This window comes from Rhinolophus sinicus, linkage group LG06 (assembly GCF_036562045.2).
Source record: "Rhinolophus sinicus isolate RSC01 linkage group LG06, ASM3656204v1, whole genome shotgun sequence".
NCBI lineage: Eukaryota > Metazoa > Chordata > Mammalia > Chiroptera > Rhinolophidae > Rhinolophus > Rhinolophus sinicus.
Window position 1 is genome coordinate 135,642,661 of NC_133756.1, and position 72,089 is coordinate 135,714,749.

The 72,089-nt window shown below is 37.5% G+C and overlaps 1 protein-coding gene across 1 annotated transcript; it reads left to right on the plus strand.

Annotated features, from left to right (window-relative positions):
• The first annotated feature begins 256 nt into the window (after positions 1-256).
• SLC17A6 (solute carrier family 17 member 6) lies at positions 257-37,740 on the plus strand. Its single transcript, XM_019742622.2, has 12 exons — positions 257-954; positions 3,663-3,915; positions 5,496-5,614; positions 22,219-22,333; positions 23,822-23,909; positions 24,263-24,349; positions 26,949-27,091; positions 31,470-31,619; positions 34,576-34,708; positions 35,104-35,214; positions 35,725-35,852; positions 36,599-37,740. Exons 1-12 carry the CDS (start codon positions 869-871, stop codon positions 36,932-36,934), a joined length of 1,749 nt encoding a protein of 582 aa, XP_019598181.1. The 5' UTR covers positions 257-868; the 3' UTR covers positions 36,935-37,740.
• The last annotated feature ends 34,349 nt before the right edge of the window (positions 37,741-72,089 follow it).

The window sequence follows — 72,089 nt, forward strand, 5'->3', positions numbered from 1 at the left end:
GGTCGTTGGTCAGGGCGATCCGCCAGGCTCCCCTAGAAAGTTGGCAATCTGGTCAGCCAAAAGAAGCTTCCTCTTTTTCTGAAACTTACTCTGTCCGTGGTGCTGAACCATTCTGCCCAGACGCTCCCAGATGGGCGCTGTCAGCCGTGCTGAAAAAAATCTTCCCTGACGCTGCCCAAATCAGAACTGTGTTATTTACTCACGTCCTCAAAGAGCAGCAAGCTTTCTCCATCTTAATTCGACTCTACCGCAGAGCAGAGTTGCGCCGGCGTGATGGGAGGAGACCATAGGCAAGGAGAGAAAAACTAATGGCAACATTGCTCACCTGAGACCTAAAATGCTCCCATGAGTTTTGGTAGTGCTGTGCTCCTTACAGCACATACACCATTTTTTAAAAAGTACTATTCTTTTGACTTTGTCCTTACACAGGATTCTGTGCTATTTCCACCCTTCCATTTAAAAGCCACAAGACTTGATAGCAATAAGGCTTTCGACACTGGAAATTAAAATTGTTTTTCAGTGGGCTGACTTCCAGGACTAGGACTCATCGGCACCCGCCCAAATACCATGGCACTGCGTGTGCCCTTTGCCACCGGATCCTCCCCTTCCAATGACACTTTCTGATTGTGTCTACCAACTCTCCTATTAGGAAACCCGTGGGTTGCATGCAGCTATTCTGTTGTATTCTCCTTCTCACTCTCCCTCCCATCTCTCACTCGCACTCTTGCTGGAGGCACACCAATACCGTTCTGCTGAGGAGAAAAAGCCCACAACTACCTTAAGGGGTTAAGACAATATGCGCAACTCTCGCCTGTTATAGCGACCACTATTTAAATCTGGCAAGAGCCCGACACTAGTCTTTGCAAGAATGGAGTCGGTAAAACAAAGGATTGTGACCCCAGGAAAAGAAGGGCTAAAGAATTTTGCTGGAAAATCCCTCGGCCAGATCTACAGGTAAGAGAAACCAAACCCATGTTTGCCTGGGGCTCAGCATGAAAAAAATCTGCAGGGCTATTTCCGTAAACCCTGGTTGCTTAGAGAGATTGTAATATGATCGGAAAGTCTTTTTTACTGCTGGAGTGGGGCTGCTCTGGAAACCTGCTTATTTATTCAAGAATGTTGCACTAAATGAACCTGTCTGCTGTGTGTGTGTGTGTGTGTGTGTGTGTGTGTGTGTGTGCATATGTGTGATTTTTTCCCCCTACCTGCAGATTCTCATCCTTTCCTTTCCAGAATTTATCCTCTTTACAATTGAAAAACAACAAGTATCTGTTCAAAGAACCTTTCTTTTGGTTCTTATAGTGACACCAAATTAAATTCCTTTGATGCAGACAAAAAAACACCTTTTTAAAAATTAACAAAGAAATCCCAAAGAGTAATGGCAAAAAGAAATTTAGATCTTAGCTTCAGAACCACTTGAGAAGTGAATCCCCAGTGCAATCATCCTTCCGTACAGAAGGAAAAGTCAAAATGTATCAATAATTGATAGCTGAAGTGATTCTTCTCTCTAAACCTAAAACAATGTATATGTATTTTTCATTATTCGACCTCTCCTCGAAGTCTATTTCTTGCATGGGAAATGTCACAGTACTTATAAGAAAAGCCATAATAATAACCAGCAAAATGACTTTGAAAGTACTGGGAATTATTTTTTAAAAAATTTTTTTATCCTCCCTGTAGTCATTGTACTAATTAGGCTGTAAATTTCACAACTTTAAATCCTTTCAAGAATAGTATCTGAATGCACTGTTTCTTAATAATATGAGCAAAATCAAGAAGAGAGGGCAGACACAAAAGGATAGTTGATTCCAAGAGAGCGCTAATTTTCACAATTGGGAAATTGAAGCCTATGGAAATGTAAAGGAAATGACCAACGTGCCTCCCAATTTTCAAAATCTCTTCGGTTCTGGTGGGCTTCCGATGGGCTTGATCATGCACCTATGCGGCAGTAGATACCGCAAGGGCCCTGCAGTCCCGCAGTTGCCCTGGAAAGGGTTGTGCTTTCCCCTCCCGACTGCCATCAGGTGGGGAGTTCAGGTGCAGAGTTCAACTTTGCATATATGAGCATATGAAGCCAATGTAAAAAAGATAATAATAAATCTCATTAGGTGAAATTTTCTTTCCCAGAATTGTCCTGTGTTCTACAATTGGGATTGGACTTTAGAAATAAGCATGAACGTGGCAGCAAATATCTTTATGACCTATTTATTCCCAGGTGGTGTTTTGTAGAATTGAGAAGTCTGACTTTTTTTTTTTTCTTGTAGCTTTAAATAGCTTGACAGCCATCTCCCAAACTGTGCATTCTTGGAATGTATGTAAAAATTTCATTTGCTTTACCCGTGTGTATGAAAAAAATTGTGTGTGGATACATCATGTAAAGGGCACACATAAAAATTAATTATATGGTGGATTGGAAAACATCTGAAAATTGTAAACGGAGAGTTGCTTTGTTTAAATATTAAAAGTATCCATCTCAAGGGTCCACGGTGATGTTACCGTTCACAGGCGTCTTTTTTTTTTTTTCTTTTTCAAATAGAAATTTCACAGATAAATTGTGGACTAGAAGAACATTATCAGATTTTAGTAAAACCGTTCCATCACTCCGCTTTCCCCTTCCCCCTTCCCCCAAGGACGAAAGCTTAAACGGAATTGAATCAGACGGGTGAAATCTTGTGAAATACTGTGAAAATTAAAACAACACAAAACAAAAACTAAATATGAGACCTTCTACCTTGGTGTGGAATATCTTACAAGAGTTGATTTGGGGGCGCATTTGCGTATCTGGGAGTCGTATTTTAAGTCTTTGGAAACAGGCCCGTGACATTTTTTCGGGGTTTGTATCCGAGATAGTAATGACGCAAGGTTGTGAATAATTAATTATTCATGTTATGGCACTAGGAAGCTTAGGTGTCGGCCATATGTTGCGGAGGCCTTTGTTTCAAACTCGAGTAAAAGGAGGGGAGAAAAGTAAGATGTGTAACCGGAGAGTAAACGTTGAATTGGCTGGAGGAAGGGGCAGTAGAGCGCGTGGCACTCCCAGAGAGCATTCACAGACCTTCTCCGCGTGGGCACTGCGGTGAAAGGAGAGGCCTTAGTCCCGAGGGCCCCGGGCTCAGCTGGGGGGCCGGGATCGAGGCATCCTCACCCCAGAAAGCTGCAACTTGATTGGAAAGGAAGGGGGTGCAGGGCTGTGGCTGGGCTGGGCAGCAGCAGAGAGGCCCGCAGGAGGCTGGGTGGTTGGATAAGCCTCCTGTCGCTGGGGCAAAGCACTGCGGGTGTGAGGCGTCGCCACAGGTTCTGAGTAGGCGCTTTTGGGGTAACCCTCATAAACTGCAGACCCCGCAAGAGAGTTAGGCCCAAGCGGCCTGTGTATGTGAATGAAGTCACGGCGGGAGGATCTGGAGGGAATGGGGATTGGATGCCAGAGGCCAGGAGGTATTAAAGTTGAAGGGATGCTGACGCCGGGAAGGGGACTCGCAGAGGGTGGAGAGCCCGGGAGGTCCTAAAGCCTAAGGTCTTCCTAGCACCCTCACCCCCCAGGGAGGAGGAGCGAGTCAGCGCCCCTCCCCCCGGCTCTGATGGGCCCTGAGAATTGGGAACCGTCCGGCGTCTGGGGTTCCTAACCCGAGGCTTCCTTGCCTCTACCCCGCTCTGCCGCGCAGGGTGCTAGAGAAGAAGCAAGAGGCCGGGGAGACCATTGAGCTGACGGAGGATGGGAAACCCCTGGAGGTGCCTGAGAAAAAGGCGCCCCTGTGTGACTGCACGTGCTTCGGTCTGCCACGTCGCTACATCATTGCCATCATGAGCGGCCTGGGCTTCTGCATCTCCTTCGGCATCCGCTGCAACCTGGGCGTGGCCATCGTGGACATGGTCAACAACAGCACCATCCACCGCGGGGGCAAGGTCATCAAAGAGGTGGGCAACCGCTGGTTGTACGGTTGCGCAAAGCCGTGTCACCTGTTGGAGCCCGGTTTCCCACGCCCTCACTCCCACCCCAACTGAATGCGAAAGGCCTGGATGCTCCCTCAGCTCCCTTCTAGCCCTGCCCTTCTAGAATGAACCCTTCTAGGATTATCACCTCCCGTCTTGCTCCTGAAGCAAGTCGCTTCTGCCCGCTGGGCCTCTCACCCGCAAAGGGGAAAACAGTATCTAGCGCAGTAGATTTTTGAGAAGAGTGACTTCATACAAGAAGGTGGTGCTTAGTAATGTCCGCTAAATCAAATGGAAATATTTTTCCTTTTACTCCGAGGAACGGAGCGGCATCTGAGTTATAATTTCCCCGACTTCTTCCAATTCTCACCAAATATTCTCAGTCAAAATGAAACAAAACCGAGAAACAAATCAAATCAATTGTGCGCCTATAAGGGGCCTTTCGGATCCCTGCACCGGGCTGAAGGGGAAGACGTGCCGCAGCGCAGGCGCACGTGGGGGTCTCCGGAATCCAGTCCCCTAATCTTACTGCCTGTGTGGTGGGTGACCCCTAGGGAGAGAAAGGTCAACGCCAAAGTCACAAAAACCCTTGGGTCCCTACTTTCTGTTCAGGGATCTGAGTGACCATAAGCCAGGCAGAGGGAGGGTTGGGAGGGAGTAACTGCTGACACACTGTGTGCATGGAAGCAGTGAGCCGCCGACCCGCCTCGGGGATTCCGGGACACCCTGCAAAGTGCGTTTGTTTTCAAAATTTTACTCAGAGGGAGAAAAGGGGGCCCCAATTCCCCAGGCTGAATAAGCGCTCTCTCCCCTTCTCATGCAGCTATTTCGCCCTAGTTTACTTTAAGGTGCACCTGGTTCTGCTGCCCCCGCCGGGCCCTGCAAACACACCCCTCTCCGGCTTTTAGGACCACCCCCAAAGCAACACCTCTCTCTCCATTGACTCCCCAAATTTCCTGGACTACGCCAAGTCATTCCGGCCCCCGGTCATCTCCATTTTTCTGGGACCATCCTTCCCCCAGCTCCTCCAACTCCGTATCTTCTATCCCAACCTCACCACCTTCCTTCCCCAGAATTTCCCCGGTAGGGATTCCATTCTCCAAGAGATTCCACCACGGTCCGCACTGAATGGAGTCGGCTAACGCACCCCGCCAGGGGTCTCTATCCCCAGCTGGCTAACGGAATCCCTTCCCAGAGAGTCTTAATTTTCCAAACGAGAGCCCCGAGGAATCCTCATTCATCGAGGTGAGGTGATCCGACCCGCCTAACGTTTTCCGAGAGCAAAGCCAGGACTCCCAGCTTTGCAACTAATCACACTACATTTCAAATGAGCACGATTATTAGGTCAAAGAGGCGTTTCTTCTCTATAAGTCTAGATTCAGTTTTGTTAGGAAACGAAAATTAAGCCACCTCCACCCCGGAATGCAGGGAGCACCCCGGGGGTTGAGGGTTCTCTGGCCCAAGAACCACTGAAGGTGAATCTTCAGCCCAGGCACTTATTCTACTCTCTCCCCTCCACCCCATTTTTTAAAGTTTTTTAAATTATTTTTCTCCCTACTCCCTAGAAAGCCAAATTCAACTGGGACCCGGAAACCGTGGGGATGATCCACGGTTCTTTCTTTTGGGGCTACATCATCACCCAGATTCCGGGTGGCTACATCGCGTCTCGGCTGGCAGCCAACAGGTAATTCGCGGGGCCGGGCTTAGGGTGGTGGAGCTTGTACACTCAGAAGGGCTAGCAGAGGCTGGGGGGGTGGGGGGGGCAGGGACGACAGCCTCGCGGGGATTCGAAACTCCTGGGCGAGGGCCCGCGCACCCAGTGTAGAAGCAGGAACTGTTGGTGCTTCCTTCTTGAATAAGGCCCCCAAAAAGCATTCGGGCTCTCCCGGGCGGGCGCACTTTGTAGCTTCCTCTCTGCTCTGGGCGAGCCGGCCCTTCGCAAAATAGTCGACGTGCCTTAAGGCCTAGAAGGAACTGAAGCCTGGCGAAGAGAGGGCCGGGCAGGAAGGCTGGTGCACAAAGGGGGCGTCACGTGCTGCGCTCTCCCCTGCGGGTCCCGCGGGTGCCCCAGCTCCTTGCGGCGCTGACCTCCCGGCACCGTGCGTCGCAGAGCTCCCGGCAGCCGGCCCAGATGGTGCTCTGGGGCTGAAGGATTTGTTTCTATGGAGGCAGGCGGGATTTTAGGCACCCGGGGCGCGATTCCACCTGTTAATGAGCTCGGCTGAGTAGGGGCGGGGGGTGGGGAAGGCGCTCAGCTGCGCCCAGTGGCCTCCAACCTTGCTGCGCTGGTGGCTGCAAGCCGAGGTCCTAGCGCCAGCCCCAAGGAGTGCCCCCAGCGCCAACTTGCAGAGGCAGCCCCAAATTTTGGGCAAAAGGACTGATGGGGTGGGGGGATCAAGGAGTACAGCCTGGCCTTCAGAGGGTGAGAGGCCGCTTCATTTGCTTCACTGTGTATTACGATAAACAAAACTAAATGCTCCTTAGATCTGAATTGTTTATGCTGAGCAAGAACACATGCCCTCGCCCTTCCAGGTATTGCCGCTTAGAGACTGCAAATAAAGACTTCCGGTTTTCCTTCAGACCTTGTACCTAAGGCCTCACCCCTCTCCATCCCCCAAAAGGTGGGAAGTAATCTAGAACTGGGCACCTCTCTAGTCTTGATCTCTTCTCTGCTTTTGTAAAACTGGTCTCTCCATCTCAGTGAAATCTCTTAGGCTTCCTGTTTTGTTTCGTTTTTTGTTTTTGTCACCTACAATCCCATTCACCAGAGGTGTTCTCCTATCCAGTATTTCTCAGTCCCCTCCAAGGCCAAAGAAGGAATTTTTGGAAATTTAGCTTAGACTTCATGATTCTAGGGTGAGGATTTTTGGACTGTCCCTCAAAACGTCAAGAGGAGTGCAATAGATTAGAAATAGTGTCCTGTGAATATCATCTTTACCTTGACAGTAAGGATGGTTAACACTCAGACCCAACAGGAGACAAAATATTCTTTTAAAAAAGGAATCAGTTTAAAATGAAAATCATTAATTGTTAGATCACCCAATTTTATGGATGGGATAAATCAAAGAACAAAAAAAGGTAGCAGGCAGAAAAATCTAAAGGAAGTATTCCCTTAAATATTACTAGTAATGAACATGTTACATTTTTGGCTTTCATATCCCTAATGCATAGTGTCTTGGGTCATTTTTGTTTCCTAAAAAATATTTTCTGAAACAAAATAAACTTCCCCAGAAAGAAACTACAAACATACATATATGAACTATTTTCATTTCAGGGGGAAAATATCCAACAATTCACCAAAACCCAAAATGATACATGAAACTCAGTGTAATGTGAACTGAAAATATAATGGCTGTGCCTGGAAGATTTTCTCAGAGTCAAACCTTCAGCTTGCCAAATGTTAAAATGCTAACATTTTCCTGCCAGGAAAAAAAACACCAGGGATGCCCCAGCTTTCCCTGGTTGTAACACTGGGAGGTTTTCCTGCTTTAAAAAACAAAACAAAAAACAATATCATTGTTATAATTTGTCATGTTTAGTAAAGAAATCACTGATGCTGACTCAGGTTCTAACTTTTTTGGTAGATTTTCCTCAAGAAAAATTTTTGAATTTTAGAATTTTTACTTGGATCTGAATTCACCTTACTTTTAAATGAGTACTCAAAGGAGAGAAACTTAATATTTTTACATATAGTGTTTTGTGTTCTACTGGACTGAGAAAATTAAGTTAAAATTCATTGTAAAATATTATGAACAGACAGAAGATTATAAACTAACTTCCTTATTACATCTTAGAATTTTAACATATTTGCTTCATTTTTAAAATAGAACAAAACATTACACACAGTTGAAGCCTCCTGTGAAAGGAGGTTTTTAAAATATGTAACATTCCCTTTTTTGGTTATAAAAGTATTAATACTAAATACAACATATAAAAAAGATAATAAAAATCATAAAAAGTCACCTAGAGAGCCTGTTATTAACACATTGATGTATTTCCAGTTGGTCCTATATATACTACATAGAATTTTATCTTAGAAGCCTTTTTTAAAACACAAAATCTGAGAGATTTTTTAGAATTGGTTTAAAAGATATGTATTTTTCTATTATGATTATTTTTCAAAAACAGTAAAAACAACACAGAAAGACCAGTTTTCCACCTACAGTATTGTATGCCCATTCCAATAAGCTTCTCCATATAGATCATTTAATAATAGAACAAGGTTTCTTTCTGGTGGCATCCTGGGGACAGAGTCCTTTCCCTCTAGGTATGAAAGAAGTGCCCTTTGGAAAGTTTGCCATCACTGTTATGGGTGGAACTGGAGCAGAGGCACTGAGGTGGTGGAGACAGCTCCTCAAGAGAGAAGGGTTCCTGGTTACACTTCCTGGCAAATGTCTCAGTGAAAAACAAACAGCAAGGATTTGGAGTCTCCATATTATGGATTAAGCAAAATCAGCCCCACATTTGGTCAGAATACAGAGTTCTGGTTCTTTTTCTGGTCAAATGATAAGATTCTTGTTTTCCAGCTCATTGAGAGGAGGAGCTGAGGGAGTCCTAGGGAGAGGAAACACAGATCCAGAGGGGAGCTCTTGTATTATTTTTTCCTTTGTCTTTCCTTAACAGGCTATTGCACCATCCTGGGTAGGAGAATTACTCACCTCCATGGAGGGCCTTAGAGTGGGGAGTCAAAGGACTCCTCGCAAAATCTGTAATGTTTTCAGATGAGAACATATTGAACATACTGATTAAAAGGTGTTGGGGACAAATTAATTTTGTCTTTAAATAGTATAGGTTATGGGTTTTTCAGTAGTCCAGATATTTACAAATGTGTAATTGCTAAGGACTATTTTTAACTTGCATGTAGAGAGTGTTGAGGAACCTGGACAAGTATTTAATGGGAGAAACAACAGAAGTTTTGCAGTGGGCATAACCAAAGAAGGTTAGATTTACCAAAGAAATTTGGTGGACACTATGTTTTTAATGGATAATATTATATACACAAAGACTGCCCTTGCCTTTGTCTAGGTGGTAATATTAAACCTTATTTAAAAATGTTCCCTATTCCCTTGTCCTTCTGATTTCTCAACCCAGCTTTAATTTTTTGACATAGCACTTATTGCCAGCTCTCGTACCAATAGTTTACTGATTTTTCTTTGTTTAAGGTCTGCCTTTCTCCAATAAAATGTAAGCTCCATGACAAAAGAAGGAGTTTTGTCCATGTTATTTTTACTGCTATATGCCTAGCATCTCAGAGGGTTCCTGGCCCATGATAGATACTTGTTGAATAAATAAAATGAACACCACAACGAAGGATTTGGGGCTTTTAAAAAAAAGGCAGTATGGTATAGTGGTTAAGATGTGGGTTCTAAAGCAAAACTATATGGGTTCAGATGCTTGAATGTGCTATTTAAAAACTGAATCACATTAAATATTATTTAACCTCTCTGAGCCTCAGTTTATATTTCTGTAAAAGGGGACTAATCAAAGTACCTACCTGATATGGTTATCATGACATCTAAAGAAGAGGATCTGTTAGAAAGTATCTGGCACTCAATAATTGCTTGCTGTTGTCATTCATTATTAATAAAATCTTAAATTCAGAAAAAAAGTTAAAATAAAAATATTCCCCATGACCATTAACATTACTTGTGTTTAAATTTGCCTTAAGTATGAGTAGTGAAAAAGGATTATTTTTATTATTAAAAAATGCCTCTTTTCACATGTCAGATTTCTACTTTTAAAATTATTTCATCTTACACATTATGCACAATTAATATTGTTGTTCACTGGAAATGTCATAAATCTCATTTGAAGGCTTTTAAAGAGCTGTCTTTAAAATATTTTTTAGCCAAGAGTATAGAGAGTGCATGCAAGCTTGAGGTTGAATTCCTCTGTGGAAAATTAGTTTCTTTTTCCCTGCCCTAAATCAAAGCACTAAATCAAAGAGGATCTAGTTCCTTGTGCAACATTTTGTCTTTTCATGTATTTCTTTGGTTTCAAACTTGACTTTTGCTAAAGAAAAAATAGTTCTTTATTTGAATGAGGATTGCATGTGTCTGTAGCATAGAGTGCACTTTCTATACTAGAAAGAACCCACATTAGAGCTGGACAGGGCTCATCTAATCCAATCCTCTCATTTTACAAAACAGGAAAGGAAATAGAGAATCAGGGAGGTGGTGACTTGCCCAAGGTCACAAGAGATTGTGACTAAAATTCAAGTGTCCAGTAGGACATGGCCACAGGCTACATCCACTTTGAAATTTGACATCTCTGCCTGATATATGCTTCATTGCAGAGTTCACGTTCAGCAGCAGACTGAGCCATCTGCTCTCTGAATGAGTGCCTACAATCTATCATGCTCCAAATCCTGGACAAAAATCCATGAATTAGAGAGAGAAGCCTTTAGCAGTCTCAAGAGATCCTTAGATTTTTGTGGCAGGAGAAACATGCTGTATTTTTGTGTGTATACTGGCTCCCAAACTATTTGGCCACAACATGAGTGATTCTGTTCTTTTCTCTGCAAAAGGCAGTATCCAAACCTGATAATGACTTAAACAGATAGTATGATTATCTGTAGAAGAAAACATGGTATTTAGAACTTTTCCTCTTACCCAGCCCCTTTGGAAATTTGGGCTCCTAGAAAATTGCAGAGGTTTGAACATGACTAGGAGTAGTTCAGACCTTTTGTCTGCAATGAAGAAGGGTTCTTCCTTGGGATTCCAAATGATACAATTCAGTTCATACTACTGATAGAAAAGAGAGTAATTTATATTTAAAAATGAACAGATTTAAATGTATGGATTTTAAAGCTTTACTAATGTGCATTTATGAAAATGAAATTTGATATACTTTAGGTAAATATTCTGGCTAGCCTGATTATGAAAAATCCTCTTGTGAGAATGATTTTCAGAAAGAAAGGAACAAAGATATTTTAAATATAACACCTTCATATTTTAAGCCCAGAAAGAAATGATTTTACTGGCATGATTGTTTTTTTGCCACAGAATTAAACAATAAATATGTGCTTTATTTAGTAGAATAAGCATTTATCAGAAATGACATCTTAAGTCTCATCATCAAACACACACACACACACACACACACACACACACACACACAACCTAACTGTCTATTTATCTGTATCTATCTATCTATCTATCTATCTATCTATCTATCTATCTATCTACCATCTATCATATTTATTTTTTTCCTCTCTACTTGCGTACTGTCTATTGCAACATCCATTGTAATCTAAGGTTTCTTAACTCTTGTACTGAGAAACATTCACACATTCCTTTTGTGTGAGACAGTAATTCAGACTGTGAACATAAAGCCCGCTGCAAGGGACCACCATCTTGCTACGGTGGAAAAACAGTTTATAGTCATCTAGTCTTTCAGGGCCAGAGGTGACGATTTCTATCTCACTCATCTAGCTGCCTATCAAACATCTAGCTGCCTTCCCATTGTGGGCCCTATAGGTTAGATATCTAGGGCAATGCAGATGAGGCCTTTTTCTGTCTGACAAAAGAAAATACCCTTTCCACAAGATGAATAGATGGATCAAGAGTGGGACGGGTCCCTAAAGGGCTTGCACGTGGTTTGCTGACATGAGCTTTTTTCTCAGCACCTCTCTCTTTCCAGTCTCTCTCCTCTCACCCCTTTCTAGCTTAGCTCTGGCTTCCCCGGTGGCTGCCACATCCCACTACCGCAGTGCAGAGGCAGCCTCTGGAGGGGAGGGGCATGATTTAGAGGGAGGAGTCAGGTGAGCAGCTGGTAGAATGATTTTCTCCCTGCCATATGCCACTGTTGGGGCTGTCTAATTTCTTTGTCATGAGTGATGAAGTCATTTTTACAACTTAATGATGTACCAAGGGACCCAGCGGGCTGGCTTGTGCTTGTGTATTCCTTTTTTAATATGTGAGTAGGGGCATCAGATGTGACAAAGGGAGGTGCCAGAGCACTGATTTGATTAGATTAAATAGATTAAACAGCCTGAATCAGTCTATTCCTGCAGACCCTCTAGGAGAGGATTAGTGCCACACCTGGGGTGAGGAACAGTAGTTCCCTGTTAAGTGACAAGGTACTGCCCAAATGGAAATTGATTGATTGATTTAGGGAAAATGGATATAAGCTGTAGATATGACAAGTCACCAGTGTTTCTGCCACCTCTTCTGGGCAAATCCTTGTGGAGTGGGGTTGATATATGAGGACGCTTGTGGTTGTGGTCAAAGAAAAAAAATATGTATGTGATTGGGGATTTCACAGCCAACTCATGCTGGGCCACGCTGAACGTTAATTATCAAGCAGGGTGTAGGACAGGTTTTCAACAGCAGCATTTGCTTTTCCAAACATTTCTGTATCAGGGATACTATATGCCTCTCAATTTTGGCAATCTGTATTAATATAGGGCCTTCTGCAGCCCCGCACCCACCCACACACAGACCAGTGTTTTAAAAGTGATTGTACGTAAGAAAATATAATCATTTTACACTGTAAGACAAAAGAAAGGAAAGACATGTGTACATGTGTGTATATGTGTACCATATGCAGAGAAAAAACAAGTAGAAATTAGGTTTTAACTTGAAAATAAGGAAATTGAATTTATTTTAATATGTCATTTGCTGCAGAGGAAATCATAAGGAAAACAATAATTTTAAGTAGCTTTCAAGTGGTTTATCATTTTTAAAAACAATCTTAATTATCAAATGGCCCTAATTTCACAGAAATTACAGTGATGTTCTTTGAGAAATTGAAAGCATGCATCAATTTCCAATCCTGTTCTTCAGTCATAGAAAAGTTAAGATTTTTCACATTTAGTTTGCACATTTCTTTGTTGTTTTTTCTCAGCCCAATTATAGATGACTCATTTCTGACTGATATGAATATAAATATACTGATATAAATACTGATTGATATTATAGAGAATTGAGATTTACAGTTCAAAAAATAAAAATGGGCAAATATTTATTTGGGGAAATTTATTTCTAGAAAATATTTTTTTATGTAAAATGTCTTTCTTTATTTTCCCATATATTACTTACCTTTACTTGGAAAAAAGGATATTAGACTTTAAGTGAGTTGTTGAAATTTAAATGGATTATGAAGCAAAACCCCAAAACAAAACTGAAACCCAGAATATAAATCAGAAGTCAGATTAATTTTACAAATATGTAATTGTTTAATTGTATTGAATAGAGCATCAATTTTCTATAGTCACCAATTTATTAAAACATTCTCAAATACATAATTATTTGACATGTCATATAATTTAACATTTAGCCTATGGACAAACATTGAAAATGAACCTGAAAAAAATCAACAGTGGAATTTTAGAAGACAAAAGGATTGTAAAAATGAACCTAAATAAACAGCACAAGTATTCTCTTTAGGCCTACTGCAGTCATGCAGTAACATGATTGCTTAATTTATATGATGGAGGAGAGGACAGCCTTCTGTTTTCCTGTAGTTAAAAAGAGTCTAGAAATGTAGCTGTTAGATTAAAATGGGGGGAAATAGGAAGCCCCCTCAATGGAGTGGAAACACAGAATAGATACTCTCACCATGTAAAGTGGAGAGGGGTGAGTGAATGTAAGAGCTTTTTAATCAATGTGAAGTAGATCATTCAGGGATAAAATGTCCACCTCTCCCTAAATAGTACATTTGTATTGGGGGTGGGAAGAAGAAAGAGGAGGATATGAATTATGAATCATCTTCTAATTGCCTTACTTCTCCATTTCAGGAGACAGATGAAATTAGAATTGAATAGAATAATAAATATATGTATCACTAAACATTTTTATATGTATACCATCTTTCTTCCTCATAGAGACTCTATAAGGCAGACATTCTTACACCTGCTTTATTGATGAGGAAAGTGAACACAGAATAGCAGTTATTTTCCCAAAGATCAATAGCTGGTAAGAGGAAGAGGGGGAGTATGAACCCCATTGTGTCTGACTTCAAATGATGTCCTTCTTTACTAAGCAAATTTCTCCTCTTGTATAGGTTTCCTGTGCATGTCCTTAAAGAAAATCTATTATACAGACTCTTAAAAAATACTATAGTACTTAGTGCTGGGCTATGTCCACAGGAAAGAGCATGGCTATGGAATAATCGGAAGATTTATTTATTTGCGTGATTTTGCTTTTTAGACAAGTCTTTTGAAAGAGGATAGACTTGAAAAACCTATTATGGTGGATATTATTTTCAGTGCAGCTTTGCTGTGAAATGCAATTATGTGTTAAAGTTAAGAGTGATGGTAGGAATAAGAAAACTCACATGAATATTAAATATCCCTTGGTATATAATCTATTTTCTTCTGTCTGTTGGGATACAAAGAAATATATTCAATTCTCATGTTTGTTTGTTTTTGTAACATCAGGCCAAACAAAAATGATGACTGTCAAGCATAATACAATATACACAACTACATTAAGTATTGATAAATGATGAGATTCTTTAAGGAGAGAATATATCACCTCTAAAACATTGCAACCTAATTTAAGTTTGAGGGTAGAGCTTCAGAGACAGTGGTTTCAAAGGCTCATCAAGATACTGTGGTGAACAGAAAGTGTAATGGCAGTTGGTTTCAGGAGATTTGAGAGTGTTGTCTGCAAGACTTAAGGATGAGGCCAGACTGAGCCATGTACTTGAACTTAGCAACTATCTCAAGTGAGGATTTATCCACAGGGGTACTCTAAATTCTAGACCATAGCTGCCATTCTACAGTTTTTCTATGAAAGTAACTCAGCTTCCTAGGATTGTTTAGGATACCCAGAATGGCAGTTTGTTCCCCATCAGAAGCTGAAGAACAAATAAATGGTCAATTGATTGAAAACAATATCAGGCTAAAGAAGTTTCAAAGAAGAAAAATCTGTTATCACCTACCTATACGTCAGGAAGGGAAGTTATCATTGCCTTCTATTTAAAGTATTTATACAAAAGTGTAAGAGGGTGACATATACAAAACCTTCTGCTTAGCATCATGACATTTGAAGAAGTGAAATAAAGACCTGGACTATATTATCCAAGAGACTCAAATAACTTAGAGTGTGGAGAAGCACGTGATATCCTGGTTTAAGTCTTATAAAAGTGTTCTATGGTGGTTTAGAAATATCTATGAGAGATTAGTCTGAAAAGAGGTGTGTCTCTGTGTAAGAGAAGTATTGGGGGTAAGGGTGAGGGTATACCAAGACAGGTGTAATTGATTTAGAGAGGGCTGTCAATTTGAAAAAAAAAAAAATGCTTCCTGTTTGATATTTTAGATCAACTATTGAAGCACAGATTGAGAGGCTAATGTATGTTGATTAATTCTGTATGATTTCAAAATGGGAGCTAGAATACCCACTACATGTTTTCATGAACTTAAGCTGCTAGAATTTCAGGATGATGTGGAATGACTCTGACTCCACAGACACAGAAATAGCATTATTTAATCAGGGCAAAAACATTCTGGAAGAAAAGGACAAAGACTAACAGTTCTCTGAAAACTGTATTGAAGGTTAAGCAATGTCTATGTAATAATAGCTGGTATTTATAAACCATTTGCTATGAACCAGACACTGTCTCCTTTCATAATTGATTTATTTAATCTTCTTCATGACTTTGAACTATAAGAACTTATCTCCATTTGCAGATGTATACATCGAAGCTTGGAGAATTTAAGTGATAACAACTTGCTCAACATCATACCTAGTGAGAAACTAGAGTTGGAATTTGAATTCATACAGTGTATTCTTAACTAATATTCTGTCATGCTGTTGGTATGTCCTTAAGAAAAATACGGCAGCTGCTCTGTCAATTTGGTCAGGGAGGACAATTAAAACCAGGCCAGCAAATTTCATTTTGGGTCTTGCTCAAATGATCTAATTACGATTTGTATTTTGTAAAAGATATCATTCCTTTTCATAAGTGATTCCATTCCACCCTTACCACTCCCCTCTCTAATAAAAGGTAAGCCCCTTATTGCAGCTATGTTTAGGTCTTTTCATTTTAGGTCTGACTTGCCCTAGCCCTGCCCCTTTTTGTGATGTCTAAGGGGAGGAGTATCTAGCACAGTACTGCTAAACCCATGATTCTCAAATCAGGAAAAGTAACATCAGCATCACCCGGGAACTTGCTAGAAATGCAAATTCTCAGTTCCCACACAAACCTGTTGAATCGGAAGCTCTGGGACCCAGCAATCTGTGTTTGAACAAGCCAGCTAGGATGATTATCACCGTAAAGTTGGGAAATCACTACGCTATTTTATTTTCTGGAACTTCTCTTCCATACTCAGTTCTAGGATTTTTTCCATTTGTTTTGAAACCTAGACTTTGTTCATGAAAGGCAGAACCCTTCTACATTTACTTATTTTAAAACGTAGGTGGGATGGGGTAGAGGTCTGTTCTGCTCCCCACAGCTGCGACCATCTATCTTTCAATAATGTTCTTGTCTTTCATGGTTTTGACTTTATCTACCAGAGCTGGCACTGTTAGTACTAGTTCTAGTACTAGTGTTAGTTCTGCTGATGTTAAAGTATTAGTAGAGCATAGTGGTTGAGTATCTAGGATCTACAACCAGACAGAGTAAATATAAACAATAGTTCTCCACTTAGTATCTATGTGACCTTAGCAAGTTATTTAAGCTCACCGAGACTTGGTTATTCTATCTATGAAATAAGGATAGCAGTAGTAGCTTTCTCATATTACTATTGCTCGTTTAAAACAAGAATCTACAGCAGGGACTGGCACACACTAACAATTCAATAACCATTGGCTATTATTATTTCTACTTGACAGACTCACACTTATGGATTTGTGTATATGTGCATTATGTCATTTAGTGTCACAGAAATCCTGTGAAATATAATATATTAATATCATTGTACAAGTCTTAACACCCCTTAAATGCTTAGGATGTGCCAGACATTCTTCTGGGTGCTTTACTTGTAATAACTTGTAGATTCCATTAATATCTCCATTTTGCAGATGAGAAATGAAGCATAAATAGTAAAATAAACTGCTCAAGATAACTCAAGTAATCAGTGACAGAAATAAACTTTGAACCTGGGGAGTCTGGTCCTAGGAACCATGCTTTTGATCATGACACACACAGCCCTTTTTATAGACAGCTAATCAGAAGCCTATAAGGTTAGTAACTTCCAGTCACATCTTTATCAAGTGACACAGCTAGAGTCCTATAAAAATTTCTGCATCACACTTATGTCACTTTCTTTTTCTCTACCACCATTATTGACTTTGGCGCCTGTTCCCCTGCAAGCCATCATCTTGCCTTAACTTACATGAATCCTGATCACCTTCTGTCACCCTGGCCTCATAGATGCCTCTCCCTTAAATTCTTGTAAGCTTCACGTTTACTTCACCTTAGTAGCTAATCATCTATTAGTCTAAGACCCTAAACTCCATCATTTCCAAGATGTCATGGACTTATGGACTCTGCTCTTTTCCTCTGGTCCTATCTACTTTTCCTCAACCCTCCCCCACCCCAACACCATCCTTGTTCATCATCTCACTCTTGATGTTCTTATTTCTATCACCTGTCCCACTATGTCCAGCCATTTTCAATACTACCCTCATGTAATCTCTTCCATTCTTTGAAACTTTGCTGATCCATTTTCTATTTTTGGAATTCCTTTTTTCTTTTTTTTCTTCATTTTCCAATGCCAAACTTGAAAGTTTCCTTATGAATCGCACCCCAGTTGGAATGAATTTCTTCCTCCTTGGTTTTCCATTTGTCCTCCTGTTACAGCCTTTGACATAAATTGTCTCTCGGCTGTTTGTCTCTTTCTCTCTCCACCTACACCAAGGGCTATCCTTGGCCTTTTCTGAGTGCCTAGTAGCATCACCTAGATAAAAAGAGCACAGATTTTCATGTTAGGGAGCCCTGGATTCAAATCTCAGCTCCACTGCTTGCTTTTTTCCTGCACAGACTTTCTGTGTGCATTTTCATATGTGTAAAATGAGAAGAAAGTGTAACTCAGAAGGTTGTCATGGGGATTAAATTAATTAATGTAGGTGGAGAAAGTATAGTAAGCGCTCTGTAAATTTTAGCACCTTTCTCCTTAGCACAATACCTTGCTCTAAATATAGTCTCACAAAGATCTGGAGTGTGAATGCATAAATGAATGTTGAATGAAATGACTGCTTCAGTTTTTGCTGTGTGTAGTACAGCAAGAAAAGGTATAAAGGCTTCCCATATTGGGCGAGAATATTGATCATCAGAATTTCATGTAGTTGGATATTGATTTGTACACCAATTACATAAAATTTAAAAAGGAGATGAGGTTCTGAAAGTTTGATGGATTTTATTCTTAAGTACCCGATTTCCCTGAAAATAAGACCTAGCCAGACAATCAGCTCTAATGCATCTTTTGGAGCAAAAATTAATATAAGACCTGGTGTTATATCATATTATATTATATTATGTTATATTTATTATATTATATTATATTATATTATATTATATTATATTATTATATTATATTATATTATATTATACCAGGTCTTATAGTAAAATAAGACCAGGTCTTATATTAATTTTTGCTCCAAAAGATGCATTAGGGTTGATTGTCCGGCTAGGTCTTATTTTGGGGGAAACATGGTTAGAAAAAAGTCAATGCATTGTTATGATGCAATGACCATTACATCATAAACAATAAAAAAGGATAGTTTAAGTAATTAAGAAACTTAAAAGTAGGAAGCATTTACAAATGTCATAAGATCATATAATTTGAAACACTATTTGGGACAAGAGCAGAAGGTAAACATTGTAAGTGATCTATTAACATTTTACCAGGAGTAGTAGGGTGATTTCAAGTAGCTTTGTGAAGACTATTTAATGTTCATTGCAGCTTTGTTTACGGTGGCCAAGACATGGAAACAACCAAAATGTCCTTCGATAGATGAATGGATAAAGAAGTTATGGTATATATACACAATGGAATACTATTCTGCCATAAGAAAAGATGAAATAGGACCATTTGTGACAACATGGATGGATCTTGAGATTATAATGCTGAACGAAATAAGTCAGACAGAAAAAGCAGAGAACCATGTGATTTCACTGATATGTGGTATATAAACCAAAAACAACAAAAGAACAAGACAAACAAATCAGAAACAAAAACTCATAGACACAGACAATAGTTTATGGTTCCCAGAGGGTAAGGGGGAAAGGGGGTGGTAGATGAGGGTAAAGGGGATCAAATATATGGTGATAGAAGGAGAACTGACTCTGGGTGGTGAACACACAATGGGATATATAGATGATGTAATACAGAATTATACACCTGAAATCTATGTAACTTTACTAACAATTGTCACCCCAATAAACTTTAATTTAAAAAAAGAAAAAAAGAAAAATTTACAATTAGAATCCTGAAATACATTGCCAAATGATGTGGTATGTGCATAATCAGATATAAATCCTAGCGACAAAACCCACAAGCTTTGGAATCCAACTAGATTTGGAAACAGGGCTCCTCTACTTAGAACTGGCTAACAACTTGTGCAAGTGCTTTCACTTATCTCAGGCTTACTTTCTTCGTCTATAAAATGGGTATGTTAAGAGTAGCAATGTCATTGGGTTAGGTGGTTGCGGATTTTATATGAAGTGTTAGCATGGTATCTAGCAAGTTGAATAAGCACTGATTACATTTAGAACTGCCTATAGTGGGCACTCAAAAGATAGTTCATAATTGGTTCACCTCTACTGAATCCATAGGGGACATTTTGCAATTGCTGGAGATATTTTTGGTGTCGCAAATTGAGACGGTACGCTACTACTGGCATCTAGTGCTTGGAGGCTAGGGATGTTGCTAAACATCATGCAGGGCACAGGAGAGCATCACGCAAGAAAGAATTATCTAACCCGAAATATCAACAGTGTGGAGGCTGAGAAAACGAGGTGAAGAATGGGTTAAATGCATCTTTCTCCAGCTTATCTAGAGATAGCAGAATTTAAAACCCCTTCAAATGGGGCAGAGAAAGTGATGATTGCAAGTTATAGTCATAGAAAATGAACTTCACGCATCATGCCTTCAAAATAATTATTAGAAAAGAAGGCTCGCGTATTAGACAAACACGGATGAAAACCTTATAGTATTATTTTTTTTGCAAACCTTAGCATGCAAAATGATCACCTGGATTGCTTATTAAAGCACAATTTCCAGGCTTCCCTCCCAGCACATTCTGATGTCAAAAGTCTGGAGTGAGAAATCTGCATTTTTAATAAGCACTGCAGGGAATTCTGATGCAGCTGGTTCATGGATGACAGTTTGAAAGAATTCTTCCTAAGGGCTCAATGGGATGGATGCATAACTCATATACACTTTCAAAAACCCTGTAGCATTATGTAGCTCTGGTTTTCTCTATTCTTAAAGCCTTAAGCAGTCAGTCGCATTGTCATCGACGATAATAAGCAAAGTGGAATGGATCTACAGAAAGATATAGTCAATAGAAGTTTGCCAATCCCCAGACAGCCTGCTCATGTGACCAAAAGTCCTGTGTCATTTTCCCCTTTCTGCCTTCATTCTCTCTGTTGCACAAGCACCACATTCAAACACCCAGAATAGTTGAAAGACATGTTTACCTCACTGGCCTTTGGCAACACGTACCATTTACCACTAGGTCCAGGAAACATGCCCCGTATACTCCCTCCTATTTCCTTTCAGCCCTAAAGGAAACCTCTACAGTGTTCTGGGATTTGCACATAAGAACGTTTGGATTGCAGTCTGAAGAGAGGTGAAAATTATTTCAACTTAAAAGTAATAATCAAACATTAAAATATGTTTTAAATCAATTTTATAACAATTTTGGATTCTTAGTTTACAAAGACAGGTTATGAGATTTTGGCATTTATTTTCTGAGGAAAAATAAATCCACATTTGGCAGGAGTTTAATGTCACAATGTGTGTGGCATTTTCATAGGAGTAATTATTTCTAGAAATAGAAAGTTTCTATTTTGTGTCAAACATTTATAAATCAATTCTTATTTGTCAAAAACCCAAAGATACCCTATTCAGCAAACAACACAGAGGAAGAATGGAACAGAACATGTACCTTCTCAGTGACTATCTACCTTGCTGGAGAGAAGCCACTGAAGACAGACAGATATTAGGCTGCGTCAAGTAAACAAAAGTATCTGACCCAGTCTGTGATTCATAGAAAAAGATTTGATCCACTTCAGCCCTTCGTAAAGCCAGTTCTCAAATTTTAGTAGCAGGTTAATAATGATCAAGCCCCCTTTCAGAAACTTGAGTCTTTCATGGTTACGTTTAAATGTGCCTCCTGGAAGAATGAGAGCTTCTATGAGGCAACCAATTTTGACTGAATTAAAGGCTTAATGTTCAACTTGAGAAAACTTGCATAGAACACACTGGTAAGCTCATTAGTGATAGTGGGTCCCAAAACTTCCATGCAAGAATATATTTCTGGAGTTACCCAGTTTGGGGGATGTTTTTCTTGCTTTGTATGAACAGTATAAAATATTTTTTAATGATGAAATGGAATTTTTACTTGCAGATGGATAAAAATGTTAGGACCATATTTCTAGCAGTTCTTTCTTGAATCATTATGTATATGTACACACTTAGAGGTGTGCCTCAAACACAATCCCCTCACCAATCCCCCACACACACAAAAAAAAAAGGAAAAAGAAAGAAAAGAAAAAGAAAAACTTGAGACAAGTATATTAATTATATTAATTTAAGTAATATTTATTTTGATTATAAAAAACGTATGCTGTGGGATCTGACCATGAGATTTCTTGGGACATTTTAAATATGATTTCATTCATAAAATTTTTATAGATATACATAGCATAGGGAAGTTGAAAATAGTTGTATAATGTAAGGCACAACTCCATTTAGCCATTTATCATTTTTTCAAAAACTCTTTAGTGAATATCTACTCCGTGTCAGACACTGTGCTAGGTATTGGGGCTATAACAGTGTATCTGAAAACAAGCTCTTGCCCTTAAGCAGCTTACATTGGAAACTGAGATACAGACCAAAAACATATACAATGATTCATTAAATATTTACAATTTGCAATTACATTTATGAAGAAAATAAATACAAGTAAGTATAACCAGATTTATTGAATCCTTCTATTTCTTGTGCTTCAAATAATCTAGACTTTCAAGATAGTCCAAGTATCTATTTACAATGGCTAGCTAATCAAGTCCAGAACATATTTATTCTTTTAAAAAAAAAAAGTCTACTTTAAAATTGCTTGTAATTAACTTGACCTGAGAAATGTAGCTCTATTAACTCCCTTTCTTTTTCAGGGTTTTTGGAGCTGCCATACTTCTCACCTCTACCCTGAATATGCTAATCCCATCAGCAGCCAGAGTGCATTATGGGTGTGTCATCTTTGTTAGGATATTGCAGGGACTTGTTGAGGTATGGAACTGCAGGATGACATCATCTTAAGGTTGGCATGTTATTAAGGACCAGCAGACAATCTTTGCCTTGATCTATAAATAAATATGTCTTATTAGGTTGCGTCTACATCATGTTAAAAAAAAATTGGAAAAGTTAGATGCTCAGGTATTGTGTCTTTAAATAAGGCTAAATTACAGTTGTGACTTCTTACCTCCCCATCTCTGGAATTAAGTAGTATTAAATAAATGTTTAGTACCTATTTGACTGAAAAATAAAAAAAAAGAACAGACACTTTTATCAATGGGTTGTAATAAAAATATTTGACTCTGTCTTGTTGGCTGGTGAAACCCTGAATTAATACCTTTTGGGAGTTTTATACCACATCCCTATTGCCTTTGAATCATGATTTGAGATTTCATTAAAATATTTCATTGAATATATTCTTTGGGCATCTCACTCTAATGATTTACTTTTGCTCTATCAGCCCATTGTCTTTGAAAGAATATCATTTATAAACTTATGATTGCCCTACCTGTTGTCCCTTCTCTTTCCATGGAGTATAGTGGGAATAGGAAATCAGATAATGTATGAAGGCACTGAAAACAATCTATCTCCAAAAAGAAGGAAAAATCAGTAGGATCAAAAATAACACAAAAAGTATAATTACTGTTGTTCCTTGGTATCCAATGGGTATTGGTTCCAGGACCCCCCTCAGATACCAAAATCTGAGGGTGCTCAACTATCTTATATTAAAGTGGTATAATTGCATGTAACCCACACACATCCTCCTGTATACTTTAAATCATCTCTAGATTGCTTATCATACCTAATACAATGTAAATGCTATGTAAATAGTTGTTATACTGCATTATTTTGGGAATAATGACAAGAAAAAATTACAACCAAGTCTGTACGTGTTCAACACAGATACAACCATGATAGGCCAAAGTACACAGTACACATCAGCAACAACGTAACATTTCTTTCTCCCAAATATTTTCATTCGATGTTGGTTGAATCTGTGGATGCAAACCCTGTGAATACAGAGGGCTGACTCTATTTCAAAGGTCTTAAGATCTGTATAATACTCTTAGGAAGTGTGAGCTTCAAGGATGTAAGCTTCACCTTCCTTCTTATGGATTCCTTATATTTGGAATCACTGATTTTAATGCCTTACAAAAAGTTCTTCCAAAATCTCGAACTGTTCAGAATTGCAGATGAACTGAGTAATATAAGCTCTTTCCTTTTGCCTTAATCCGAAGAAAATTGAGATAGAAGGAAGACTTGAAGAGTGGGGAGAATTTGAACAGGTCACTACAAAGGGGCCACATTTCACCTGGTCTGGGGCTGAAAGTTTTAAATGGACATTCAGGGAATCAACAAAGGCCCATGAGTAGCAGTTTCCCCTTGTGCCCATTCTAAGGAAACAGCATCAGAAAAGGGAATGTGCTTATTTTCCAATGACCCTGGATCCTAAATAGTGATACGTATCTTCCCCAATCTCAGGGCGTCACCTACCCAGCATGTCATGGGATATGGAGCAAATGGGCCCCTCCTCTGGAGAGGAGTAGATTGGCGACCACCTCCTTCTGTGGTGAGTACTGCGCTGGTGTAGGTATGGTGGGTAAATTTTAGGAACAACTTGAATAAGAATTGGAAGTTGGTGAAGCTCACCTGTAAAACCATCTGGGGTGTGTGTGTGTGTGTGTGTGTGTGTGTGTGTGTGTGTGTATACATGAGTAAAGGTTTTTCGCCACTATTTCAATGTCTTTAATTCTTAGTGGTCTCCTTCAATCCTCTATCTCTGCTTGTGTTTTGTATTTGTGTGTGTATTCCAAGTATGTATATATAGTGTGTGTTTGTGTTAGCCAACCAAAGAACATGAGACAAAGTCAAGAATTTTTACTGATTTCACCTACCTCTCTCCCATTCTCCCTTCTGCTTTAGGTTCCTATGCTGGAGCTGTGATTGCAATGCCGTTAGCTGGCATTCTTGTACAGTACACTGGCTGGTCTTCAGTATTCTATGTCTATGGTATGTTACATTTCCATACAGTAGACTTAAAAGAAATGTACGTAAGCTATAACAATGAGCTAGATCACTAAACATCCTTCTGTGTTTACTTCCTTATTTTTTTCGATTAAGAATCCTGACAGTATGTCCTGTGAAGATCAAAGAAAATGTTTATTTCCGTGACTTTTCCCTACACTGTTATTTATTGTTTAAAAAACAACCACATAGTTGATGGAAGCTTTGTAATATGTGACATATATTGTCCTTGATTATGAGTAAAAAAATAAAATCAGCTTTTAATTTAAAGATGATTAAGAGGAAAGAGTTAGGCAGTACCCACTTCTCTTTTTTGCTACAGTTTTCTTGGTCATTTCCTTGATCGAGCCTCCTTAAGACTGAACAGGGGCAGAAAGCTGGATGGTAATAGTCATGCTACTGAAACAATTCAATTTTGTGATGAAATACTATCAATCACCTGCAGCAACAGCAGCACATTTTAGTCTTCATTTCCCCAGAATTAAAAGAGATTAAGCCCCCAAATTGAAATACAAGTTACAAGAAACCCTAAGTTCAAACTCCCTTTCTGTTTACTTTCCAACCAGAAACTGAAAGCTTACCATTTGAAATACCCCTAAAGTCTTCCTCTAAAAGACACTTTTTTAATAATGAGGGAAGGAGAAGTAGAAGAGAGCTGGATTCCAACTGATATGTCATTGATTAATAGCACCTTTGAGCATGGGCACAAGACTCTGAAAGATTAACGAAGTCATGGGGTCGAACAGAGCAGTATCTGGCTGCTCCCGAATTTGCCATGATCCATTTCTGTTTTGAAATGTTTTCATCAGAGCCAATCCTATGCTTGTAGAATGTTATTAAATATACTTCATAGAAGAGGCTCTTATCTGGAGTCAAAAGCCATGGATGGGTTTTGGATTTATGAATACCCAAAATTGTAAATGCATGCATTTGTATCTATTTTATTTTCTGGGAAAATCTTTTTATCAGATTTTAATCCATATCTTTCATTCGATTTTCCAGCGTTCGTAATTCAAAGAAGTTTAAAGCATTTATTTATAGGGTGTGAAGTACAAGTGGAGATGGCCATCCATTATACACTCTGATTTATGCCTCAGTCTGTTACTTAATTGATGACATGATGTTGATTTAAAGCAAAGATACTAATTTCCAGAAAGCACTCATGAAAACCAGTCTCATTATTTCAAGTTATAATTTATTTAATATTTATCATTGAATGGTACAAACAGATATTCTGAAAATATCATATCATAGTACTTGCTTCTTATTGTGTGTAACAAAAATTGGGTCTTTGAGTCACACATTCAGCATTGATATTTTAAAACTTAGATAAAACCTGTATAGTGCCTCAAGTTTAAAAAGATAATGCATGTAAAGCAATTAGCTGAATGTCTGGCACTTTAGATGCATTCAGTTAGTGGTAATAATTACTTCTAAATTACATTTACTGAGTGCTTATTTTGTGCCATCCACTGTGCTAGTTGCTTTATGCATCCTCTCCTTTAACTTCTCTTTGCCACAATCTCATAAAAAAATTATCGCATTTTATAGTGGAGGTTTATAGAGATTCAGTTCCTGATCAGATCATGTAGCTAATGAGTGACATAGCCAGGATTTGAATCTAAAAGATCATATTCCACAACTACTACACTACATTGAGTTTTCATACACTATCTGACCCAATATTGTATTTGCTGTCATGTTCAGTAATTAAAAGAAGCATGGAACATCAAAAACTCTGGTATTAAGGAACTGTTCTTAGAAATTGAACAAGCAAAAAAAAAAGTATTATGGAGACCAGAGTCATTCAGATTTTTACCCATGAGAAAGAGAGAACTGTATGAGGCAAAAATGAAATGGCCAGCTGCCATTTCAAGAAATCACTTGAAATTCTTTCTATTATTAATGCTTTAGATTTATGCATATATTGCACAATAAGTGCATTTTTAATGGTGAGAGTGCTAAATCAAGAAGGGTGAAAAAAACCTTGCAAAGTTTATTGTACTGGACTGTATAAACTTTCATCTTCACAAAGAATGATCAATAGGTAATAGCATGTTCTGAAAATAATATGGCATGCAAGTCAAATAAAGTGGGAAATGTTGCTACATTAATTACAGAAGCCCATTTCTTTAAATGTATAATAGCCACTCAGGTTAAAATAATCTAGATTTTACTTAGTAGTCTATTTACTAGATCTTGAAGTGCTAACAGTAGAGGAAAATGAGCATTTCTTTTCTCTGGAAATACAGACCACTTTCACATATTCAAGACAGGCAATTAATAAAAAAAGTCACTCCTAGAAAAATTCTTTGAGGACTGGAATGTTTTCTTGTTCATAGTATTTCTGTCATTTAGCGGACTGCCTGTAAAAGTAACTGCTCAGTAAATGTTTGTTGGATGTATGAAGATGTTCCAGACCACATCATTCGACAATTATTTATTGTGAGTTTCCTGGGTATCAGTGTTATTTAACAGAGACAAAGTGATAACACTACAGCACCGGCCTTCAGCAAATGACTGTGAAATGGAAGTATTTGTGATGGTTTTCTTTGACTTCCTCCTTTTGAACTTTTGCTTGCAGGTAGCTTTGGAATGATCTGGTACATGTTTTGGCTTTTGGTGTCTTACGAGAGTCCTGCAAAGCATCCTACTATTACAGATGAAGAACGTAGGTACATAGAAGAAAGCATTGGAGAGAGTGCAAATCTTTTAGGTGCAATGGAAGTAAGAACTTTATTATGGTGTATATTTCTATTCTTATTCTCCATCTCATCTCCCTTCAACCAACCAAACTCTTTTATGAGTCTTTATTCAACAAAGCTAATTTGGTACATGTGCTGCTGAAGCGAGCACAAAACTAATTTGGTATCAATCATGATTTTTTTTAATTCGTCCATATTCTCTGACTTACTTAGGAATGATTGCTACTTCCTCCATCTACAGTTTATTTTTTCTTTATCTTTGTTAAACATGTTCACATTTTGCCTTGGATTATAGCTATGACTGTAAACCTAAGCAAATTTTTTAAAAAAGTTCAATATGGTCCATAGTTTAAACAAATTCAACAATAGTCATTTAGATTGTAGGAAATGCCAAATTACCTGACACAGTCATAGAAAGGGCTATTTTTTTGTTTATTGAATGACCTAACTGTAGATTTTATACATGCCTATTTATATTATATGTGGTTTAGTAAATACTGAAGCATTAGAATGGCAACATGAAAAATATTCTTAATATAGTATAATCCTTTTATTGAAAAAGGTTACCATTTTTCAGGATTATTATTATAAAAATCAAGTATTATAAAGGTAATGTTATAAAGCTTTTTTTCTGATTATGATTTGGTTTCTGGGATAGGATCTGTTTATAGAGAGTGAAATGCAGTTCTAGGTCAATAATGCAAATGTTTCATTAGTCTGTGAGAGTAATATATCATAAGTAGTAATAATAAATAGCTAATGGTACTATAAAAATGAAAAAAACTGGTAAGCACAAGTAATATATTTAGACAGGTTGAGTAATTCAGCACTTAATCCATAACTCAATTTCCTTATGCTAAGAGTTGGAAGGTAACATGCACTGGCTGAGAAACCAATGCCCCTTACACATTATGTTTCTCCTCTTTCTTTTAAAGGCTCCTCCCACTATTCTAATTGAGTTTTATTCCAGCTCTGCTTCTCTACTTCATTTGTTAGAGAAAGCCTGTCTTTGACATCTTATTCTAGGTACAAAGGTTTGTCATCCATTGTTGCTGAGGGTATCTTGGCCTTTAATGAATAAGAAAACTCCCATCTTGGATATTATTTAGAAGTTAAACTTCAACACTTAAAAATAATCCTTACATTATTATGGTTCCATGAGCCAAATAGACTGGAATTAGAACTTTCCCCTTTCTGTTTCCTTCTGTAAATGGATTGATCATTTCTTTCTAATGGTGGTGTCTCAAACAATGAGTGGTGCTGTGGGGTGGGTGTTGGCGGTGTGTCCTGGTGTCCACCTGCTACAGTTACCTTGAGCAGAAACTAACTCTAGACTGATCCATGGTGAGTTCAGGATTTAGCATCAATTGCTAGTCAAAAATAATCTTATCAGGCTATATCTTCATTAGTTAAGCATACTTCTTTTATTTACCAGTTTTTGAGATATTGTATGTCTAGATCAGGCATAATTTTTTTAATAGAACAATCAGAAATTTAGTCTAAGTAAAAAGTGAAAACCAGTTTCTGGAAATGAACCCAAGAAGAACAGCCAGTCGGTTGTTAATAAAACAGCATAGATAATCTCAAACCTCCCATTTTCTATGTCTTACTGTTTTTTCTAAACACAGTATTTTATTTATTTCTGATATTTTATACTTTCCTGTAGCGTCAAAGTAAATTTTTAAAAAATGAGATAAAGTAGGAATAGAACTAATGCATTAGTTATTTTGAACTTTTTATTGTGATCACATTTAATGTGCAAGAACAGTAACAGGAATACCCATATATCCACTGTGGAGAAGCACCAGTTATTAACATCTTGCCTTACTTATTTCACTTTTCTTTGCTGAATGATTTCAAAGTAAATGAGACATCAAAACACGTTAGCTGTGAATCCCTCACATGGCTATCTAGAAAAATAAGAATATTCTCCTTCACAATCTAAGTACTTTTATCATACCTAACATAATTGAAAATCGTTTCCTGACATTATTTAATACTTAGATGATATTCAAATTTATAACATCCAGTCCCAATTCTATGACCTAGTCTATTTTCCTATGTCTTTTGCAGCATATTGTTTTGAGTCTGGATCCAATTAAGGATCACACATTGCGGCTAACTGTAATGTCTCTTTAATCTCTTTTTTCTTTTTTAAAAAACTAATTAAATATAACACACATACAGAAAAATGCACACAATCTTAGGCAAACAGCTTGCTGAATTTTTGTAAACTAAATACACCTGTGAAGCAAACAGCCAGTTCTGTATGTAGAATGTTATCAGAATACCACAAACCCTCGTATGGCCCCCAATGAATTCTAAGGCATAAAATTAGACACTTTTCTCTTACATTTGATAAAGTGTTTTTCAACCTGAAGAATAAAGTTTGTAGTGGAGATGATCATGGTGTAAGTAAAAGAAATACCTTCCTAGCAGGAAAAATTTATTTACTCTTAATAATATTCTAAAGTTATGTCATATACAAACATAATAGTATAATGCAGACATTCCTGTATTTGGCAATTTTTCTTATCAGTCAATAAGTATATTCATCTGACACCATTTTTCCAGAATATATTGAATTTAAGAAAAAAACCCCAGTAATTTTTGAACCCATCTGTGATGCTGTCACTATACATTTTTATCCAAAGCCATATAGTACTCATTGTATATTATTAGGACAGGTTTTTGTTTTTGCTTTGTTTTCTTTTGTTTCTTTCTTTTCCTATATATAGTATATATATATATATTTCTGATTACCACAATATGACTTCCTACTATATTGCTTTTAATGTAATCTTTAAATGGCCCAATTTGATTCACAATCAATACTAGTAATTATAAGGTTCTATACGCCGTCATCCCCCACCCCCACAATTACCAAATCTGTGTAAAAAAGTGTTTGCCTCCTCTTTTACTAATTTGGTCAGGTCAAAGGTCCCAAGTTACCATTAAACTAAGTTATTTTAGGATATTGTTTCTTTTTCAAACAGTATATGTTGGTGTTCAAAATAATTGAGAAGTATTTGGAAATGAGAAAGACATTTTAAGTTGCAAAACTTAATCTTAGGGGAAGATACTTGTTCTATATTGGGGTGTATACAGGATCGTTAAGTGTGGTACGTGTAATTTTTTGATGGGTATTATAAGTAAAGCCGGTAATATTTATGTTGTTAACTTTGAATGTCTTGAATATCGTGAATAACTACAGCCGCGTGCTGCTGAACAGCAGGATACGTTCTGAGCAATATGTCGTTAGGTAATTTACTTGGTGTGCGAATACAAGGAATGTACTTACACAAACCCAGATGCCCTGTTTCCCTGAAAATAAGACCTAGCCAGACAATCAGGCCTAATGCGTCTTTTGGAGCAAAAATTAATATAAGACCCAGTCTTATTTTACTATAAGATTGGGTCTTATATAATATAATGTAACACAACACAACACAATGCAACACAATGCAACACAACATAACACATAACATAACATAACATAACGTAATATAAAATAATACTGGGTCTTATATTAATTTTTACTCCAAAAAACGCATTAGAGCTGATTGTCTGGCTAGGTCTTATGTTCAGGGAAACACGGTGGTATAGCCTACTACTATAACTGTATGTGCTATACTTCTATGACTGGCATGATATTCCTTTGTTTATACCAGCTTCACCACAAACATGCGAGTAATGTGTTGCACTAGGACATCATTACAATGGCTATGGTGTCACTAGGCAATAGGGATTTTTTTTAGCTCCATTATCATCTTATAAGTCCACTATTATATATGTGGTCCTTCATTGTCTCAAGCATCATCATGCGATGCGTGACTGTAGTTATGATGTGCCCATGGTGTGCTGGGTGGCCAAATGCTTTAACCAGATGTATACACCATGCAAGTTTTATAAACCCTTGCACAGAATTTATACTGATATCCACTGGCTGTCAAGAGGGTTTATAGATAGTTGGTGGTATCATTGTCTTTAGATAGGGTCTAGAATATTGCGTTGTTAATTTTTCTTATTTTTATCCTCCTGACTGCAGTGAATTTTCAGCATTTTATATAAAATATTTTGGATACCAACAAGGTCACTAATTTGGCAGTGAGTTTTAGCTGAGACATGATTTATCACTGCCAAAAAAGAAAAAAAAACTTGGAAACTAAGATCTATGCTTTTGGAATTAGTTTTCTATAAATATGGACTGTTGTATACTTCCAACGATTATTCATGCAGCTAAGGTTAAATGGACTGTTATAGTTAATGATTCACTCCCACTTACCTACCTCCTACTCATGCCCCAACATACATATACTGAGAAAACAAAGCTCATATCATTCCTATTTAGTTAGAGTATATTTTAAATGATCAGAATGGCTCTGTTTTGGGGATTTCAGAAATTCAAGACTCCATGGAGGAAATTTTTTACATCTATGCCGGTCTATGCAATAATTGTGGCGAACTTCTGCAGAAGCTGGACTTTTTATTTATTGCTCATTAGTCAGCCAGCATATTTTGAGGAAGTCTTTGGATTTGAAATCAGCAAGGTATGGAAAAATTATCTTTATTTAACTCATGCGTTGTTTTTGTATTCAAGTGAATATTAAGTTCCTTTGCCAAGATTTTTATCTTCTAAATTTCATGACCTAATTCATTTATTTATTGATTAGTAACTTCCGGGAATCAAAGACTAAGTAAGGTGGTTGAGTGTTGACTGCATTCACCTGTGTACTAGAAACTGCTCTTTGTTGCTAAAAATACAGACAAAACAGAACTAGTCTTTACCCTCATGGAGTTTACATCTCAGTTGGGGTGGGTAGCAATGTACCCTCTTCCCTGTAATTCAGCAAAGCTTATGTTAAGTCTCAGGTCAGAGACAACATACCAGTGAATAAAAAGGTATTTTATTAAGATGGAATTTTATTTATAAAAATTACCAACCTAACTCTTCTTCAGTGCTCTCAGAAATCTGCTTGGCTAAAAGATTTGAGGACAGCAAAAAAATATCTGAAAACATTCTTGCATGTTGTTCATCTGATTTATTCATTTAACAAGAATTTGTTGAACATGATATGCAAAGTTTTGGGTGAGATTCAGGACAAAATCATGGTTCCTGTCCTCAAGAGTTGACAGCTTGATGGCGTAGCCAAAAAAAAAGCAAGGTGAGGGAGGGAGGGCGTGGTTATTAATTACAGTACAGCATGCTAATGCTACAGACATGTGTTATACCTATGAAAATATAGTCATTTTGAGATTTTCTATAAGGATAAAATGAGCATAATAATGCTACTTTATATTCATATAAGGGTTAAAATTTAGAAGATGCTTTCAGACTCATGAACAACCTTGTTTGGTTGGCCAGGTGAATAACTATCACCATTTCTATTTCACTGATGGGAAAACAGAAACTAGGGAAGATATTTAAATTGCCTAAGGCCAAGCTGGTAATAAATGGCAGAATGAAATTTAAGCCCAGATCCTTTGATTTATGTTTCAATTCCTTTTACTATGCCATTCAAATTCAGGTAAACCACATATTCATTGAAGTAGTTCGCGAGGTATTTGTTGAATGCCATCTCTGTGCCAGGCCCTTTGCTGAATCCTGAATACACTTGTCTGTGCTGGCAATGGGCTTGCCATTTCTCTTCATGTCATTACATAAGTCCAGCTGGGCTCGCTATTCATATTATGTCTCTACATGAAAGACTATCTGAGGCCTGAAACTGAAGAAAACCTGAGTTTGGGAGTAGCTATTCTAAGAGCTCTTTTGTAATCACTGTTTCTAAGGAAACTGTTTCCTTCATTGCTGGGAAGAATGGCTGCTGCAGATGGGCTCTTCTCCCTGGAGCTGATCAAACATTACAGGGTAGCCTTTAGGAGCTCTGAGAGGTGTTAGACTTCTCAACAAAGGCTGCTGGAGTGTGAGTCCATTTTCATAATCTAGGACAAATATGACACTGAGAGGCTATTAACAAAGTCAGGTCTCATGGGGGAGAGTGAAGGAGCCAACTGATGTTAATAACACTGTATGGTCATTCTGGCCTTGTAGCTCCAGTTAATTGAAAAGGCTAGATAGAGGTAAAACTAAAAACTAAATACAATAACCAGATGGGTTGATTTGATTCACATATTACTAAAATTGTGAATTAACTAAAAACTAAATACAATAACCAGATGGGTTGATTTGATTCACGTATTACTAAAATTGTGAATTAACTAAAATTGTGAATAAACTCTACACACACAGATTGACTTGAAGATTTCAATTATACTGCTAAAAAAAAAAGTCTCTTGACTTATCTGAAAAATACGTAAAGGAGGTGATAAATGAAATAGACCATGGATTGTGGATCGAGGCTAATATGGATCCAAATCCAAACTCTACAATAAACTATAACAATAATGTAACACACTCCCATGTGAAATGAAAGAGACAATTAAATAGCTTGGACATTTAAGTTATTTTGGAGTCATTCACTGTCTCAAATAACCATCACCACAACCCAAGTCTATGGGCGCAATACCACACTATACACCATTGTAAAATAAAACACATGATTTGTCTAAAACCTTCAATAATTAAATTTGAAAGACATATTTATACCAAATAATAAACTTTGAACAAGTACTTATAATTTGCAAGGAACTGTGCTTCAAATTATACTTAGTAAAACACTTCCGTATGTTTATATTTAAAATTTACTGAGTCCATGTATTTGGTAATACACGATTAAAATGCATTTTATTTATACTTTCTGCCTCAATAATGCATAGAAAATAGTGCCTTGCACATATTATTGGTCAAAAAAATGTGTGTTGAATTGATGTGGTGGGTTAGATTTTAGATTGGGCTATTTGGTATGAAATTAGTACAGAAACTATATATTCCACTGTATAATAATATGACTAAATATTAATATTTGCCTAAAATTAAAGAATTGATCTGTATTTTCTGGGCTCTTAATGTATGAAACTAAGTATAAAACTCATAAGAGATATATACTTAAAATGCAATAAAGTTTCTTTAGCCTTATTATGAATTAAAAAATAAATTTAAAATACAGTCTCTTCAATGTTTTTTCAAATACACTTTCCTCCCTCTCACTGTCTCCCTCTCTGTCTCTGTCTCTCTTTCTTCCACTCCCCTCTCTGACTAACGATAAATTTTTGCAAACATATTTAAGAATATGGAATGTACACATAAATGTGAATCACTCTGATAAGATTCAGGATAGTTTATTCATAAACTCAAAATTTACTGACTCATAGCACAGAAAAAAAGTATGCTGGAAGATAAAAAGGGATCAAAGTAAATTTACTTGTTTTTCTTCTTTATTCTGTGGAAGTTATTACTTATTCTAGGAATGAGTATTTATTTGGAGACAGTATTTTTCTTTCCTTTGTCTAATAAAGTGTTTACGATGGGTTCAAAAAAACAAGATCATTAAATTGCCCACGTTACATATGGTCACATATATTTCTCCCCCTTTTATTTTTCATCAGGTTGGCATGCTATCTGCTGTGCCACACTTAGTAATGACAATTATTGTGCCTATTGGAGGGCAAATTGCAGATTTTCTAAGAAGCAAGCAAATTCTTTCAACTACCACAGTAAGAAAGATCATGAATTGTGGGGGTAAGTACGTAAGTGACGTTAGGACATGTTTTGAGTTCACAAAGTTCTGATCTACATGAGTAACTTTCGCTACGCGTATTAAATATGCAGTTAAATTTGTGCCTTCATTGTTCATTTATAATCATTTCCCGTGTTCTGATTTTTATAACTCATTTTAAATAACCACATAATGAACTTGACCTCCTGCTCTTAAAATTTAAGGTTTCTTTGATGTTTTTATTAAAACACAAGGAGCTTTCAGTAATCTCTTTGTGTAAATTATTACTGTCATTATTTTTTAAATAGACTCCCTGAAGTGGTTTGCTTGGTCAATAAGTATAAGCATTTTTAACAGTTTGGCTCACTGGAATATTTTACACAAATTCTGAAGTGTTTTCATGTGTTTGTTTCTGAAGGTTTTGGCATGGAAGCAACCCTGCTTTTGGTTGTTGGCTATTCTCATACTAGAGGGGTAGCTATCTCCTTCTTGGTACTGGCAGTGGGATTCAGTGGATTTGCTATATCTGGTAATATACCTTTTAAGAATTTGTACTTGTGACATCTGATTTTGGCTGGTGATAAAACTTTATCTATCTATCTACCTATCATCTATTTTTCTATTTCCTTTCCTCTTTAATGTTTTGAATGTTGAGAAAGTTTACTTAACATATTTCCACTAGAAAAAAATAAAAATAATAACGCATTTAGAAATCATTATTTAGATTTGTTACTACTTACCTTCTCCCTGCTAACCCTTCTTTTGTTGTTGTTGTTGTTGTTATTGTTGTTGTTGTTAAGAGAACATATCTCCTCTCCTCTCTGTGGAGCGAGCAACATATATTATTAGACAAGAAATTATACCTCATTTTATTTCCACTATATTCCTGAGCTAAATTATCCAAAAGCAGTTATTAAGCACATGCTATGTACCTAATATCTTTTAAGGAGGGTGATGAGTATGGTAGAGGATATTCTCTAGGCATTTACTTCTAAGAAGTTTAGGATTCTCTGAGTCAAAGTTTGTGTGTGTGTTTCAGGTTTCAATGTTAATCACCTCGATATTGCTCCAAGATATGCCAGTATCTTAATGGGCATTTCTAATGGCGTTGGCACATTGTCAGGAATGGTTTGCCCTATCATTGTTGGTGCAATGACAAAGAATAAGGTAAGAGGGACAAAACAGATGTTCAGTTATAGAAGATTCTCTCTCATGATTGGAGAAAAGGTTAATATATTCACTTTGCCATTTCTTTTTTGGTCCAGTGACCATACCTCTAACTAGGGGAGATAACTGAGGCTCAGAAGATAATATCTCTCTAAGACCTCTGAGTGAGCCCTCTTTCTCAATCAATAAGCAATATGTTCTGGATACCTTTTAATATTTCTGATATTCCTGATGTAATAAACAAACAAAAAAAATAGCTCCTAGCTTATTAGAAGAAACAAGCAGAAATCTTCTGAGCTTTATGTGCAAACCTCCATTCAGACTCCTCTGCTGTTATCAGCGGAAGAATATAATTATCAGCGGAAGAATATAATTATCAGCTGTTTGTCCTTATAGAGAGAGCTTCAAAATCATGATTTATCAGAAGGAAATTAACAAAAGGAGTGAGAGAAAAAAATAAGTAAATCAATGGAATTAAGAAGAGATTATGAATATTTTAAAAACTAACAGACCATAGGTGTATTTGGAGTTTTATTTCACAGCATTAGATTTAAAAATTTTTGAATAATGACAGTTATCATATTATAGGAAGTTTCTACCACAGCATTTGCTTTATGTAATCAGAATAGTTGTTTTCCCTGCAGGTAGCATTTTATGAAAAGCTTGATGGTTAAGCATTTAGAGAAGATGTTAGCCTTTTCAAACATGGGGAGTTTGTTCTTACAGTGCTACTTTTGTCACTACAGTCACGTGAAGAGTGGCAGTATGTCTTCCTGATTGCTGCCCTGGTCCATTATGGCGGAGTTGTATTTTATGCAATATTTGCCTCAGGAGAGAAGCAACCCTGGGCAGATCCTGAGGAAACAAGTGAAGAAAAATGTGGATTTATCCATGAAGATGAACTTGATGAAGAAACAGGGGACATTACTCAAAATTATATAAATTATGGTACCACCAAGTCTTATGGTGCCACAACACAGGCCAATGGAGGTTGGCCCAATGGTTGGGAAAAGAAAGAGGAATTTGTACAAGAAGAAGTACAAGACTCATACACCTATAAGGACCGAGATGATTATTCATAACAAAGCTAATTGCTGGATTTATTTTTAGTGTTTGTGATTAAGTTAATTGTGATTGCACAAAAATTTTAAAAAATATGTGGTGTAAACATGTAAACATGTCAACCAGGCAAGTCTTGCTGTAAAAATGAAATCAAAAGAAACTCATGAAGTTACCATCAAGTGCAATCTGTAGAAGTTGTGAAATCCCATCATTCCATTCAGGTCATCTATTCTTGCGTTTGTGATTTCAAGGTTGACTGGTCAACACTGTAGAAGCAAGTAGTTACTCATTGGTTTCATCTGAGCTAAAACTCATCACCATTTAATAAAGCACAACTAAAACAGTTGGCACATTTCATCCTACAAAGGTTAGGAAGCCAAAGCTACTTTATCTTGTAAAATGCACTTATATTTGTTACACTGTATTGCAAGATCTCACACAGAAGTCCTGTTAAAAACAGTCAAGTTGTCATGTTGGCTGCATCAGATGTTGACAACGTTTATTGAGTGTAAATCGTGAGTTGGGATATCTCTCAATTAGAGAAGGATATTATGGGCTAGCAACTAGCAAGGTGTACTAAATAATTATTGTTATTACATAATGTGGAATAATTTGTTGATTACCGAAAGGAATCTTGCAGTGTTTTATATCAAATGTTCGGGCACAAACACGTATTCTATCTGTGAAAGAACTTGTAAAGTGAGGGGTATGCTTCACGTTCTTCCATTCATTTACCTAACAGTATACAACACTTCATATTTCAATAAAATCTGATTTTTCATGTAGCATATCACATAACTTTTTTGCAAAAAATATAAAAAATAAATAGACTTCAATGTATTTTTTATTACAACTTTGTACAGGTTGTAACTTGCATTAGAAAAAAAGATGCAATCACCATGAAGAATCTAATAAGAAATTTACTATGAAATAATATAGCCCTGAAAATGCAATATTAACAACAAAAGAAATAGAAAATGGTTTAGATATTCTTCTTCCTTAATAATTAAATACTATATGAAACTTGTGCCACAGAGCTATATATGTAATATAAAAATGATTAATAGAGAGACTGTAAGTAGACAATTTTATTATTTAAAGTCCCATTTAAAATATATTTGTCTTAAATATATAGGACAATAAATTATATTAAAATTCTATCTATATATATCTATATATATCTGTATATCTTATACATATCCATACACGGAAACATAATAAACAATCTTCACAAAAAAACCAAAAACAGCATACACCTAATGTTGGGTTAGGGGACTGCAATTTCTACTTTCATAGAGTCATTGAATTTTAGACGGGGCAGAGGCATTTTGCTTGTCATTTCTTAATATAACTCAACAGGAATTGCAACATTTGTGTACCAAGCAATAAGTGCAATGCATAAAATGTTCTGTCAGTATATTATCTTTATTTTGCTTGTGGTAGCTTTTTGGGTGGTTGGAATGATTTTTTTCTTTTAAAAAATGTTAACATCAGACCTCTTTATAATGTTCTAAAATGATAATAATGCATTTCCCAATTCAGCACAAAATATTATTGGTGTATTTAATTGTCTATTCTGGATATTTGATCTGTTCAGTGTACTGTGCTAGTGACTGGAGGCCCTGCTACTGCAAATACAAAACATAAAAGTTTGTTTTAAAAATGCAAACCGTTCTTGACCTTAAGAAAATAAAAATATCTTTTGCTTTGTGTCTCAAAGTGATGTAATGTGATCATAGGCTTTTGTTGTGTTGAATGAAAAGATATGGACTATCATTGCTGCAAAAAAAAAAGTGTTAATAAAATGCTCTATTTATCCTTTTGTAAAAAAAATATACATTAATTTGGGTTTATTTTATTTAGGTTGTAATTTTAGTGTGATTTTAGCTTGTGTGATTGTGTGAATTTAGATGTGGCTCCAACACAGCCACATCTAGGCCCAAGAATAACACTTTTTTTAAGCCACTTGATATTTAATAGAAGAGCATGGCGTTCTTTAGATTGTGGAGATGGTTCTGTAGAGTTTTATTAGGTTGGTGCAAAAGTAATTGCGGTTTAAAGGGTTAAAAACAATTGCAAAAACCGCAATTATTTTTGCACCAACCTAATACATCAAAATCTAGGTCTTTGAGTCAAACTCTATTTTTTCTTTTTAATAATTTTTTATTTTTCCATTACAGTTTACATACAACTAATCAGAAATAGTCTCAGAGATATAGAGGAAAAACTCAGGGTTGTTGGATTAGAGGGGGGTAGGGATAGGGGAGAAGGTGAGGGGATTAGAAAGCACAATTGATAACCACAAGATTGCCACAGGGATACAAAAGAAAGTTTGGGGAATATAATTAATACGGTTGTAAAGATTTTGTAGGGTATTTGATGGATACTTGTCTTTTTAGGGAGACCAAACTCTATTTTTTGACGACAGTCTTCTCACAACTTCTGCTAAGCTTAAAGAAAAATTTAGGAAAAAACTCAAAACTTGTCAGGTCAATGATACTACCTAATTTTGATTGCACGCATACTTTGTGCTGGGCATTGCCCTAACCATTATATATACAGTATCTTATGTAACTCCACAATGACCTTGTAAAGTAAACACTCTTTTTATCCCAGATTACAACTCTTTTTTATCCCAGATTACAAACACTCTTTTTTTCCCAGAAGAAACTGAAACTCAGAAAAGTTAAACTTTCCCAAGATAAAGTAGAGCAACGACATTATGTTAGAATATGTCAGCAAAACCAGCCAGGAGTGAGCAAGATTTATTAAAGCAGCCAATCAAATATCCATGTCACTAGAAAGGCAATCATAGTTCAGATTCCCTACTTTACAGAAGTGTAGAAAGGGGAGTCTAAAACTACATAGCACTGCAATCTGAGACTCTTAGTGCTTCCTTGCTCAAAGGGCTTACGGGACGATTCAGTGGACAACCCTCGTTGAACAAGTGAGGTCACTGAAGGTCAGTAAGAGAAACTGACTTGATCAAGAGAACACAGGATGTTATAGATTTGCAAAGAAGTTATTCTAATTAGCTATACTTCTGTTTTTATTTTTATTTTCATTTTAACCAGGTTTTCATTTAAAAAATTAAAGAATATTCATTGCTTCAACCACTACCCCATACTCTCCACTCACATAACCTCAGTGTGTGGGGGTGGGGGTGGGCGGTTGTAGGTGAGGGAGTATATTTTCTTTTCCTGTGTTCTTCTGCATAAAGAAATAATGACCAAAGACCAAGCCTAATTCTTAAGGCAGCTCATATGCCATCTTTGTACAACTTGATGGCAGGAATGAAAATTGCTTGAATCTAACACTATCTAATTTCCCCAATTTCATAGCAAAAACATTTGCAGTTCCTGTAAGAAAAGTACTCTGATATCTCCTGATATTACCACTGGCCACACTCATTTTCTCTTTACTCAATCGTGCACAGTCATCTTCCCCTTCTCCTTTTTGTCCTTCCTTTTCCCACATTTTCCTCCTCATCCCAATGCCCATCCCCATCTGGTTCACTATATGTAGCTAGTATTTTGCAATTGGCAAAGTGCTTTTCCATGTATTACCCATTTTGTTCACATATCTGCCTTGCAAACTTGAAAGGCCACATATTAATATCAATATTTCTATTTTCCAAATAAGGGGACTGGGTCTAATAGGTTGTAATTAACTTCCTAAAGATTCCCCCAGACAGGGCTGGAACAAGAATACAAGGTATCAGTGGGGACAGAGCCCCAGAAAGCAGTTTCCAGGCTCTCGGCCTCACATAGAAAGGTGTTGGCTCAGGTAGTAAATGGCCATCAACTGAGATTGGATGGCCATCAGCTAGTTGGCCGTCAGCTGTAACCAGTGAGCCATTGGCCACTAATATAACTGCTGTGGCTACGCTAGCAGCAAATGGGGGCTAGCAAGAAGATGGTGGCTGAGCCTGCAAGCGGTGCAGTGAGTATTGTGAACAGTGTGACTCCTGTTTCCTGTGTCTCCAACCCAGCCGCCAGCGAGGATATAGTGGTATGACTCCCCCATCTATGGCTCCGTGGGTGTTCCTTTTTGGCCTCACCATGTCCTGCGTTCTTATGTGGGGAGCGGGAGCAGAAACCCCGCCGGACTCCCCACATGACAAATGGCGTCCCGCATGACAGTATCTGGCCACAGCAAGAGAGTAATTTATTTTTACTTTTAAATCACTTTATTAATCTTCTGATTATAAATGTAATATGGTGTGGGAGGGAACTTTCATTAAAGAACAATATGAAAAACAATGAAAATGAAGGTAATTGGTAATCTTGATATTCAGAGATAATCACTGTTAAAAGATTTCTAGAATGTTTTCTATAAAAACGCATATACAGAAAATTCACACTTACTTTGTAATTTGCAAATTTGAAATCACACTTGATCTACTGTTGCAACCTCCTTTTTTCCATTTAACAGTATATCATGTATATTTTCCTAGTTGAATAATGGAGTTTGTAATCTAATATTCTATTACATACTATCAGCCATATTTAATGTATTTGCATACCCAATACCTTACTTATGAACATTTCTTCTTTGCACCCTTTTCCCTTTATCTTTCTGCTTGCATGGATCTTTTTGGGCAAGGCAAAGTGACGTAAACACCTTTAACCTTTCTAACCATGATGGATATTTCAGTTCCTCTCTATAGTTTATCACTCCTGTGTTTGTCTACAGTAGAATGTGACTGGCAATTGGCCTTTCTGGAGTTCATTTATTAATTCACTTATTCACTTAGTAAGTGTTTATTAAGCACCTATACTGTGAAAGTCACTGGGCATCCGGTGGAGAGAAAACAGATCTAGCCTCTGCTCTTGTGAACCCTCAAGTCCAGTCCCCTCTCTGAGGTGATTGCAGCACGCTCAGCTGCCCAGTCAGGACACACAGATGTGACTAACAGAAGAGGTTCTTGGACCCGGGGCCCTTGCTAACCTTCGTGAGATTTTTCTTAATCCCTAACCTACTAAAGTTGGGCTGCTTTCCAGGTTCTCCCCTTCTTAATTTTTTTTTTTTTTCCAGTTTCAGGTGAGGAAGCTTTCCTTGGCCTTAGAGATCCCCATGCTGCAGTAAGTTTAGGGCTTGAGGGAAGCTCAGCATCAATTATCTCCAGTGCTTGAATCTCTGCAAGAGGGGACATGGATGGGCTGAGTTTCTTAAGTGCATTTTCCATCCAGTTCTTCAAATTATTTTCTGTTTCTGTTTCTTCCCTGGATTTCTAGGGACCCATGCATTTTCTCTTTCCCCTTTTTCCCCTTCATGTACATGCTCAGTTTTAACCACAAATAGGGGCTATTGAGATTTCCTTCTTCTCGTAGTGATATAATGATCAGGGTTTTTAATGTTCTCTTCTCTCCCCATTCTCATGCAAAACCTCAAACCCAAATTTTCATTCAGCTGCTGTCAAAAATACTTTATTTATGAAGGTTTGTTTATACTAAACAGTCCCTTAAAATGCTCAAGCTTCTCTGAGCTTTCCCCCCTGAGTGCAGCCAGGCACCTAAAAGCTGCATAACCTAGACATATTACTCTATTACATATTACCATAGTCAGCAGCTTTTGTTGAGTGAAACCCTTGGCTTTCACCAAGAGCAAGCAAAATAGAGAGAGACTGCTGCAGTTTTGTAAAATCACGTTTGAGGACCTGTTTTATTACTGTACTCAATATACAGTAAATAAACATCCTTCCCTTTCTCAGTTTGAGGCATTAGCGCTTTCCTGATGCATTAGAGCTCTGTCAACAATTAGGTATGAAAGGACACAGGCCTCCATGTCCTACCTGATCTCCCTCTCAAGAAACTTAGAGAACCACTTTTTGGCTCAGTCGCTGGTTTTTCTCTCCAGTCCTCATTTTTATTTTGTTCCTGTTTTTCATTGCTTGTTTAGGTGTTATTTACCTTTGATTTTATTTTAAAGGAGGAAGTGAATGAGGGATCCAATAATAACTATAGGAATCATTTTGTATAGGGCTTATGAAATGCCAGACACTGTTCTGAGGGTTTTATACACAGAGGGTGCCAAAAGAATGTGTACCCATTTTAAAAGATGTTATCTTAAAATCGGTATACATTTTTTGGCAGCCCCAGTGTACATATTTATGACTTATATTTTATAATATACTTATGTAATATGTATATGTTATAGATATACACAAATACAATTTAATCCTCAGATTAAACCCTTTGTGTTAGATACTATTGTTAACTCCATTTTATAAATGAGGGCACGTAGGCACGGGGAAGTTAAGTAACTTATTCAAGGTGATACAGCTAATGGACTAAAGTTAGAAGGTGACTATGAGCCTTTTGGTTCCAGATCCTGTATTCTTCATTGCTGCCTCCAAGTAGCTGTGTGACTTTGGTAAGTTACTTAATTTCTCTGAGGCAATTTTTCGTCTACAATATGGCAATCTAATGCCAGATTGGTAGCTGGTTTTGCAATTAAATAAAATAACATATCATGTGATTAGCACAGCCAGCCACAGTTAGTAAGAGTTTAACAAATGTTACTTCCCCTCCCCCTTTCCCATAATGCTAAGTAAACACAAAGTATTAACTCTTTAATTATAACTTCAATGTCAGACTCATCAAAATGGTCCATTTTGGAAACTATCTTGAGATATTTATATTTTTATCATAAATTACTCAGGTTGGTTACCTAAATTGTTTTTCCATCCATATTTTACAAATTTTATGTGGTACAGAACAATAGATACTACAGCATGCTTTTTATATGAAATCTACATATTTATCAATATACAAAATACTATATATTGCGTAGTAAGTGGATAAAGACATTGATTAGAAGGATACACACAAAAATGTTCATAGTGGTTGCATCTAGAGAGGAAGGACTTGGGAAAAGTATCAAGAAATTTCAGATTTATCATTTTTTAATTTTAAATGAAGACATGAAGCAAATAAGAGAGTACATCAGTATTTGTTAATTCTGGGAATTCACATATGGCTTTTTATTATACTTTTTGTGACATTTTTCTGTATTGTAAAATACAAAAACAAGCAAACCAGATAAAATATTTTCCCCAGAGAACACAAGGCTTATTTCTCTCCATTTTTTTTTTTTTTTTTTTTAATATCTGGGCTGCCGATGAAGATATTGTCATGATCTTCAAGAGCATTTGACAGTTTTCTAAAGCCATATAATTTAATGCAACAGCTTTGGAGGAATGTTTTTATTTTATAAAGTCAAGGTAAAAGTAGAATTTTACACATTTATGAGCCGGTTTATGAATCCAAATGAAGTTCTTCTGCACAAAGCCAACAAAAGTGTGCATGAGAATAAATGTCACAGATGAAAGCCATCTTTCCAACAGATTTCATATCAGTCTATTGAACTGCTTCTCTAAGATTAAACACAAGGGGTGTTGGGGGGCATGTCTCTGGTCCATGAATGCAGGGTAGGAATTTGTATGTTGTCCTTACTTTAAAGGCATATTAACTCTCTCAATCCCGCTTGAGATGGGATAGCAGAATAAAACAGTACTGTTTGGGTTCAGTCCCTAATTCTGCCACTACCCCCTTAACTAATTCATGGTAAGTCATATCAGCAATCTGGGCTTCAGCTTCTCCATCTGGAAAATAAAGCGATGGGTCAGCTTTGATTGTTTCTAAAGATCCTCCTAGCTCTGAAGCTCTGAAATTCTCAGACTGTATTCTCTCTGCAAAGAGCTGAGTTCCTCAAGTCAACTTGAAGAAGTATGCTAATTTTCCTCAGAATTCCACTAAATACAAGACTAAATGTTTACTTCCTGCCTACATTCTTACTGACTTTGCTTTTAATCAGCCACCCATCATCTTAGTGGGCTTCTTTCTGTGATGATTTTCTCCCTGACTCTTATTTTGGAAACTATCTTATGGGGAATGCTTTACACATGTTTACAGAACTTTGAATTTCAGAATTTCATGGAACTCTTTACTAACTAAACACCCTGTGATGAGTTGAAATCCTTGTCTGTGAAAAACATGAGTCTAAATTTTAATAACAGGTCACACTTGACTTTTACTATTTCAATGGGATATATTATAGAGTCCTGACGTTGGAGAGGCTAGAAATCTATGCTCAAGAGCCTTCATTTTATGGATGGGAATGCTGCAGCTGGAAAAATGAAGTGTCTAGTTAAAGTCCACCCAACTAGTTAGTAGCAGAGGGTAGTGTGAAATTACTTCTTGGGATTCACAGCAGTGCTTTTGAGATAGTTGAGAACCACTCTTTCATTCAGTAAGTTAGACAGTTTGTCAAGCAATAAATATATATTGAGAATGCAGTATGTGGCAGATAGTAAGAATACAGTGGAAAAAAAAACCTAAATGGATCCTGCCTCCATAAAACTCTTAAGACAGTGGGATGGCAGATAGTAAAAAAAAAAATGAACAGAAAAATCAATTACAGTTGTGATAGAGGCTACGAATGTATAGGTGCTTTGAGAAGTTCAAACAGGGAATTCGACCTAGTCTGTGTATTGAATAAAATATCCTCAGAAATGTTACACATGACATGAGACTTCAAAGGCGACTATGAGTTAGCCTGGCAGAGCAAGACAAGAAGAGAGTTTCAGAAAGACAAAACGGTGTTTGCAAAGACCTCACGGTGGAAAGAGCTTGGTATTTTACTGTTAGCACTACCCAAATGTTTGTGGGTATACATATAGAACAAGTGGGATTTATTTAGTATGTTGAAATGCTAACTAGTTAAGCTTAAATCTAGCATACTAAAACATTTTTTTTCCCAACAGCTACAAATTAGCCCATCATTACTTTTTTCAACATCAATTAAGCTATTTGTAGGCCTATTAATTGTACTATGGAGATACAAAAATGAATTAGGCACGACATCTGCTTCTGAGAAACTTATGGTTTAGAGGAAATACAGAAGTAAATAGAAATAGGTGTAGAATGTCATTAGAGAAAATTAAAAGAGAACTTTGTGTATATAAAATTTCACATTTGAGCAGCAAATTCTGCATATTAACATATATTCATAATCATTCCTTTCGTAAGTGTACCACCACTTCAGTGTTCTATGAGCACTTTTACATATAATTTATTATAATTTGCAGTGAGGCATTTATATATTTCTTTGTAAACTTAACATTAACATATTTTTCTTCCACTAATCCATAAATGCCATGAGCTGTCTTTTGTTCTCCATATTTTATCCATAGCCTAACATAGATTAGGAACTCAACAAATACTTAGAGAAGAGAAGAATGCATGATGACATTTGATTTGTAAGCAGAATGATATTATCCTCCTTATTAAATTAATTGTTTTTAGAAGGAAAGTCAGAGAAGGATAGAAACAAGACATCAAACTAGACTTTGAAAGTGGAATACATGTTTGTCCACCTTGTAAGTGGAGGAAGGCATAGAGGCAGAGGTTATGATATTAGCAAACCATGGAAGTGTAGCTACCGTGGTGTGTTTGGAGGAGTGAGCAGGTGGTGTGGTAGACTATCAAGTGTGCTTCAGAGCGGATATGAGGCTGAAGAGGACGATTAATCTGGTTATGCAGTGTTCAAGACTAACGTGTTCAAATGCTATCTTATAATTGAAGAAAATATTAGCGGGACCTGAGATGATCAGATCTGTCTTGCAGAATGTTGCACAGGAATGGGGAGAGAATGGAAGCAGTTTCTGTCCAAGAGTTCCAAGGAAGACATGGGGGTAAGATGGTTGCCTGGGGACTGTGGTGCTTTCCAGATGTTAAGACAAGAGCTTGGCATATTCATTCCTTCCATATCTACTTACCCACAACTCAAACCCAAGAGCATATGTGGATAATCAAAATACATTGACAAATACATGATTCGTGCTTTCTGCATCTTGCTTAATGATTGCAAGGCAGAGTGATCCACTTGTCCCTGGATTCCAAAACTAGACAGAAAGAACTACACACCATATTTATGAGATGACACTTTTTCTCTTTCTTCTCTTTCAAGATCCTGTGTGAAATTCAAGGTTATACACAAGGAGAAGACAAAGTGTCTCAATTTTTACTTTTTTCTTTTTTTTTTGGAAATCTAGGGACATATTTATTCCAGAGGTATCCCCAAGTTAGTCTTTTTCCTCAAGAAAATCGATACAGTCAACCCAGGGAACAATAAACTCATCTTAATGGTGGATTCAACTTAAGTTTTGACCATATCCCCATAATTTTTTGTGCCTTTTTTTCCATTGTATTTCTTCCTCTTTTCTTGACAGAACATGATTCTTTATGATATGTCTGGAAACATAAATAAAACCTTGATGTATCACCAGAGGGTTCTCCATGTCAAAATCACACTTCTTCAGCAGTAATGGCGGACATAATAGTTACCTCTACTAAGGATTTATTTTTAAAAACATAAAAAGGACTGGGTGATCAAAAACATTCCCCTCACCAGGGGTTGCCACGTATAATAAGATGAGGACTGGACTTGGCTTCGCATCACACTTCTACCCACCTATGAGCAAACCACTTCAATTCTTGAGCTCAGTATCTTCTTCTGCAAAACAGTGCATAGCTCGCTGAACTGTGGTAACCATTAAGTGAGATGATTTGATTTGCAAGCTTTGTAAATCTTTATAAGGTGTCAAACAAATGCAGGGATTTCAGGTTCCTCCATTTGGGTGGAGACAGTAAATTTGCAAGAGGCTTCTGGTAAAAGGGAAGTATTTAACTGGATGTAAACATATCAGACCATTAGTAACTATGAATATTTTATGATATATTACAGGTTCTCAAAATGCCTCCTGACATTCTCTGTTATTGATGCTCACAGCAATGCTGTGAGGGTCATTACTTCCATTTTTTCAAAAAAAAAAAAAAAATCTATGGTTAGAGGTAGTCTTTGCTTTGTCCAATTTGGGGCTAGATCCCAGGACTAGTGCTATTTCAGATATACCACAGTACCCATTCTTGGATGGCATAAACCCAAGAGAAATAAATGCCAAGATTGGTGGTCATTGGAAAGAGCTGCTCTTCAGGAAGGGTAGGTTCAGTAGTGACACTCTTGGTTGGAGGGGGGCAGGAGGAGCCACGTGACTGCATGGAAGCCCTGTGTGGGGTGTAGGGAAAGGGAGCACTGAGCAGGAAGCAATGGGTCTGGAAGGCTGGTACGTCATGCTTTTCTCTGCTCACTGACACCAGCTTACTTTATTTCCATATAGCCCTTATTTATTATTGTCTTATTATTTGTGCTCCCCAGCAAACTCATTGAAGATAGGAGTCATGTCTTGTTTATCTTCCTATCTTCCCACAGTACCAAAAATGATGACTCCCACCTAATACACACAGAATCAAGTGGAGCGAAACTAAGAACACTTCTGTATTAGTTTCCAATGGCTGTCATAATAAAGTACTACAAACTGGTTGGTTTAGAACAACAGCAGTTTATCGTTTCTTGGTCCTGGAAGTCAGAAGTCGTAAATGCAGGTGTTAACTTGGCCATGCTCTTGCTGAAGGTGCTAGAGAATGATCTATTCCAGAATGCTCTCCTACTTTTGGGTAGTTCCTTAGCTTATGGCAACATAACTCCAATCTTCACATGGCATTCTTCTCCCTGGGTGCATGTCTGTCTCTTCACACGGCATTCTTTTTATAAAGATACTCGTCATAGTGGCTTAGAAACCTACCCTAGTCTAACATGACCTCATCTTAACTAATTACATCTGCAATGACCTTATTTCCAAATAAGGTCACATTATGAAGTACTTGGAGTTAAGATCAACATTGATTTGGGGGGGGGGGGACACAAATTCAACCCATGGCAACCTCCCTCTGGTCTTAATAGAACCCATCAGACTCTGTTATTAAGAGCTTGTCTGAATATCTATACTTAATAATCTCTCCATTTCTCCCCTTTACTATGGGTAATAAGACTTGCAAAAAGTTGTTACACTTAGCTTACTGTGGGCATTGGTTTCTCAGCATTTTTTTTTTTTTTTAAGACATGAAGGAATGTGATTGTCTGATTCCACCACTAACATAGCGAGAAATGGGAGAGGGAATATGCATTCCGGACAGCAAGGAAGACATCACAGTTAGGGTGCATGGTCATTCTTCTGACAAGGAGTTGGTCTGACAAGACACGTTGTTGATCCCCTCAAGAATCAGATGGCAGAAGTCCTAGATCAAAGGGCAAGAAACAAAATGAGCACTGAAGACAAGGGCATAAAACAAATGTACTTGGCTGTGTGACTGGTATCTCAAATCACTCAAGAACCTGATTTCTTCCACTTGGTGGTTTGTGTCTTAGTCTATGCTTAATATCACTCTGAAAATTTAGGGAAGCGATTCAACAGAATGGCAACATCAGCCACTGCAGAAGTTAGAGCTATTATTTGGAGTAAGTATTTATTTATGAATCAACAACTATGTATATCTCAATGTAAGATCTGCAAAGTACCTGAAACTGAAAAGTTGCCTGAAAATTACATAAGACCAGAATCCTTCTACATCATTCTACTTCTGGGTTCTAATGAGGTCACATAACAGTTAAACTGGAAGTCCACTCCTGAGTCGATGTCCACCTTCCTTTTTGGGGATCTTTCCTGAAGGCTGCCATAGCTATCTGAGTTACTGACTGGGCTTCTGCTATATTTGGTGCCAGAGAGCTGATCTACAGAATGCTACTACTAGAAGTCCCAGCAGGAACTCTTCCTGCTATTACCATGCTCCCCCGTGGCTATAACATCTACATATAGCTACCCTTGGCCAATGAACTACAAAGAGGCAGATGAGATTTGAAAGGGACACCTTTCCTTTTGGTTGCCTGGCGTCAGAGTATATTGCTGTCATGCAGAGTTCTGGCTGGGGTTCAGGCTTCATGGCTCCCTCAGCTTGTCCCTTTGTTCATGCTACCACTCTAATCTTTCCTTTAGTTACTCAGTACAGCTCAAGACAAGCTGAAGATTCTGCAACGGTTTATCAAAGAAAGGCTCCAGGATTATAGGATAAGAGTTCAATAAAGAGATTTTCAACTGGTCACTACTGGGATTAGAACCTCAAAGGTTTGTAGGGACCAAATATATTATGCAAAAGAAAGAGGAAGGCTAATGGGAATGTGGTAACAAGGAAAACTCATGCCCAGCTGAAAAGGGGCAGCAGCTCCGCGGGTCCAATTGACCGTCGTCATGTAGAAATGATGCCATTTTTTTTTATTAAGAGAAGCTAAAAATCCAGGTATTTCTGTGACATCTCATAATTGTTTGTTTTCTTTTTTTAATGTCTGCAAATTTAATGGCAAAATAACAATGTGCACTAAACAAAGTATCTCCAGGTCAATCTGGCCCTTAGGCTTGTACTTGGAAATCTCTGGGCTGGAAGTTTTAGAGGCTATATGACTTGGGAATTCCTCAGACATCTCTTACAGGATGCCCCACACTGACTGCAGAGCAGGTTTCCTGGCAAGATCTAGGGATAACTCCCTGCCCTGCTCTTAGCCTATGCTCCTGTGGCAGAGATCACCTTTTCCCTGTCACGGTAGCTACGCTCAGAGACATATACTCACCTCAGAGACCGGCTCGACAGATGGAAGTTCAGAGACAGAAAGTGTTTCCCTGCTTATCTAAGTTTAAAGCCCGCATTCTATTCATTCAACAAATATTGACTGATTGACTATGTGACCACATATAAGCAGGTACTACTCCAGGTATGTGTATGTACATATGTCATGGAGTTTATTACATGTCTAGGAGACAGATTTAAAATAAACAAATAAATAAATAATCAATCAATAAAAGGTAATTCCGGAATGGTATGTGTTGGGGGAAAAAATCAAAGAGGATAATGCGATAGAGAAAAATGGTGGGAGGGTGGAGTTCTACCTTAGATCCGGTTGTCAAGAAAGCCTCTCTGAGGAGAAATCTTAACATTTTCTCTGCCATGTTGGTCTATAGTTGAATGACATTTCCATGCCACTGACTGCGGCATTTGACTTCACCCCATGAGTTCAGTGTTCCCCAGAAGAGGTTTAGGAAGGTAGAGGTACATTTTTCTATATTTTTGTGTTTTTCAAGAATGAGTCACAGTAGGAAATTTTTACACTTTAAAGTAATCATTTATTTTAATAAAGTGTAGCACCTTAACTGTATTTACTTAAAAATATAAGTACTGTAATTCTTTTCTGTGGATTTTTGACACATTTTGGAGAACAAAGTTGAAATCAATTATCTCAGTGAATAGGTTAAATCGAGTTTTTAGAAGCAGAGCCTGACACGGGGAATCTTGTGTGATCGAGAGCATGCTCTCAGGAGAAGGGGAACTAGGAAAAAAAGGGGGGAGGGAAAGAATGCGAAGCAGGGATGTGGTCTTAGCTTTGAGTTCCTAAAGCCTGGAGCTTTAGAACGTTAATTACGCCACATAATTGGTACCATCGTGATGTAAGAGGGCTGCCTTTTGTATTTCCCTGTCAGTCATCCAGTCAGTCAGTCTTGGCTTCAGTCTGCCCCCTGGTGGGGAAAGCACAACCTCTTAAGCTAGAGGGCAATTCTTAGCAAAGGGTGGCTGTGAGCTAACAACCAACACAAGCACCAGCTGCGGATGGGTACACTAGCATAGCAATGGGGGTGTGGGTAGGTACGAACCATATTCACCATTGCGGGTGATCTTTGATCTTGGCCTTGGAAGTAAGAATCAGCTGGTCATGCAAATATCTGGAGGGAGAGTACTTCAGGCAGAAGGAAAAGCAAGTGTCCCTCTCCATCATGGGAAAGAGCTTCTAGAGCTCAGTGGGAATGTGGAGCATAGGATGAAATGTGGCTGGAGAAGTAGAAGGGCAACCCAGACCTGCATGCATTTTTTTGGTAAGTGCTATGGGAAACTCCTTATCGGGTTTTAAGTGAGAAGTGATATGATCTGACTTAAATTTCAGAATAAGATAGGAGACTCCCTCGTGGAGGATAAATTGTAGGGTAAGTATGAATGGAAGCAAGGGACCAGTTAGGTGACTGCCGTGTCCAGCTGACCGACGATGGGGCTTGGAATAGGACAGTAGCCATAGTAGAGATTAGAAGCTGTTAAGAGTTTCAGAATATTCTGATGGATTGATTATGAGGTAAGGGAAAAACGGGAATCTTAAACATCTCACAATAGTATTAGTGACGAATTTTCTACTCTAAACCTAAGCCTGCAGAAATCAAATTAGCTCCAAATGCTGATGTGCATTTGAAAGAATAGGGAGCAAAAGAGATATTTGGAACCTGCCAACCACTCACGTTTTTTTTTTTTTTTTTTGTCTAGGAGATTCAGAGAAACAAAGACTTGACGTAAAAGGTAGCCAAGAAAGGTAAAACAAGAAAAATGCCCTGATGCCAAATGCCAAAACGGCTACTTCCCAGCCTCTGTGGTCTCCATCCAACCTCTCATCCTGGTATGATGCAATTCCCCCAGTCTAGACTTTGGTAAATGGCAGATGGGACTAATGAGAAGGATTCCGACTCTTCAGGCAGGGTCTTTTCCTCAACTCTAAGAAAGCCTTCTTTGGAGGGACTCCGTGTGCCTGCCCTTTTCAGTCCTACAAATGTGCTCATTTATAGGAATTAGATTGCTTTCCTCCTTACATTCATCACCCCTATCCCCCACTGATCCAAATGTCTTCCTGCTGGGTCTGCTCTTTCCCTCTGTTTCAAATCCCCACTCCTTTCCCTTGCCATTTCTCCTTTCTCCCACTTACAATTTATCTTAGTGTGACCTTTTGTTAAGCTTAAGAACCACAGTAATATGTGCTCTTTAAATACTAGAGAAGAGTATATATTTAAAAAAAAGGTGTGATTAAGACAGACAGTTTAAAGTTCAGTCATTTTTCAAGCCCACTTGACGTGAATGGCATTGTCTGTAAAATCATGATCAAGAGAAATTTCACAGTTAGCCTTTTGGCTCACTAGGTGCTTTGGTTCTTCTTTGCAAAAACAACTAAAATAAAGAGGAGAAATCCAAGTACCATTGGAACAGAGAATATTTTCTAGCTAAGAGCTTACACAAATTCCTCATCAGGATGAACTGGTAATTGATATTAGAATCTATGTATTAAACATACATGTGCTGGACTCCCTAAGGACCACGAGATAATCTAGAACTTACGCGTAGCATCTCTCAGGTTAAGCAGACTTATGCTCCTTTATTAGCTCAGCCACTTAAAAGCTGTGCAGCTTGAGCAAAAAAATTCTTTGATGCCTCAGAAAGTTCTTTCATGAAGCAGGAATAATTACAGTACCTACATGATACTGGTTGTAAAGATTAAATGAGAGAGAATGCAGTAAGGATTTAGGATAGGGCCTGGCATATAGTAGATACTCATTAAGCAAAGATTGTTAGTATAAAATGGTGCTATGACTTGGCAATTCAGTGATAAATGACAAGATTCTTGGCTTGGGGGATCGTTGATGGGCTGGTATAAAGAAGATTCAAGGACAGAGTGGAGAGTATTAGAATAAAGTGTTTAAGATGGAATTTTAAGTTTTATCAGTTAATAAAATCTGAATGAGAATGTAAACTTTCAAAGTGGGTTTTGAGAAAAGGTAAAGAGAGAAAAACAGGATGTTAGGCACACGATGGGAAGGTGCTTAAGTCTGAGATGAGAAGACCTTGTCAAATTCACACTGTTCCCGAGGGCCCTACCGGAGCTTGGATCTGACAATTTTCTTTAATTTCTTGTCTTTTCCTTTCCCTTGTCTTCTGTAAGATTCTAGGTCTGCTGACAGTGTCAGTGACAATGAAATTCAACAATATGTCTATTCTTTGAATTTACGGGGGAAGTATTTAATAAAAAAATAGAAATTCTATAAATCAGGTATTCTGCACACGGCGCTATAGTGAAATAAAATAAATATTTAAGCATCTGAGCATTTTTAACGTTCAGCACAGTGTTTCTGATTAACGCAATGATGCCTACATTATATTCTAGGATTTAATCTCCTAAGATGTCAGAACTAACCACAGAGAGGTTACTATTTAGCTTTCTTATAAATTGAAAGTATTTCTTGACAGTTGAATAACCAGTTTAAAATTTTGAGCTTATCCCACATATTGTGGAAAGTCAAATTAACATTTGCTTTTACTTAAGCAATAATTTCCAGATGTTTCTATTGATTGGTTTAAATATAGGTATAGATTTTAAATGTATGTTTATATGAGTATATACAGGTTTGCATCCAAAAGCAGCACAAGCAAGGTAAATGAAAAGAGTTGTATTAGAGTTTATTTACAAAGTATGGACTTGGTTAAAGGAAACCACCAAGAGATGTTGATGCACTCCTGAGTTGTCACTGCTTTTATTGAAATTTACCCCAACCATAGGACCTTTACAAAGACAGCACTCAAGTGGACGTATTTGGACCACAGGACCTTACCTCACTGGACAGAATTGAATGGGTCAGAGTGGATACCTCGCCCTGGGAAAATCCAAACATAGGATTTATTCTCTCTATCTTTGTCTTGTTATGTCCCTGTCTCCCTTTCTTTCTCTCACTCCTGAATTTAGCTGCAGAGGTTTAGTCAGTTACATGGTAATCGGCGCTAATAGGAACAGGTCACTGAGAGCTGTGGTGATAGTTTTTGCCATCCTTAACAGAGCCCTGAGAAACACACAGAAAGCAAGAGACTTACAGAGGGAGCAGGTCCTCAAAGAAGATAAAGGAACAGATATGCAGAGAATCTGAGATCACAGAGTGTTTGCACCCAATGGGAGAGGGAGAATGGGATCAAGAGCCTGACCATGTTTTTAATATTCGACAGCTGACAGCTTTCAAGCCCCCTCCTCCTTTCTCTTCTGCTCCACATCAAGCAAGCTGGTAAACCCACGTGCTCCCTCCATTGGCACTAGTAGAAAGACTAAGCCATTCAAGACTCAGTTTGAGACTCCTCACTCCAACCCCGCCCCCTAACTACAATAAACCCCAAAGCCATCTGCCCACCCTGCTTTCTCAAACCATTTTTGGAACTGATTGAGACCTGCCCTGTCTCCCCAGAAAGCTTTGTTATGTGAATAATAAATCTGTTCATTGTCTGTTGTTGTGTGTGTGTGATATTATTTGAACAAAATTTTAGCCAGGGAGTCCATTCTCTTTCTGTGAGGTGACCTCAACAGAAAAAAGAGAGAGAATGAGAGCGCAGGTTCTGACATTTCAGACACTCTAGGACATATATCTACTCCATTTTTTGTCCTTAGGTGCTTCTGAGATTGCTTCCTTTATCTTTATTCTAAACTCTCAGTAGATTAGCTTTAATGGATTTCTGTTCTTGGCAATCCAGTGATCTCTGTTTATGACACCTGATGACCCCTCCTTTACCACAACCCACAGACCTTGTAAAATATTGATGCCTCTTCCTACCGTTCTTGACTGATTTGATTTTATTGAATTTTAGTTCTGGTATAACCAAGGGATGATGGTTCCTTGCAAACTGAAGCATTATTTTTGGCTATGCAAAAATAATAATTGCCCAGACTATAGGTAAAGGTAAGTCACAGGAAATAACTGACTCATCTCATAAGTACCCAGAGCAAAGGTGTGAAAAATGTAGTCTATGTCACTGAGACTAAAATGGGTAGGCCTCCTGGGGAAACATGGTACAGTCATTCCTTTTGGCTGTCAGTGTTGCCGTTAATTTTGTCTGCAATTGCCAGCAAAGTGCAGGAAGATGTATGAGAATGAATTATTGATTTTCACTTGCATTCTGATTGGAGCAGGTTTGTAGCTTATTTCCAAGTAACTTTTTTCTTCTTCATGGCAATAAATAGAAACATCAATCTAATTTATCTCTTTGAGTTAACACCTTTCATGATAAATTGTATTTGTGAAACAACTAACTCTTTCCTTATTATAATCAGCAAATGAACAGCTACAGCTGAACAGATTCTTCCATCACACCGCAATTTAAAAATACTAGCAACTTACAGGAAAAAAAAAAAGGTTCATGGAAGGTGAACGCAGATTGTGGAAGGTTTTAAATACAATAAGTCTTATGGGCTTGAGAACGAAAAAAACTTCCTGTGGAAAATAGTTTTGACAGTGACTGAGGAATAGTTTCTTCACTCAAACTTGATTCATCAAGTTATGACAGCATTGGTTTAATTATGTTAACCCTCTGCTTCTGTGACTTCTTTTTCCCATCCCCCATCCTGCAAGAAGAAAGGGAACCTCGCATGTGTTCCGGAGCTAAGCTGCACCACTCTGAAAGCACTCACACTACGTATCTTTTTGTTTGCAGTGTCCTCTGTAGTGCTGAAGAGCTCTTGTTCCCTTCCTTCCATTTGCTTAGGAGACAATGCTTTCAAAGAACAACTTGGATGGCTGTTGGCCACAAAATGGGCCCGTCACTGCTCAGCAGCTGTTTGAAACCTTCTGGTCCCAACATGCATGAGGATTTGATCTTTCAGAATTTTATTTAATGAGGATGGTGACAGACTCACAGCTTCAGGACAATAGTTCATCTGTCCAAAATAGAAATATTTTATCAGAAGTCCTAATAATTCAAAACCATTTCAGTATGATCTTGACAAAAAGACACGCTGTATTCTCTAGCAAGCTGAGAAGTGAGGCTCACAAAGTCAAACACACACACACACACACACACACACACACACACACACATACACACACACAGAGTCTCAAATCTGATAGTTCATTTTAGCATCCATTCCAATGGCTCTTCCTTTGCTTGAGAACATTTCTGAGGAGAAAAATTTAATTAGGTGCAGACTATGCTCATTAAAATTTTATCTTCTTAAATATTATTCTTTTAATATTCTTTATTATGATTGATTTAATTTTGAAAAAAATGATAATATAATTATTTTATATTTTAATTATTTTATTCAAAATATGCATTCTATTTCTGTGTGTGTATTATGTTTATACATATATTTCCTTACATGTCAAGAAAAAATATAAAACACAGCTAATTTTTTATATTCTGAAGTAAAACTTAAGGGAGAAAAAAAAAAAAAAAAACATAGCTTCTATTCCTGGAGATTACAAGGACAGCACGACTGAATTTAAACCCGAAGTTTATGAACATTATTAGCCCGAGACATATTTTTCCATGCTGTAGAACTGTCATGAGGTGGCTCAGAGTTTTTAAATTGTCTTTATTTGTTATTTTCACTCTCACCTCCCAATTAGAGCAGAGCTGCAAACCTGCAGGAAATTAAGGCGGGAGGTCAGGGGCGCACAAGACAGGGCAGCTAGGCAAAAAGATGATTTATATTATTTTTATAAGATAGGAGCATCCAGCTCAGGAAAAGAAAGTTCTGACTGCTGGGCTGATCTGTATGAGAAAGTGGGTGACTTTTGGAGACATGGAGAACTCCCCTTCCTCCTCTAAATATATCCTTTATTCATTCAATTAAAAATAGATGTATAGAGGACCTACTTAATGCCAGCAGCTGAGCCTGATTTGAGATACAAAGATGGAAAAGAGACCCTCCTCTTTTTAGATAGTTTATAGTGTAGTGATCATACAGAAGGGAGGACAAGACATTCAAGGTACACAGTAATCTATGTTATGATAAAGACAAGCCTAGAAGCTACGGAGCATAGAACAGAAACAATAACCCAGTCCTTGGAATCAAGGGAAGCTTCCTGAAGGAATGATTGCCTGGCACCTGAAGGACCAACAGAAAGTTGGTGAAGGGAAAGAAAAGAAAGAACAGAAAGAAAAGGCAAGAACATGATGGATAGAAGGGAGAGGCAGGAATAAAAGCTTGGAGGCAGAGGAATAACATCCCATTCTGGTTCTATCATTTATTAGTGGTTTGACCTTAAGCAAACCACTCATCTGCTTTGAACCTCAGTTTCCGTATCTGGGAAATGTGGATAATAAGATTTGTCTCTCAGTATTACTGAAAAGTAAATGAGATAATACATGTAAAATGCTGCTATTACTAGCAAGAGATAAAATACAACTTCAGCCAGTTAACTACAAATGGCAGTGTATTGGAGGGTTCCTGGGAAATGACATAGAACAAGAAGACCTTACAGAATGCAGGGAGGTGGTTGTCTGTCAGAACCAATTGTAATCAGAAATTCAAATGCCATTAGGATGCAATTGCTTCTCATATCTATTTCCAAAAGCATTTAGCTGTTTTACTTCACTCCCACTGAACACAAGCTTTTTATTCATAGTTGATGATCATGGCCTCCCAAGAAGTCAGTTCCTGAGTTCTATATCTTTGGCAGAAATTACTCCAAGACAGTCTGCCTGTCTCAGTGCTAGTTCCAAAATTCTCAGGAAAGGACTGATTAGATGCCCACCCCTATACCATTGACTGTGGCCATTGAGTGAGGTCATAAAGTACTCATACATTGACTCCTGCAAGGACTTTGATGGTGGAGGTAGAGTTTCCAGGAACGGAAGGGAGTTGGAAGGGCAGATCAGTTTCTGGTTCTCAAAAATACTAATTAAATTTACGTATCTTTGGTGCACATCTACTATGTGTTATACATCATGCAAAGAAGTCTAGATGCAATATATAATTAAATGTTAGCCTAATGAGGTAGGTTCTATTATTATCTCCATATCACAATTGAGGAAACTATAGAGAAGGGTCACTTTCTCAGGCTTTATAAAGCTAGACAGGTGAAAATCCAGGATATGAAACCAGGCACGCCTGGCTCAGCATTTGAGCTGTTGACTATTATTGATATTTAATTTAATAAATGTCTCTTTTCAGCTACAAACCAGACTTCTTTTCCCCTTCACTGAGCAGAATTCCGAACCCTGGTGAGTTGGAGAATAGCTATTTCCTCTACCTCTTCAGTGTTCAGGGCCAGCCAGAGACTGCAAGCAATTCTTCCATGAACATGAAAGCCAGTGCATAACTCAAAGGCAGGAGCTCTTTGGATGCTGTAGGTCACACAACTTTGATGTGATTCTGTAACCTATGTCTATATCATCTTCCTCTTTCCAGCAGAGTTTAAATATCATACCTTTCATGCTAAAAGTGACTTTCACATACGGGTGCTGATTTTTCATAAACTTTGGTGGTGTTAGTCCTCATTTCAACCTATAGATCTAACTAGAACTTAAAGAGACGTGATTCTATGGTTCTAAAAATGGATGTGGGAGATTCTGATAGCAATTTTTAAAAGACAGATGCATTCAGTAACTGCAAGTTGACCACAAATTGGTTAAAGAATAGACCAAGTCTGAGTCAATTCAAGGTTTCTCAGTAGGGTTTTATAAAAAATGAATGTATGTCCCAATAATGATCTTTGAAATTCTGAGTGGATCAACCAAACATCCACCTCAAATGTCTTCACTCAGGTCTGCAGTGTATGTTCATCTATTGGTGTTTCAGTAGAGTAGAGGATAGAAGTATGGTGGCTTTGTTAACAAGGAAAGAAGGGAAGATATTACTGAAAGTGTATTTGTTCATTAGTTTATTTATTCATTTACTCAACCAGTAAACATTGAGGTGGAGAGAAATGTGACGGAGGAGGGGATACAATTGTAGCTTAATGTCTATAATATTAATTTCTATCTGTAGTATTTTATTTTAAAATTTCAAAGCAAATATTAAGATTTGTTTAAAGCATATTGTACAGTCAATGGTGTTTGTTTTAAAGCAAAGTATTTGGAATATAATATATAACACTTGGTTGGCAATGAAGAATAAGAGAAAAGGAAACGTGTTTTCATTCCCGTAAGTACTAAAGTCACTCCATTTCACTTCGGTTTTTTTAAATGCACTATTATCATTTTGTGTCCATAAATCCTAATGTGCCAGCACCATGTGGGTTTCCAGTCTTTGGGTACCCGGTACATTCTTCTCTGTATTCTGTATCTGGTCAGGGGTTGTGGTAGTAAATGATGGAGATAGAGATTAAAAAGGCATGTCAAATTGGAAGGCACAGACCTCAGGTTTTTCTCCCTTCAACCAAAAATAGAAACTGCCTGTTTGAAGTGTTACCTAGTATACTTACCACAAAGAAACTTTAGCTTCAAGCGTGACTTACCATTTGTCCTAGAATTTTACGTTGCCCTATCCCGAGCTCTAAAACATGGACAAGCCACTCTTCTAAATCTTGTTTCCCTCATATATCAGTTGTGAAAAATAAAACAATAGGACTTATCTCATAGGTTGTTATATAAAGAGGTGAATTTCCCATGGCACTAATAAAGGGTAAGTTTCAAAGCATCATTTGTACAGATTTTCTCCAAATTTAGTACCTAATTTTGTATTTGTAATTTTGTATTGTTTTTAGCCTCCTAATTGACTGCAATTGACTACTTTTAGGCCTTATAACATCTGGATGTATCTCTGGTTACAAAGACTAAATGAGATATTAAATAAATATAAAGCTTTAAGAAAGTGCCTTATATGGGAGAGAGAGGGAGAAATTTTAAGGAATTTGCTCACTCAATTGTGGAGGCTGGTAAATTCATAATTTGTAGGGAAGAACAGCAGGCTGGAAACTCAGGAAGAGTTGATGTTACAATCTTCAGTCAGAAATCTGTAGGTCAGGCTGGTACACTGGAAATTCAGTGAGGGCTTCTGTTACAGTCTTGAGGCAGAATTCCTTCTTTGTCGGTGAACCTCAGTTTTTGTACTGAAGGCCTTTCACTGATTGGATGAGGCTCATTCACATTATCAATGGTAATCTCCTTTACTTAACGTCAACTAATTGTAATTATTAAATCATAGCTACAGAATATCTTCCCAGCAACATCCAAATGAGTGTTTGACCAAACAACTGGGCATCATATCCTAGCCGTGTTGACACATAAAATTAACTACCACACAGAGTAAATGCTCAACAAAACAAAGTACCCCACAAGGTCCTAATTAATTATTATTATTATATTATAGCCTAAGTTTCTAGAACAGTTTCTGGAATTTGAAAGGTCTTAAAAATATCTTTTGAAAAAATAAATGTGCGAAGGGATGCAAGAATGTATGAATAAATGAATAAAAGTGTAGTTGCTAGCAAATAGATGTTATATGAACACTTCAAAATTTCTAGATAAAGTCAATGAATTTAGAGAAATGGCACAATGGATAATCACAAATAGAGTCTGGCATATATCATGTATTTTTGTCTGGCTCCATAAGCTCGGGTCTTAACAGATGGTTATGAAGTAAAGTTTGAAGTCTGAGGAATAAGTGCTAAACACTATAATCTCTTATAACTATTTTACTTGCTCAGAGCAGAAATAACCGTAGCATAGCCAACATTTATATCTTCTTAATTACAGTAGTCCTCCCTTTCCGGGGGTTTGCTTTCCTCAGTTTCAGTTGCCTGTGGTCAACCGTGGTCCTAAAATATTAAATGAAAAATTCCAGAAATAAACAATTTATAAGTTTTAAATTGCATGCCTTCTGAGTAGCCTGAGGAAATCTCGCATTTTCTCGCCTGAGGCTTGAATCTCGTATCCATGCTGTAAACGCCACCCTCCCCTCAGTCTCTCAGTAGCTGTGGGGAGGGTATCCCAGCACTTGAGTTCAGGTAACCCTTGTTTTACTCTCTAATGGTGCCAAAGTGCAAGAGTAGTCATGTTGGTGACTCGGATATGTCAAAGAGGAGCCATAAAGTGCTTCCTTTGAGTGAAAAGGTGAAAGTCCTCAACTTAATTTAAGAAAAGAAAAACAATCTTATGCTGAGCTTGCTAAGATCTGTGGTAAGAACAAATCTTCTATTTGTGAAATTGTGAAGAAGGAAAAAGAAATTTTGTTCTAGTTTTGCTCTCGCACCTCCAACTACAAAAGGTGTGGCCAGAGTGCTTGATAAATGACTTAATCAAGATGGAAAAGGCCTTACATTTGTGGGTGGAAGTCATGAACAGACAATGTGTTTTAACTGACAGCAACGTGTTACGCCAGAAAACAATGAGCCCATATAAAGACTTCAGCAAGGGATCCCCTGCAAAGAGTGACACCAAGCTGTTTGCTGCAAGTGAGGGATAGTTCCACAGATTCAGAAATACCTTTGGCGTTTTATTATCTCACATCATCACAAGAAGAACGGTGAGTACAGTATAATAAGGTATTTTGAGAGAGAGACCTCATTCACATAACTTGTATTACGGTATATTGTTATAATTGTTTTATTTTATTATTAGTTATTGTTGTTAATCTCTTACTGTGCCTAATTTATAAATTTAACTTTATCATAGGTGTGTATGTATAGGGAAAAACATAGTATGTATAGGATTCAGTACTATCCATCTTTTCAGGCATCCACTGGGGGTCTTGGAATGTCTCCCCTGGGGATAAAGGGAGACTACTGTACTGTTCTATGATTGTTGTTAAAATGAAGCTTGTCTTAACTTAAGGAACATAGCAAATATTTTCCTTTTAATCTGGACTGTCCATAATACAAGGCAGCATTCATTCACATATCCTTATCTTAACCTTTCTGACCTTTTCTCCCCATGTTCAAAGAAGTCAGTTCAGTTTTTACCATTCTCTCACTCTTGTCTATCCCTCTCTCTTTTTTATCTGTCTCTTCATTCAAAGGGTATTCATTCTTCATGAGAGAGTCACAGAGTGGGAGGAGGCAGGCAGAAGAACTATGTCCTAAAATTCAATAAACACTTCTCCTTTATGCAAGAGAAAACTGTAGGATTGCCTGTAGAGGGCTAAGGTAAAAATGGATTAAAATAAATCCACTTTCCTTTCATTACATGACTCAACTGCCATGCTTATGCTAACACCAGGAATCAAATCATTCTGTTTTCCTATGGTCTTAATAAATCAAGCTTCTCTGGAGGTCAAAGATGAAAGTGGTGTTTATTTATATCTCAGATTCAATCTCTACTCAGCAGCTTGCTTCAAAATGGTTCTTCCTGGGGACACGTGTATCCTATCCAAATGCCAATTACATTTGTTCCTTCAGCGCTATCAGACAAAGCTTCTGGCCCCCATCTTGCAAGTACTTTGTGTATCTGACTTATAATTTACACAGATCAGACATTGGGTCACCCTAAGACTTCTGGAGGGTGAAGTCCCACTAGTGATTGAAACTAAGGTAAAATTTCCAAACATATCTGAGCCAAGTCTCTTCTCTCAACGTACTTTTGACTATTTGAATGGGACATGGTTAAGGAAAATCAATTTAGACCTAAATACTAAAGCTGTCATTGGAGATAGAGTCTCCACTTCTCTGTAAATTGAACTTTTGGGCCTTGAGAGATAGATGCATTTTGGGCTATGTGTCCATTCCTTTATTTCTCCACTTTTTCTGGGAACTCTTCATTTCCTTGCTCTCTACACACATGCACACATAGAGATTTGGTCCTCCAAAGTCATCTGATATGTGAACACAACTCCTGGCCATCCATGTTTGTAAGTACTTGACCCAATCTGAGTCAATCAGATTTTCTCCACAGGGATTTGGAAATTTAATTCTCAGACACAAGTTGACTCTCTTTGTGTCACAAAGACTATGAACTGATATAAAGCAAGAGTTGGAATAGCCATTGCTTGAAAAACTAGAGAAAGCTGATCTGCAGAGAGAAAGAATGATGCAGATAAAATTGTCAGACTACCTCGGAGAAAATAGCCACAGTATGTGATGGTATTTTAGTTCTGGTTCCAAGCCCCTGGCAGGTCATGGGTGTAATTTCTGTGCATCTGTAAGATAACATTTTATTTTTGTCCTTATAATGATTCTTCCTTTGTATATAAAGTAGTGTAAGTGGATTTCTATTACTTCTCACCAAGAAAAACCTTGATTGAAATATTCTGTGGAATCTGTACTAACCAAAGGTAGTGCCATTTATTGTAGAATCATTGGTTTGATACAAAAAGTAACTATTCCACGCATACTATTTCTAAAAACTTCTAGGTGCCAAGAATACAAGGTGGAAAAAATATTTATTTTCAACTGTAAGGGAAGAGATGAACAGTATTTATTGAGTGACTATCATGTACCAGAGTGTTTCAAATGCACTAAAATTCTTTTCTCACAGAAACAGTGCAATGGGAAATAATTAGTGATTTTCTTTATTAGGCAAGTATTTGTTTATAGTATATACCTACTCTTTTTTCATGCTTTGTCCTAAAAAGCTGGGAATAAAAAAAGTGAACAAGATGAGTTCTTAGCTCATGTGGATTTTATATTCTAGTGGAACAGACACATAAACAAAAACTTTCAAGTCATACAAATGCTATGAGAAAAAAAAGCAGGGTAGTGTAACGGAGAGTGAGCAGAGGTATGTATAGACTATGTCTGGGAGTGGGAGGAGAAGCAACATGAGAAAGGATGGCCAGATGACATCTGAGGTGAGACCTGAATTGTGATGAAGCCTCCCCCCATGAACGGTGTCCCAGGTAGAGAAAATAGCAAATGCCAAACCCACAAGGTAGGAATAGGCCTGGTGTGATCAAGCAATAGAACGCAGGTCAGAGTGGCTGAGGCATAAGAAGAAGGAGCAGAGCAGTGGGAGGGGAGGTTGGAAAGCAGCAGGCAGGGACCATATCAGAGCCTTGCAAACAACTGTAAAGAGTTTGGACCTAATTCTACATGCAGAGGAAAGCCATTAGCGGATTTTAAGCAGAGGAGCAATATGATCGTTTATGTTCTTAAAAAATCCTGGAAGCTGTGTAGAGAATAGACTGAAGCATTCAAGAGTAGAAGCAGGGAAAGCAGTTAAGAAGATATTGCAGGTGATGAGGGATAATGATAGCCTGGCAGGGGTAGTAGAGACAGAGATATAAAACAGCATGTGGATTTGAAATATATTTTTGGTATCTGACAAAACTTGGCAATGGATTTGTGAAGGGCTAACAAGAAACAAGAATGAATTCCAATTACTGACTTGGGTAACATTGTAAAGTGCCATTATAAATGAAGAAAAAGTGGGAGAGAGATGAGATTTATGTGTGGGAGGGGGGTGGTGAAGACACAAAATCAAGTGTTCTGTTTGGGCATGTTACATTTGATCTACCTAGCAGACATCTAAGTGAGATGCCAGGTTGGCAACCGGATATATGAGAAAGAAGTATGAGAGAGATTAAGCCTGGAGAAGTCAATTTAAAGGCATCTGGAAGGGAGGTAAGGAATATGCCAACAGATGCAAGATGTTAGAGTTGTTATTAGGAAGATAAAGAAATACCCAGGTGATTCTTTGATTCTCTCTCTCTTTCTCTCTCCCTCTCCTTCTCTCTCTTCCTCCCTCTTTCTCTTTCTCCATGTGTATTTGTGATGTATATTATGAAATAAGAGCATCACCTAGGAGAATAATAAAGTGAATTAATCAGAAAAATAAGTGGGGCTGATAAATAATATTCAATGCCCAGATGAGATTTGTAGTCATGCGCTCAGTATGTTGGGGTGATTTTCTTCAGTGATGTACAATTGCTCCAATATAGGGCAGAATAGGCAGGTTGTTGGGTTTGACCAAAGATTGGATTTTTTTTCCAATCGAGTACTTTGGAGGGAGATTTAGAAAAAAAGAGTTGATAATGTTTAGAAAGGAATGATCATAATGATAAGACTATGGAATACTGTTTGTTTAACAAGGGTGTGATATGTTTTTGTAGTATGTCCCCCAGTTTGTCCTGGCCTCCCTGTATCCATGTTTTTTAGTAGTTTCTGCCTCACAGGTTATGGCTGTTTGACTTGCTTTGATTAATGGGACGTTAGCAGATGTGATATAAGCAGAGGCTTGAAAGCATTTGAACACCGGGGCTTGGCCTCTTGGTACCATCATCACTGTATGAATAAGCTTTGATTATCCTACTGAGACAATGAAAATCACGTGTCTCAGTCACTCTTGTCACACCTGCCAATAGCCAAACTACTGGTAGATATGCGAGTGAGGCTGTCCAAGACCAGCTAAACCCCAGTCAACTGACCTATTGACTGCAAACTCAAGAGCAAGCCTCGCTAAGATCATTTGAGCTCAGACTAGACCAGAAGAACTACTTACCAGAATTGTAAGCTTAATAAATGGCCTGTTACATAGCAACTGATAATTGATACACGGTGTGTGATAGATGGTGAGAAAGGGTTAAATGAATTGGAAGTTAGAGGGAAAGGGAAGGATGGTACCATAGAAACATGAAGATGAAACCTTGGGAAGATGGAAACATTTGTGAAGATGGATGGTGGTGATGGTTGCACAACAATAGGAATGTACTTAATGATACTGAACTGTACACTTAAAATTGGTTAAAATGGTAAATTTTGTGTTATATATAATTTACCACAATTTTAAAAATTAATTAAAAAATGAATGGGTAGGAAGAGAGGTTTTTATTAGAGAGATTTTTATTATTTTGTTTATATCAGAGAAATTGAGCTTCAATGTAGAGAATAATTTTTTTCAATGACACACAAATAGTAAATGGAGAAACTATGAATAGCAACAAGACACATCTTGTCTGACACTTGTGACATAGTGGAAAGAACATTAGACTAAACTGAGCATTCATAATTTTTTTTGAGTTGGTATAAATTTTACAGATCATCTAGCCTAACCTCTCATTTTATAAATGAAGTAATACATATATTAGTGTCATTACATGTTGCTTAAACATTGATTTGTGAAATACCTACTGGGCACACTCTGTGTGCTTGATATTCGCTAGCTTCGTGATCCAGCTCATGAAGCCTCATGAAGCTTTCATTGTGACAACAAAACCTAAAATAAAAAGTCATGACAAACAATTCCATAATTACAAGTTATGTTAAGTAGTATGAAGGAAAAGTGCAGAGGGCGGGGGAGCCTCATTTTTTGGTGGTGACAGGAATCAGTGAAAGTTTTCCCAAGGAGTTAATCTTAGGCTGAGACTGGATGGATTAGTAGGGGTTATTAAGGAGAAATCTCTCTGTGCCTCAATTTCCTCAACTGCAGTGTGAGGGAATTGGACTAAATTCTCTTCCAGCTCTAAAATGAATTATTCACTAAATTTAGAGATAGGGGATTTAAGGTTGACTGGAAAACAGATGTGACCATTAGTCAGGAAGTTGCTGGTTTTTACATTCATGTGGATTGTTTATTATATAATTCAGTAAGAAAAGACACTTAAAGCTGGTATTTGGGCACCCAATCTTTTTTCAATATGCTCAAATCAAATCCTCTACCTTGGGCTGTGCTCCCATAGGATTTTTATGGTATCTTTTAATCAAAACTTAAGCATAAACTATGTAATGGCTCCAGATTTCTCTTTTGATATACACAGAGGGACTTAGGGAGTTATTTCCTTTTCCATATACAATCATCTTGCTAATGGAAAATATGTTTCAAATTAGGCATCAATTCCATGAATGAGTGCAGTGTGAATGTTCTATGTCAACATTAAAAAGACTATTAAAAATGAGAAACGTACATTTTATGTATTTATGCTAAACTCTGGATTCATTCTCTTTGGAAATATTAGCATCTCAATCCCCACCTGAGTAAAACCATCTTATTTTAACTTGCAGTTCATTTTGAGACATAACATAAGAGGAATAGTTGCTTTTAGAGGCTGGTCTTGGGATGTGAGCACAGAGGTTCTAAAACTACGCTGGTATGGAAATTAAGAGCTCCTTAAACTAAGCTGGAGCATTCTGCTTCCAAAAGTGAGCAGTGATTTTCTGAGACAAGTATTGGCTCACATTTTAAAATTTCTTCCATATATATTTCTTGATATTTGATACGTTCTACAGCTTGTCTTAAAAAGAAGGAAAGGGGGGATGATTGAGGAACAAGCATGTGGAAAACTGAGAAATGGAAAATCATGCTTGCTTTGACTGCTTGACTTGCCCCACTCTCAACCCTACAACACCCATGATTATGATTTTATAGTAGACATGTAATAGAGTCATATTTTCTGCTAAAAATTATGTCTAGTTCATATGACATAATGTAGTACCGTGTTTTCCCAGAAATAAGACCTAGCTGGACAATCAGCTCTAATGCGTCTTTTGGAGCAAAAATTAATATAAGACCCGGTGTTATTTTACTATACTATAAGACCGGGTCTAATATAATATAATATAATATAAGACTGGGTCTTATATTAATTTTTGCTCCAGAAGACACATTAGAGCTGATTGTCCGGCTAGGTCTTATTTCTGGGGAAACACGGTATATAAATATTTCATGGCATTAAACATGTATGCACACAACACACTAAAATCCTATCGAGTCTTCTGGGTTTCCCCCAAATGAAACAGGAAAGAACCATCATTTTAGTATATAGAGGCCTTTTTAGTTCTATTATAACTAACCGTTCGCAAACCAAAGTTAATCTAAGTATCTACACTTTTAGGAGATAGCTGTTCTTATCAATTTTACAGATAGTGACATCAAGGCACAAAAGATAACTGTCTTGCCTATGCACACAGACACAGAGATATTCAAAGTAAAGATGAGAATTCAGGAAATTCCGAGAACAGTTTTTCCCGTGCATAGTTCGCTGTTGTTTGTCATTCAAATTTAGCCAAGAGGCAACTGGGTTCCTATTATAAAGGGCTGGTCATATAATTGCGATGGCAAATAGGAATAGCAAAGTTGTCAAACCTTTGCCTAATACCTCTACTCTTCCACATTTCCAGGCAAAGAAAAGTCCACTGGGAGCTGAAGTAGCGTTCCCCCTGGAGGCAATAGGGAATGTTGAAAAATTAAGAAGTATTACAGCCAAAATCCTTCCTGATTACTGAAGTCCTAAATGTCAGGGACAGAGTCTGAAAGGTTATACAATGTGTGGGGGCAAAATAGGAGATCAAGTCAAGATATCAAACCAAGAGTGAGGACGTGGATGATAAAAATAGAACAAGTAAATTGGGAATGCATAGGCTTAGCTGCCAAGCATGAGATGAGCTTTTCTCCAGGACAAATTCAATATTGGTGATATATATGTCAAGGTCAGTGCATCAGGGTGACAGTATCAGAAGATTAAGATATCCATAAAATTCCTGAATGTGATTTCTACAGTTTCTTCCAAAATAAACTCCTCCCCCCGCCCAGGTTTAGAAATACTGTTTGAGTAATACTTGGAATAACAACAGTGATACCAATATATAATAAGTTCCCTGGCATTTGATACCCTGATTACCAGATCTCTTTATTAAATGATGTTGAAGCATGCCTACTACTGACAACCAATGAGGGCCTACGATGTCCTCAACCATCATAAGATCCAAAATTATTTCATCAAGGAGAATAAGTTATGTGCAGAGGAGTTTTTCATGTTTCATGATACGATAAGCTTTGATAACATTCATTTGTGGTATAGACAAGCTCATGAACAGATCATTTGTTTAACCAGATCATCCTATCAGACACTAAACTGAATTTATTAGACTTTGGGGAGAAACATTTTAGTTTTTCAAGCTACTGCATGACTGATAGCTTTATTCATCAAAAGGCATTTATTGGGCACTTATATATTCCAGGTGCTGGGTAGGGATTGAAGTTTAAAAACAAATAGAGTTTTGGACTCATGTAATTTGCCCCTTAGTTGTAGAAAGAAGTGATGCATTGATACAGACTGACGTGTCCTGTGTTAGAGGTAGACACAAGATACTGCAGAAGCCTGTAGAAGGGTGGGAAGTGTTGATTTCATCCAATGTGAGAGTCTAGTTATGGGAAGGTTGAACTGAGCAATTTTCTTTGAAATGATTAAACAAAAACAGGGACACCTGAAAAAGGTACTTTGAGCAGAGAAAAAAGTACATGTAAACACCAGTAAGCATGGTATGTAACAAATTAATGATCTATGGAGTGTACAGGGGTACAGGAAAAGCGATGAGGCTAAGTTGTAAGTTAGGGGTAGATTAAATGAATCTTATATAGTATCCCTAGGAAATGTGGGACATTTTTGGGGTGTGGATTTATATGTGTGAAAAAGTACAAAATGTACCTCACTATACTGATTAAATTAAAAATTAATATTTAATTAGTAGTGATTATATATATTATTATCTAGTTGTTCTTGCTCTCAGTTATGATTGAGAAGTTTCATCTTAGAATGCTGAAAAGAGCATTATAAGGGGACATGAAGAGAATACATGGTTTTTGGAATCAGATGGATCTGAGTTTGAATTTCATTTATTTTTTTGGCTCTGTAACCTTCAGAAAACCACTAAATTGTTCTAAGTTGAAGCCCAGGGTTGTTATGGGTTATAAATAAAATAAAACACAGAAAGCTTTTACCCCAGAGTTTGGACTGTGTATTAATTGTTAATTATGCATTTTTCACATGTGTATTCTTTATATTCAAATACTACAGTTGATATTAGAAATAGTAGGGTGGATAGTAAGTGATTTGCAGGAGGGGAGTACTAAACGTAGCGTTCGGTTATGATTTTAGATAAATATGGGTTTAGGATAAGGGACAAAAAAATTTACTTCCCCTTATGGACTATACCACAGCACATTTTCACTCTTCTGCCTCTAACTCCCTTGTGCCAGTGTGAACATTTAAAATCTTTCCCATGTGGTGCCTCGTTGTTGCCTGCCCTCTTGGAATTGTATACATTTGTTAGACTTGTGCATCCCCTATTAAAACTAGTGCCTGTTACTTTTTCTTGGTAAACTCAAAGAGACTTGAGAGTGTGTAATTCTTTATAATTCACGAGGTCTGACAATTAAGTTAGAGAACTCATCCTAGAAGAGGTGTTACATACCTCATTGCTGAATATTACTACAGTTACCTTCGAAGTACTCCCCTTGGGAAGCTGTGCACCGATGTCAGTGCCTAGTCCACCCTTCAAAGCCATTTTGGAACTCTTTTTCTGGAATGGCCATCAGAGTTGTCATCGTATTACCCTTGATGTCCTGAATGTCATCAAAATGTCTTCCTTTCAATATTTCTTTATCTTCGGGTAAAGAAAGAAATCATTAGGGGACAGATCAGGTGAGTAGGGAGGGTGTTCCAATACAGTTATTTATTGGCTAAAAACTCCCTCACAGACAGGGTCGTGTGAGCTGGTGCATTGTCGTGATGTAAGAGCCATGAATACTCGCAGAAAATTTCAGGTCATTTTCATCTAACTTTTTCACGCAGCCTTTTCAGCACTTCAGAATAGTAAACTTGGTTAACTGTTTGTCCAGTTGGTACAAATTCATAATAAATAATCTCTCTGATATCCAAAAATGTTAGAAACATCGTTGCAACAAGTTCATGAACTTAATAGATATTTGCATTTTAACAGGAGGGTTCTATCAATAAGATCTTGCTATATTTCAAGCAATGGAAAGCAACTTTGACCCACTTTTGGGGGAGTCGGCAAGTGCTTTACTGGAATATAATTCATGTATCAAATAATTTACCAAGTACATTATTCAATGGTTTTTAGTATATTCACAGAGTTGTGCAACCATGACCACAAACAATTTTAGAATCTGGCTAGCTTTGTTAAAAAAGGAAACTATATTAGAAGGATATTAGGGATGCCAATAAATGATGAAACCAGGCTTGGAAGCAGCCAAGATCCAAGACAGCGTTGTAAGGGAAGAGATGACCTCAGAGCTGGCCGAGTCTGGTAGGGCACCATTGTTGCAATGACAGTCTCAGATGGGTTTCTTGGGTTCTTGCTTCTTACCTAAGATTCAGCGTCCCAGGAGGAACAGTCTAGTTGTCTGTGATAACCTCCTGACTGTACTGTAGCTTCAAAAGTAGGAAGTAGGCAAGTACCTTAGCCATTCCACATAGACTACACACAATGTAGGAGAAAGTCGTTCCACAAAACACAAGTAGAGTTTTGTGTCAGGGCAACAGACTAGGTATTGAGAACTAAATGACAAATTCCTACTAAAAAGATAGTTTGATAGTAATCAAAAACCAAAAACAAAGTAATAGTGAAATTTTAGAGTAAGAGTAAAATATATATATACCATGTTTCCATGAAAATAAGACCTATCAGGAAAATAAGCCCTAACATAATTTTTCAGGATGACATCCCCCAAACATAAGCCCTAATGCATCTTTTGGAGCAAAAATTAATATAAGACCCAGTCTTATCTTTGGGGAAACATATATGTATGTATATATATATATATATATATATATATATACACACACACACATATACATACATATACATACATACGTATATATATACATACATATATATATATATACATATACATACATATATATATATATATATATACACATATATATATATATTTTTGAGACGTTTGATTGTACTTGGAACATTGATTACTTGGCCACCAAAAATCCTGAGGATCTAGTTCCCCTACAGAATCACAGAATCACATTGGA

What these genes read in the sequence shown, in the direction of transcription:
- SLC17A6 (XM_019742622.2), top strand. Translation starts at nt 869, where the DNA reads ATGGAGTCGGTAAAACAAAGGATTGTGACCCCAGGAAAAGAAGGGCTA. An exon ending in TCCCTCGGCCAGATCTACAG is followed by an intron (nt 955 to 3,662) that starts GTAAGAGAAACC and finishes TCTGCCGCGCAG; the next exon opens with GGTGCTAGAGAAGAAGCAAG. An exon ending in ATCTTTTAGGTGCAATGGAA is followed by an intron (nt 27,092 to 31,469) that starts GTAAGAACTTTA and finishes TGGGGATTTCAG; the next exon opens with AAATTCAAGACTCCATGGAG.